At 32.1% G+C, this 72,089-nt stretch overlaps 1 protein-coding gene across 3 annotated transcripts; it reads left to right on the plus strand.

Moving 5' to 3' along the window:
* The first annotated feature begins 12,801 nt into the window (after positions 1-12,801).
* LOC127710083 (MAM and LDL-receptor class A domain-containing protein 1-like) lies at positions 12,802-57,332 on the plus strand. 3 transcript variants are annotated; one of them, XM_052215827.1, is made up of 14 exons: positions 12,805-13,436; positions 14,642-14,785; positions 16,729-17,082; positions 18,534-18,674; positions 30,870-31,217; positions 35,855-35,989; positions 42,656-42,994; positions 45,036-45,314; positions 47,726-47,782; positions 49,013-49,066; positions 51,497-51,541; positions 52,918-52,968; positions 53,628-53,700; positions 55,071-57,332. In XM_052215827.1, the coding sequence occupies exons 1-14, from the start codon at positions 13,334-13,336 to the stop codon at positions 56,023-56,025; spliced, it is 3,078 nt and encodes a 1,025-aa protein (XP_052071787.1). In that variant the 5' UTR covers positions 12,805-13,333; the 3' UTR covers positions 56,026-57,332. The 3 variants fall into 3 exon arrangements, with proteins under 3 accessions (XP_052071789.1, XP_052071787.1, XP_052071788.1); XM_052215828.1 differs by having other exon boundaries at positions 52,924-52,968; XM_052215829.1 differs by lacking the exons at positions 52,918-52,968; positions 53,628-53,700; positions 55,071-57,332 and adding an exon at positions 52,754-52,911 and having other exon boundaries at positions 12,802-13,436.
* The last annotated feature ends 14,757 nt before the right edge of the window (positions 57,333-72,089 follow it).

The following is a 72,089-nucleotide window of genomic DNA, read 5'->3' on the forward strand; positions in this document are numbered from 1 at the left end:
ACAAATAGGCTATCGCTATAAAGATAAAAGCTTTAAAAAATAATTATTTCAGAATTCCACTCGTTCAAGAAATTTTTTACTGGACAAGAATGAGTTTTAATGGCGCAATATTTTTTTTAAAAATAAAATTTGCATATGTAAGCTGTCTATTAATAAGGTTCAACTCAATCAGGACTTTCAAGAAATTTAGGCGGAAAAAAACGATTAAAGTCTATGCAAAAAACTAAGTTGCGAAGCCTACTTTGATATTCTATATAACAAAAATAGTGATTCTGTTTGTAGATTTAGAACTTTGAACACAAACATTTCTATTGAAACTTGTAGATGGCGAAATAATCAGAGAACATTTTATTTGTACTTTATGTAATTCCGGTGCTATTGGCTACGAGTTTCATTATGTTTTTGAATGTTCGCCAATAGACAAAAGTAGACAAACGCTGTTACAACGGGGTTTTAATCTTTAAGGACGCCGCATTTTATATTTATAATGATTTCGATTTCGATTTTTATGTTTTAACCTTTTCAAATGAAATAAATTGAATGAAATATTTTCCGACTTTGTGAAGATTTCTCAATTGGCTTCAATTATTACAAACAAAACGATAAGTTTATTAAACATTTTTGCAAAAACAATATATGTTTATTACTTTTCAAAGGAACCCTTTTTACATCGCGATGACCGTGAGGTCATTTCGATGTATTGCTATCGCCTAAATTTCCATTATGCAATTTAGTTTTGGGTTTTCAACCGATCTATAAAAATTATAGATCCGCGGTCATTATCTAGTGCAAAATAACATTACTTATCGCTTGTTTCAAATTCATTTTTTCAATGGATACTCGTATAAATATTTTTATTAAAACACAAATTAATAATATGAATATGTGTTGTCGTTAGTTATATATATAAAAGTAAAAAATCATTGATGATATCTATGCACACGTACCGAAAAATTGTGTTAAAGCTTACGGAAGAATATCTCAAGAACGTTTTGCGACACTCCCGGCAAGGACCGATAACTCTGTTATTGTTTTGCGGGAAAATATGAATGGCTTCTCATATCCAATCTTTTAGAAAAATCGATTTTTTTACAGAAGAGTGTCCACCATGCACTTGCACTGCACTATAATTAGGATAGTAGAATAGAATGATATACAAATAGATGAAAATTATATATACATGCAACCGTAATATTAATATAATATATAACAACAAACCAGTGTATACTCTGGGACTATTATTATATTAGTATAATAGTCCCAGGTATACTGATTTGTATCACTACAATATAATAGTTATTACGGTGCGGTTGAATTTCCTGTCATTTATTCATCATCCATGCACGAACTTGTATCAAAAAAAAATATATCTCTGTAAATTAACCTCAGTTTCAGGTATAGAGACGTGATCTATTTCTGTGACATGTGCTTTTGACCATCCACAAGAACCTGCGGTCATCCGATGTTCAGTACTTCAGTACTTTGATACTCCTTTGTGAAGGCTATATGGTGATCTATACTAGAGGGTGTGGACGGGGGGGGGGGGGGGGGGGGGGGGTGGGTTACGGAATAGAGAATAATGGGCAAAAAATATAAAGAATAGAGAAAATGGACCAAACAATAAAGAAAAGAGAATAATGCGGTGTTAGAATATAAAGAATAGAGAATAATTGGCAAAAAGTATAATGATAAGAGAAAAATGGCCTAAAACATCAAAGAATGCAGAAATGAAGGACCCCAATCCAAACCATTATATTAGTTGCCTATACCAACGTTTTCTATCTCCAGTAGATTGTTATTGGTAATCATACGTTTTCTCTTTATTTTTATGACTATCAATTAAGACGTGAGCTTCAATAATTTGCCAGCATATAGTTACTTAACTTCTTTTGCTCCTGGTGACAAAACGGGAAAATTTTATTAATTTATTGCGTCCAAAGCACTTTTCTGGTTTTATCTTTATCAGGAGGGTTAAGCGGGGAAAAACAACAGTATATTTCACCTGTTGGTACTGTAGCGTCACTCTTCTTTCATTTTCTTGTGCCTGTCTTTTTTTTTTTTTTTTATTTACACCAGGTTAGACTTTTCATTTTCAAAACCTGTCTACCCCCCACTACTCCCCGGTGCAAAATTATTTAATTTTATTAATGGTGACCCCTTTATGATTAACAATAATTGGAAAAAAAACATATATGGCATACAGCTATACCGACGACGACAACAGAATTTAAGGCTCCTGACTTCAAACAGGCCAATGTATTCGAGTGATACTCCCCAACTCATACCTGGGTAGTGTAAAAATCAGTTCATAAGAACAGAGTTGTCTTTCACATGAAACCACGTAAAACATTGGTAAAAGGTTACTTCGGTATAAATGATCGAGAAATTAAGAAGGTAAAAAACAAAACAAGTATTAAAATTAAGACAGTATTCATACAATAACTACAACTTGGATACAGTCATTTTGTTCAGTTAGAGTTTGATTTTGACAATTATTTTGCAAATCACCATAGATTTCCGATAATTGTTCTGCATAAAACCCTATGGGAAAGCACATTGACATAGTTTTCTAAACGTTTTTTGGTATCGAATGACGTTGCATAGTGTTGCAACCTGTAATGTGAAGATGTGCATGTGCATGAAATTGCGGAGGTTATGGGAACTTCGGTCGGGTCAAACCAAAGATTTTAAAATTGTTTTTGCTGCTTCCCTACAATCACGCGGCATGAATAAGTAAAAGCAGAGACTGGTCGGCTCGGAGTCAACATATTGAATCCGCGTAGGATAACATGTCTTCCTGCGAAATATAACATCACGAATTAGCACGTCCGGCTCAGCGTCTTGGTCTTATCCAATGCAGGGTTAATAATTCATATTACAATAACATGTTATCGTCCTGAATATGCATTTAATTTGCCACTGGACATTAAAAAGCCATCCATCATTACCATCTCAGGCACAACCTTGCATAAAAGAGTGATTTTGTGGTCGTATAATGGTATGACGTTTGTCGTCGTCGTCCGAAGACATTTGGTTTCCAAACAATAACTTGAGTATACATGTAAGTGTATGGATCTTTATGAAATTGTACCACAAAGTTTCATACCACATAAGAAAGGTTGGAATGGATTTGAGGGTTATTGTCCCAACTTTGTAGGAATTAAGGACCAAAAACAAGCATTTTTCTTGTTTCTGGACAATAACTTAATTATAAGTGTATGGATCTCAATGAAATTGTACCAAAAGGTATCATACTTCATAAGGAATGTTATGATTGATTTTGGGGGTTATGGTCCAAAACGTTAAAGAATAACGGACCAAAAAATCGGTAAAAAAACTAGGATTTTCTGGTTTTTCGGACAATAACTTAAGTATAAGTCTAAAATGAATCGTGTTTGGAAAAAGGACTTAAAAACAATACTTTTCTTATACTTTTCATACGTTTTTCATTTCTTGGCCAATTTTAATGGGGTTTCATTCAAAGTCTTGAATTCTGGGGTTTTTTTTATATGCAGTATTTCACTGTGTATTCATAGATTCTTATTTTGAGGTCCGTTTTCAATTTGGTCCACATGAAGGTCCAAAGGGTCCAAAATTAAACTTTGCTTGGTTTTAACAAATAAAATATATTATTAGGGTTCTTTGCTTTGATGAATTTAACCGTGTATTTAGATTAATGATTTTGGGCCCGGTTTTCAAATTGGTCCACATTAAGGTCAAAAGCGTTCATAATCAATTTTAGTTTGATTTTAACAAAAAATGAATTCAAGGGGTCTTTTAATTGCTTAATCTACGCATGTATTTGTATGTTGAATATTCAATTTGGATAATGATAGATAAATATCCAATTTAATTTTTTACAGCGGATGACCGTGAGGGCATTCCGGTGTTATGTTACCACAGACATTTCTACCCACGTGACTTGCGTTTTTTGACTGATAACCGAATGTATTTTGTATAATTACGCGGATATCATCTAGTGCAAAATAACACTCATTATCGCTTGTTATATATTAATTTCATCAATAAATATTCATGAAAATAATTTTAAGAACATATATAAATGATATGAAAATGTTTTGTCGTGAGAAATATATATATCAATAACAAATCAAGAATACCGAAAATTTGTATTAACGCATGCGGAAGAATATCTCAAGAACGGTTTTGCAACAAACGCGTGAAAATATGAATGCCTACTCAAATCCAATCTATTAGAAAAACGAATTATTACAGAAGAGTGTCCACCATGCACTTGCACTGCACTATCATTAGAATTGTAGAATAGAATGACATACAAATGGATGAAAATTATATAAAACTGTTACACAAATATTAATATAATATATAACACCAAACCAGAGTATACTGATAACAAATGATTATATCACTACAATATAATAGCTATTACGGTGAGGTTGACATTCCTGTCATTTATTCATCATCCACACACGAACTTGTCTCAGAAAAAAATATATCTATGTACCTTAACCTAACTTTCATGTATAGAGATGTGATTTTTTTTTTCTGAGACAAGTGCTTGTAGTACTGCAACCAGAGTTCATTTTTTAAAACTTTAATGTTCCGGAAGAACACACACCTAATTTATATATCAATGGAAAGAGGAAAACGTGTACGATAAGAAACGTTTGGTCGTAAAAATCCAAAGTGGTCACATTTTTGTGAAATTTGGGTCAAAGGTCAGGACTAGAAATATCAATATTTCAACCACAAGGACAAAAATGAGAAATTTTCTGATATTTATTCATTAGAATGCTACAAAAACGGTTCAATCATAAGCATATGCTGTAAAGTATGTTAAATCGACAAATTTGACTATTTATATGAAGAGTTGTCATTACAAAATGGCGTTGATCTGGATCCTTCTGATTTTTTTCCAGTTATGACATAACAAAAGTAGAAGTGGCCTTGACCTTATCACATCAATTAACTTTCATATTGCTTATAATTTTTCACTACAGTATATTATGGAATTATTTTTTGAACTATAATACAACAGATAATTAAATTATCTTAATATTTTTTCCGTCTTTGAAAAAAAAACAAAATTCAAGCGCTGAAACAGTGTTTTTAATTTTGCATCTAAAAGGTAGTGAATTTGGGGGAAATTAGTATATATGTATAGATAAATAACTATTGTGTATTTGCAAAGTCCGGACAGATCAGTTATAACACAAAAAAATATAATCAAACGAGGCGAATGCGAGGTTTAAAAAAATTCATAACTGTGACTTGCATTGATTTAGCGGTTGGTTCAGTGTAAAACAAACTCAGTTTGGTGCATGAACATCTTAGTAGGATTATCCTGGTAAAAAAAGTGTAGAAATGTTTTTATGGAAGTAATGGAAAATACAATGTAATGTAAATTTGCTAATGTTGTTATTTAAAATCGGTCAAGACCCTTATATAACTTTTCCAGTAACGCCTGTGAATCAAAATTAAAGCTACATACAATAGCTTTAGTCTTCATTAAATAGGGATATGAATCAATCTCTTCGTAATCGTATCCGGATTCAGTACGCGTATTAGCATTACAACACACTTCCCTTTCTTGACACAAACAAGTTCGGTGCAGGACAGAGTTTGTACAAAGCAAACACAGCTTTTGAGCACAAAGATTTCCCTTTGCAGGTACAAAGTTAATCTTGTAAGTAATCTGATGACATTTGTCCCTTGAAATATGTTGGGGTTTATCCATTTTTGTCTTTCCGGCCAAAAATTCAAGCTTGAAGTCAGAACGAGTTGTTCTATCCGGTCTAAAATGGAATAACTTGATGGTCAAACGTTTCTGACTAAACAGGAAAATTTTGACATGGAACACAAACTTACCCAAGGAATCTCTGATGAGTTTTCAATTTTTTCAGCACAAGATGAAATGTTTTTTTAAAGCATTCGGAACGCGAGCAGGACCTCTCTTACCTTTGGTATAATGAAACAGTCGGCAACGATGATGCACTGTCAGTCAGTTGAAGAGTGTTATCTTGACCTCTCTTCACTTTCATCTGACGCAAACTGGAATCAATTGTGGATTGACAAACCTGAAAGTCTGCTCGTGGCATGGAAAGAAACGTTCCCTACCATCAATTGTCTCCCTGTTGATGACTATATTGTCGGCACCTTTTTTTTTATCAGACCCCCCCCCCCCCTCCCCCCTCCCATCTTTTCTATAGAAGCACCCGACGAGGACAGAGCTCAAATGAGTGCTAGCGGCAGAGTGGAGTAATTGATCCTCTTTTAATGTATCATAGATATCTTCAGACACACCTTGCTGTAATTCTGAAAGTCTTAAAAGAGGGACAAAAGATACCAGAGGGACAGTCAAACTCATAGATCAAAAATGAACTGACAACGCCATGGCTAAAAAATAAAAAGACAAACAGACAAACAACAGTACACAAAACACAACATAGAAAACTAAAGACTAAGCAACACGAACATAGAATTCAATTTTCCTGCAGCAGATATGGCATCCCTTATAGTGAATTCAGAGCTAAACTCTATATTTGACATCCCTTGTCCCCGCTGTGTCTGAATTGTAAGTTGTCATAATAACTAGCTAGTTTGTTCTGGAGTTTGGCAGTTGGGTAAGCATCAGAGACATTCATGGGTAAAAGTAATCGGTATATGTCGAGGATGTGCGACATGAGAAAGGCCTTTTTCTGGAAGAACATGTCATCATAAACAATCGTTATCAGTGAATTGAAAGCAAGTTCATATTCTAATTCTTCAGTAACTATTTTACCTGATTGCACAAGTGTTGACTTCAATAAGTAAGGATAATGCATGCTGAAAGGTAGACTGCATTTGAAAATAAATCTGTACTTGCGATTATCTTAACCATGGATAAATGATTACTCGCATTAGCACACCTCAAAAGACTGTCAACACGTTCAGGCGACTCAATTTAGTGTTGTTTTCTGTCCTCTTGAAAAGTTTTGCTTTTACACAAAAAAACATGTTTTCATATCCCAACTACAAGGAGGAAACTGCGCGAGATCGTATAAAAGTGTCAGTTTGTGAGGATACATGTGGATCAGATTTATCACATATTTGGCTTTGTGTTGTTTATAATTTAAAGACGCTACAATTTTGTCTTCTGGTGTAAGTCTTATAACATCACTGACGATTCACAACTTTTTCGTCCGAAGAAAGTAGACTATCAAGAGAAGTTATAGTGGTAGCATCACCTTGTCACACACCAAATCTCTGCGAAACTTCAATAGTACTTTTTTTCCAGACCGCTTGCATGCATATTAATTGCTCTGAGGTTGAACATTGACATAAAAATGTATTTTCTTCCACACAATATCAAGCCTTCTACTTTTGGGACTTGTTTTAGTAAACTTTAAAGGACTTCTGCAACTAGTCATTACCCGGAAAAACATCTTATCCGAAGGATTGGTTAACTTTTATAAAAAGTCAAAATTTTATCAACAAAAATATAACTTATTTACAGAAAATACACGAAAGAACTACTATATATAATCAAATCACACTTCAAAAAACTCAAAATTAATCAACTTATCCAAGAAAATGTACATAATCACATCGAAACTATCAAATTCATTGTGAAGGAAAAAATAAATGATGGAGTTGATTGACGGATATGAAATTTCCGTAATAAAAAAGGGTATAAATGATGTTTTTATTTTTGAGTTTTTGATAAAATTGTTTGAACTTTGCCCGACAAAATTTGCATGCAGTATCGCAATAACATATATTGTCCTCTCAAATGTCAAATACTGTTTTTGAATCATGTATTTTCTCGTTTTCAAAGAAAAATGCGTTAAATTTCCATCTAAAAAACTGCCAACTTTAAGTTTGAACGTTTTACTGGGGGATGGTATTATATTTATGTCTCTATCATTCCGATGATCCTTGATGATATGTGCATCGAAAATATTTACAAAAAGAGCCGGAAATTTAATGAAATAATTGTGTTTATAGATTTTAAGATGACTACCCAAAACCGTAAATTGGGGGGTACCCCATTAAAGGGCTAAAATACAAAAATGTGACCAAAGAAACTTTTTACGACCAGACAAAAATTAAAATATAGATATCATTCTATCGTTTAAAATAATTTGCAGCCGTGTGTTATTCCGGAACATTAAACTCGTTAACTAAGCGTCTTTTTCGAGGTCAGTTGCAATACTACTTGTCCAATAATACCAGCGAGTATTTCTTAATATGATTCACGAACCGTCACTTCATAATATAGGAAGATAGTAGTTGGTTGTACATGTAGTTGTATTGGAGTTGGCATACTTGTTTTGGTTTATTCGGGTTTTTTTTTTTTTTTTGTTCTTTGAGAGGGGTCAATTAATAACAAATCACTAAAAGTAAGCAGTATTAGTCTTAGCTGTATCAGTTAAGGGGTGTCATATCAGTTATGAAAATTAAAGTTAGTATAATTATCTTAAAGTTTGGTTTTTTTTCTAAAGCTTGTATCATTAAATAAATTTCATTGTCTAATTTAAAAAAAAAATATGTTTGTTTGTTTTTCTGTTTTTTTGTTCGAATGAAGGGGTTTACTGTTTTACCTTTGTCTGTTCGTCATATATCTGTTTAAATAGTTATCACAGTTGAGAGTACAACCAAATAATAATTGTTAAAAGTTTTATTTGATAGTTATTCTTAATTTCGTATAATTTGGGTGAATTTAAATTGTATATAAAGAGATGCACAAATAAAAATGACTTTAATTTGCTTTATTTGTTTTTTCCTATGTATATTTGGTTTTTTTTTTATTCATATGTAGAAAAACAAAATTATGCATGTATTAAGTGTTTTACTGATTAAATGTTTAATTTAATTTTTAATTTTGTATTTACTTCAACAAAGGTTTGCAATTGTTGAGTCTTTGAATTTATTGGGTTTTTTTGTTTCTTCCAATCTTATAAGAAGTTTTGTTTAATGCTTAACAATACCTGACTATATTTTAGGCTGTCTTCCTGAAATCTCACATTTTAAAAGATATATCTATTCTTCGAATGCTAGCAAAACATATAGCATACATACGTAGATGATAATAATAATGTTGATGAGGATGATGAGGATGAAGAAGATGTTTTTCTCCTTTCCTGATAATTGGGATTAGCCCATGTAGCTATTTATATTGAATGTAGTTTTAAATGATCATCATTATACATTAAAAAGTCATATATGCCAACTGAACAGCACATGGTTCATAGAGTTTCATCTTATGACAGTGTAAAATGTTTATTTACTAGTCATTTGAAGATTTTCCACCAATTATCCTATCATCTCCTTTGTTTGGGAACATAAAAGTGTGTATTTAAAAGAGGAAGCATTTTACTTATTTGAGTTATTTGCTAAACCTTTGACATTTAAATAACGATTATTTGCGTGACCGTTAATTTCGATTTGAAACACGGAAATATAGATGAAACGTAGTCCCGTAAGACAATAAAACTTCCTTTTAAACATGGATTATAATTTTAATGTTTTATTATCGTTGTTACATTTGTATGTTTATGTTATTTCATTGGTACAAGGACAACCGGGTAAGTGCATTTTCATACAAAACAAATTTTATCAGCATGTTGTGTATATTACCAATTCCACCAAATACGTTTTGGTTTTACTCGCATAATTTTACCAAATAAAATTCACTAAGATTTGAAAATGTTGACTTGCAGAATTTAACACAATTCCATTTGCAAACAAATCAACAGGCATTTTGATTTAACTCCCTTTGCTTTCCGTTGTTCAAACATATCTATAGTTTCTCGTATGATGTAACATTAACCTTTCACATATACAAGTGAATGGCAATAGAAAAAAACTGCCTATCAACTTGATAGTCGTTAAAAGTTAACAATTACACCTTAATTCCTTGAAATGTCAATTACATTACTATAAATCTTTAAACTGCTAACCTTTAACAGATAAGTCACATCCTCTATTGACCATGGCATGAGATACATCAATTAGCGTATTATCTTTTTTTTTGGATTCATTTGTATAATAAAAAGGTATTAAATATGCAATAACACACGTTTTTCTGAAACAATGTAAATGTACAGTAAAGATCTTATTATATATATATACGTAGTACATTGTATATTTCATCTTGGTTTAGAAAACTCACGAGTCGAAGAAAGCCCGACAAAATCATTGCAAAAAAGGCAAACCGACTACAACAACAAGCAACAGTCTACAAAATACTACATCAAAACTAAAGACTGAGCAATAACAACCCCATCTAAATAAAGGCGACACTAGTCTTCCAATGTTCAAATCGATAAGGAAGAGAAAAATCAAGGTAACAAACAGAAATTGAAAAGGAACGAGACCGGATGTTAGCATCTTAAGTTTTGCATGCATCACCCGCCATGCGAATTCGCACTAAGTCAAAAAATCACAATCTTGAATAGGACACAATTTGTAAAATTACAGATCAGATGACTATGTTGGTATCTAAAGATATAGGACTGCGAACTAATGTCGGTAGTGAGTTGTAAATAAAACCTTTCATGTGACTGTCGCCATATTGCTCTTGGTAAGTTCAAATTCAGTGTTACGTCTCATTTAGTGATGTCGCAATAAAAAATGAGGACTATAAAATGCCTACGACAATTGGACTAACATTCACAGTATCATAGATTGATGTGCGTAATTTGAGGGTTTGACACATGATGCCAAATGTTAAACAATTTATAATGAAAGCACACAACTTTAACTTTGAACTTGTTTGATTTATTTTCAACTGGTTATCTCATGAATGTTAAAAAGGGATATTTCGAATCAATAACTTCGAATGGGTCATTGAAAATTCTTAATGTCCTTTTGCGAAAAAACAAAAATAATAATCATAATAATATTAGATATGCAAAATTCTCTTACAAGTTATTCCAATAGCAATGTCTTTGATTAAATATTTATTTTATCTGATTATTTTGTTTTATAAAAAACTAGTGGATAATGTTTGCGTGAGATATCTGGAATGTTCATTATCTCTAGATTACATTTGTGAGAGAAACACAAAATGGCAATAATGGACATTATGTATAATTTTCTACTTACACTTTTACATGTTTACTCTATTATTACTTTATTTAGATTTTCTTTAAATGTACTTGCAAATTTCACGTGAATGAACATAGGTCTCTTTAACTGATCTCATTTACTATATACATGTAGTACATAATAATGAATTTCACGACTGTAATCTTAAATTAAAAGAACGAGGACATATTTGAATAAATGACTGAAGATAGTTTACGACAAAAAGTATGATGTCAACAGTGACCTAACTGACTGTAAACTTCCTTGTTTAATAAGAATGTAGATAAAACATTATCTGTTATTTGTTGATGATGTGGTTGACATCAGAATTATTCATACTTTCAGTGATTCAAATGCATGCATCATTTGGTATGTGCTCCTTTAAATAGTCTTGATTTTGTGTATTATTATCAACAGAAAACATTTAATACTCATATCCATGTACAAAATGTATTACATTTAAATCCAACTTCATAAGAATACGAGTGTAACATTTATATGTATTATCATGTCATCCAATTTTAATCATTTTGTCGTTTTCAAGCTAAAAAATCAATTCATTTTATCACCAAACAAAAAACAAAAATTGTTTTATCTTGACCTCTAACGGGGTGTGTCTGAATCTATTTTCCGATGTATTATCCTTTTTTTGTATATTTGACAGAAACATTGGTATATGAAAAAGAAACCCTTGCGACATGTGCGATGTAAAAAATATACTCGGCACAATATTCACCATTCTGATATTAAGACCTATAAATCGTCAACAAGTATAATCACAGTATATATACTTTAGCGGTAGCGCATTAATACACAGAATTGGCTGTTCCGCGTTACGCCCAACATATTTATACGACCAGGTATACTTAATTTGCAACAGTAAAATCCACGTTTTACGTAGGCCAAGCTTTAAATACATTGCACTGATTCAAACAAAAAAAATATGTTACTGCTATTCTAAAGATACTTGATTTCTTGATTGGCAACATATTTGTTATTCGGTTCAGAACAAAACTTGACGACAAAAGAGCTGATTTCAGCTTTCCAATTGTGAACTTTCCAATTATTTCTATTTGAGTTTTTTTACTATCATTCACAATGCCTAGACTCGCAACAATGAGCGCAATTATGACCTTCTGATTCATTTTTCGGTTTTATTTTAAGCACTTATTGTGAGTGACCTGATTACTTAGAAGACACGCGTTTTCATATCAGTTGTCTGCAATATTTAAATCTTTCAGATCTGAAGCAACTGCAAATGTGGACACATTAAAAATTTTTATTATTTATCTTTTAATTTTATTTTCAATTGATTCAACTTTTTGCTTCATTTTGAAAATCTTGCACGAATGACTATAAGTTAATTTATTTACTTAATATATGTATTTGTCATTAATTCATTTTAATTGTGAATATTTGTTGGAGGTATGTCATCTAATTAAAACCGATAACGTTTGGAATAGAATGACGATAGATATAGCGGGGTTGCATTTTTGCTTGTGTGACTTACCTTACAAGGAGGCAAACACTTTAAAACTTTGAAGTCTAATTGAAATTAGTACCAGTTTGATTTTGTATAACGGGGGCATGGTAACATGTGTTTTTAGTTTGACAGACCTTAATTATATCGTAAACTAACTTAAATGACCGCAAGGGAATCTATTTGACTTGCATTTAAATAAGTTGAAGTGGATTGAACTACATTGAACGTTTTTATATTTTGTCAGTCTTAATTAATAGTAAGTACACTTTTTCAAGTAAGGTTAATACCTATTTGGCCGATCAATCTTAATTCTGGTTATTAGTGTGTATTATATATAGCATGTGCCAAAAATCCTTTCAATATGTCATAAAACAAAACAAAAAACATCTCAAACGACAGAAGAAAAAAAAAGTGGGGGAACTTTTAATCAGAACAAAAACAAAATGTCTTTTGACGAAAAGAGGAAAGAACTTATAAGCAAAAAGTGTGCATCAAACACTGTTGATATTTTACCTACACTTGCCTCATTAGCTAAATTATTTAAACATCAAACGCAGATAAGTGGAGTAAAAATGACTAAGTCGTAATAACTGAAACAGACAAATTAAATCTATTAAAATTCGTTACATTAATTTTGCAGATTTTCAAGAAAATACCTTTGTAAGCAACTCAAGTATAATCAGCTGTGCCGGCAACACAACAATCACAATAGTCGATTTAAATGTGGAGCAATATCCAACACCATGCTCAGAATACAAGCAGTGTAATCTGACAGAAGAACAGAAGACTCTCATTAAAATGAGTTGTAATAAAGAAACATCCTGCACTATCTCAACGATTATTCCAAATACATGTCTGTTCAAAAATTATGGACACGTATCTATTTCATATTCATGCACAAGTAAATATTGTATTTTATTATTTTAGCTTAAGCGAATGTAGAGGTTGATAGATTTAATAAAGTAAACAGAAAAGAATTAAAAGATTTTTCAAAACAATGATATTAAAAGACAGCGAAAAAAAATGAAAAGAGACTGTCAACGTAGAGTAACAAACAGCAATACATAACTATTTTCTCGTTTACAACAATTTGTATAAAAACTTGTAAAACTATGCCGATATGTTTTAAGTTAACAGTACTTAATTTAAATAAGCCTACAATAGGTTAACCGGTATGGGACTCTTGCGCTTTTTGGTAGAACATTTCGCTTGTTTTGCCAGGGCAAACAAACACGAAGAATGTAGTTTCCGTTTATAAATTCTTTAACTATATAAAGCTACTTGAAGAATTTAGGTCAACATTTGATTATTCTATGCATAAAATTTCTTGAGCATAACACAAACACTCTAAGTCTAGCCATAAGTTGGACAAAACAAGGTGAACAAGTTCAAGTATATTTTTATTGGTTTCAAATATTTTAAAGAACGAACTATTGGATTAAAATTCGCTTACAGTAGTCAATGAGGTTCAATTTTGTTAGAATAAGCTTTAAAAATTAGTGATACTTTACAATTGGTTTGCAAGTCCAGTCAGTTACCAGTGGATACATCGACGCGGACAAACTCCTGAATCTTCTACAGGACCAGACAGAGATCACACAACTGCGTCTGGTAAAGTAACAATGCAGACATGGATTTGAAAAAAATCCCACTCCCCAAAAAAACAAACATACGTAGAAAATAAAAACTATAATCGAACTCCCTTTTTGTAGACGAGCAGGCTATCACGAATTCAACGAAGAGATAACGTTTATCAAAATGTGAAGCACAAGTTTCCACCATGTTTGGAGCGTAAATATAATACGTTTCGTGTAAAAGTAAAAGTAGAGTACACGGTCAGTGCCAGCTTAACTTCAATCAAGGTTTTTGTTGGTTTCAATTGTATTATTGGTTTTCGGTATATTAACATGACTGCCTTTAAACTGTAATTTCAAATGCATGTTTATTGCAAGGGTGCATTAACTACATCATAATTTACAATGTCAAAAAAAGGTTTAAAGAAACAAGAAATGGAAGAAATGAATGTTATATACATGTATATATATATTTATTCACATGTTTAACTACATGTACTTGAATCATATTTAAAAACAAAGTCTATTACAGGAATTATTAACGGTAGTTGTACTTTCGAAAATGATCTGTGTGGTTGGTCAGTCAGTAGTAATGGAACTTACCAGTGGATACATCGACGCGGACAAACTCCTGAATCTTCTACAGGACCAGACAGAGATCACACAACTGCGTCTGGTAAAGTAACAATGCAGACATGGATTTAAAAAAGATCCCACTCCCCAAAAAAACAAACATAGAAAATAAAAATTATAATCGAACTCCCTTTTTGTAGACGAGCAGACTATCACGAATTCACCGAAGAGGGTTAATATTGACTGAAGACTCAGACCTAAGTCAAAATATCCTTAAGAGTTGATAAAATATGACTGATGTCAAAAGACAACAATTGTTATATTATATCATTATATTTTTTGTCTGACCATTTTTTTGTTCTATTTTCAGACAGATACGATCGTGAAAACTTTATCATGCCTTTTTTTTTTTCGTTCGCATATCTTATCTTATCTTATCTTGTGTTTCCTATCATGATTTCCTTGATAGAGGATTGCTGCTCACAAGGAAGCTATTAAACCAAGAGTTCCAAATGGTGAAGTTGAAGTCATCCCTTCTTAAATTTTACGGACGCCATCACGAGTTGGTTGACCGTTATGGAATAACCGTTTCACAGATGATATCGGATATGTTCCTTATGTCGTAACTACAATACCCTCCCTTTTCACGAGTGTGACTCGACTTACCGAATTAGACTATTTACCGGATTTGTAATAACATAAGCAACACGACGGGGGCCACATTTAGAGCAGGATCTGCTTACCCTTCCGGAGCACCTGAGATCACCCCCATTTTTTGGTGGGGTTCGTGTTGCTTAGTCTTTGGTTTTCTATGTTGTGTCATCTGTACTATTATTTGTCTGTTTGTCTTTTTATTTTTGGCCATGGCGTTGTCAGTTTGTTTTCGATCTATGAGTTTGACTGTCCCTCTGGTATCTTTCGTCCCTCTTTTATCAAAGTACGTTTGTTTATATGAATATTCGGAAACAAATTTTTAGAATTAATCTCAAATCGAGTATTAGTTAATTGAAGATTTCAATTTCTAGAAATATAAGTTTGTTTTATACGTATGTATTCAAGTAAGATCCAGAAGATGCATTTTTCTATAAAAGAAACGCTAAACATGAATTTGAATAATTGTTTTTATTTCAATGCTTTCCATCAGTTTTTTTTTTTTTTTTTTGTAACCTTGATTTGTCTTTTCCTAATCGTTTTACGAAATTTAATCATCGATGAACTACTGTTCTCTTTGTTTATACATGTTTACTCGCAAATTCCGATGCTATCATTATAAAAAATAGATATAAATAGTGCATTGCGATAATTACATGTTCATAACGTCTATGCATCGTGATTTAGAATGTTTATGAAGAACAAAACAGAATTGCACCATCGTCGATGAAGAGGCGGAATAATTCATAACTCATAAGTCGATATAAATTATCAACGCCATCATGAAAAAAAAAGCCGAAAGGATATGAAAAAATAACACAAGTTCACAAAACACTTTTTTTAAATCATCTCTTTTGTCGTAAAGTTTTATTCCCAACATTTTTTTTTTTTTTTTTCGTTCTTCCTAAAAAGCTCCTGTATGAAGTCAGCCTTTAAGACTGACAATATGAATCCAACCAAAAACTAGGGACGATCTCAGGTAGAAGAATGAGTAGATCCTGCTCCACTAGTGGCACCCGTCGTGTTATTCATGGTAATAACAATTCAGTAATGAGTCTGATCTAGTCACAATCATAAAAAAAAATTATGATATTGTAGTTCAGTCAGGAACATCTCCGCGACATCTGTAGCAGAGATATTTCATAATGGCAACATTACTCGTGATAACGCCCGTAAAACAAATCCCTGAACATTCAGGAAAGTATAATGAAAAAGATTATACACGATTTTGGTAGTTTACATAGTGAAATCCGAAATATTCAAACGTTACGGAATAAACTTGTCATATCATGTAAAGATTATATCGTGAGCGCACTTTCTTAGACTATGTTTACTTTTACATTTATGCCGCTTTGGTATCATCCCTATCTTTTTACGCAAACAAATATTTTTTAGGAGATGGTTACTACATGTATGCTTACACGAATTCTGAATGGGGCTCTCAACCAAAAGAGGAAAGTGATCTGTTTTCTGGTTGGATAGGATCGAATCCAAAGCAGTGTTTGACATTTTGGTATCACATGTATGGGGAACAAATCAACACATTGAAAGTATTTCAAATGGATAATGAAAGTACTATTGAACTGTGGAAGAAATCAGCTTATCAAGGAAACAAATGGTATTTTCAGTCGCTGTCATTGAATGATATAGGGCTATATCGAATAAAGTTTAAAGCCATTCGTGGTAACGGAAGTAAAGTTGAAATCGCTATTGACGACATCTCCATTACCAACACCGATTGCAAGAAAGGTATGACACGTACTTCTCTTTAAGAACAAATGTTTTTTTTCTTATAATCTTTGTTTATAATTTTAGACTGTTATGCAAAGGAACATGCTTTGCAATGCGAGTGAAAAGAGCATGGTGTATTGTGTTGGATGTCACAACAATTTAATTCCTAAATGCATTACATATTCGTTATAAAAAGTAGTTGTAAAAATGATGTTTACCAAATGAAAATTCGTAACAGCTCGAGTACACATTCTTCCATTAAGTTTGAAATGACAGGGAACGTAGTCTGTGACAGCTCTAAAACAGTCCGGTAAAAAATTAAGAAAGACAACAGTTTTCAGAGATTTTCAACTATGTTACAGTGTTGGTCGCTCGCTTGTATGAAAAGACTATCAAAATGCTTGACTGTGGTATAACAATATGGTCAACCTTAACACTTGCTTTCCCGCAGTAAAACATATGCGGTTATGTTGAGCATAACTTTTTATTATACTGCAATGTCAGATTAAAACTTCCCGTTCATCGTGTCGATATCCTTAATTTTTAGAACTATTCTACATAACTGATTGATTCATTGTTGTTTGATAAACGCCCAGTATCAAACATTTCATACATATTCAGGACACATTACCAATCAATGCAATATTTGAGTTCTACACAGTGGGTCCACCGAAAATTAGAGCAATATGTTTTACTAATCCCGGAAAACGAGGGCATGTTTATAGGAAAACACAGTTCGCATTGCTACGGGTTGTTGTTCAAGGAGAGAGTGTCGCACTATCTCTTTCCGAGTCATCATATTTGATGTTTAATGATTAATTTAATGTAAATCTAAAAACGGGAAGTCCATTAAAACTGAAAAAATCAAATGTTATCAACCAGCGGATGTAGCTTTTTCAGTGTTTTTTTTTCTAGTTAAGGAAGATATGTTAATGGGACCCAATCAGAAAGGTTGGATTATTAATGGAAAGAACATCTTCAATTTATCTGTATGTCAAAATAAATGGTCTGACTTCTTTGATCTTCTTGTTTTTTTACAAGTGTCTGAAGAAAGCCCGACTCACATAAAAAAAGAAAAGTCCGCCCAGGAGATATGCACCGTTGGTTCCAATAAGAATACCTACAACCTGCTAGAATATTCACCCTCCAAATTTAGCAAATATGTTGTCAATAAGAGCTCAAGCATACTGATCACTTGTTCTTTGGTGTAGCAGGTTTTATTGTCGAGCTCCTTTGTAACAAAATATGTAGAATAATATCCCAAAACAATAAATTTGTAGCGTATGGTGCCATTTTTATGGAGGAAAGTATTGTGGATTATTTCTTTCAGATGGGTTTATAATTATTCATGTGGTAGAGTAGGGTGAAGGAGGGTCACTGAAGAAACATTAATTGTCGAAATTGAATCTAGGGCAGTAACATTGGTACCTTTAATATTATAACTAACCTATGATCAAAGTTCTTTATAGTTTCTAGCCTTGATTGCAACTTTGAAGGAGAACCTTGTAATTGGAATGTAGTGCAGGAATCTGAATATATGTGGACTGTTATTTCTGGCGGAACTCATCCTAATGATACCGGACCGGAGGCTGATCATACAGACGGATTTTGTAAGTGGTTTATTACATCATGTTTACTTATATTATATAATAATCAAAATAAAGATACCATCTGTCGGAGCTTTTAATATGTATCTGAACAGGAACGCTCAAATCCAAAAACTTGAAAGCCTAGAATAAATCCTTTTACATTCGACATGGAGTTTTACCTTAAGGGACAAAAATGAAAAGACAAGTCCACTTAAAGTAAACTTTACTTTTTTATGTCCGTTGTGTTGTATGTCTGTGATGTATGTTTACACAGTTTTGAATGCTAGGACCCAATTATTGTCACATCAACTAATTGTGTCTGTTTGGGTTGCTCACCCAATTGTGTTAATAGAGCTAGAAACAACTAGCATACAAGTTGGAAGTTTAGCTAGCATAAAACCAAGTTAAACCCTCTGTTTTCTTCACAAATGCCTCTACCAATATGGTTTAAGAAAATTGACAATTGTTTTCTTTTCGTTATTTTATTACGTAGAGCGTTTGATTTTGTCGGGTTTTATTAACTTTCCCCTTTTTTAATTAACTTTGAAGTTCGGTATTTTTTGTTAATACATGTACTTATTAGTTATTACCTTAGTTTTTGAAATGTTGTAACTGTCCTCCAACAGCAAAAACACAGGGTAAATTATTTCAGTACCAATACGCTGACTTCCGAAGTGATAATAGTCTCGACGACTATTGCTAACATCGACCAAAGGCTAGAAAATGAAAAACATTCATTTAGATTTTGTGTGTTTGAAATTCTTTTCTCGATTCTTGATTACACTTCCTCATTTGCGCTCTAACAAAAAAGGGACCCAACACAAGTAGCCAAATTCTTTTAGGTCAATTATACTTGAGGAATTTGAAATCGTTATTTCGTTATAATTTCTGAATTATCAACTAAAAATTTAGGAAAATCATTATATAAATCAAATCGATTGACTACTGAACTTTTGATACAATAGGTGAAGATTTCCAATTATTTGATTCTGTTTTAAGAAATAACAACTATTTATTTTGACGTCCTTCTTGTTACGTTCAAAAGCAAAGGCTATGTTGCAGATATGATACAGATCTTAGAAACAGGGGTAATTCGTGAATTATCTGATACCGCGGTCTTCTCGATATCCTGCCGACTGTTAAAAGTACATCACATAGAAAAATGGAAATGAAATATACATTGAATTGAATTAAATTTAAATTAAAGTCTCTTATCTGCTAAGGTTATATGACACATCAAATTAACAAAATAAATCAAATTGCTTTTCAATACTTGAAAAACTAAGTTTCAGTATAAAACACCTGAAAATATATTTTTTCTTGGAATAAAATCCTTTATTTTATCAGAATCCTCAGAAATGTACTGCTATTGAACTTGTTGAATTAGTGTCGTCTTGTATTTTAATTTGTCGACAGCTTTTCCGTATGAAGTTTCTTTAACAACGACTTTGTCGTTAGAAACTCGGCAATTGAACAGCGAAAGTGTGGAGGGAAAAACAGTGATGGAAAAAATAATACACTAAATAATTAAACAACTGGTATGCTAAAGTTTTATTAACAGATAGGATCGCAAAAACAAGAAAACATCGCTCTATCATCTCACCTATTATACAGGTGTTCCGTGATGCTGTGTTGATTGTTTATCGAGGTCACGATCGGTAAACGTCGGTACTAAAACACGAAAGTTAGAGTGCATTTCTTTTTCACACAAACGATGCAAATGGCTAAGCGCGCACATGTTTTGATCATTTATTTCTAACATACATAAACTTTGACAAACTATGCACTCGCTAAAAATGCGTCTACAGTTTGTCGTTCATCGTTTGTTAGTACAAACGCTACATTTGTTTCTAACTTCAACCTGATTTAACGATGTATTTGTTTCTACGTTTGCAAAAAGTCTGTTTACCAACAACATGTGCATGCATTATTGGAAGTTCAAACAGGGTCAGTAAACACTGATTGAACGATGTGTTTGTTTCTACTTTTGTAGCGTTTAGAAAACAACAACAAACGCCACACAACGTTTACAAAATTTTGGTTAGAAAGAAATGCACTCTTAATTAGTAAACAACTTTTTGATCCACAACCAAAAGAATGAAATATTTTTTGTCGATTATACGTAATGGTTTTGTTATAAATGTCAAATACATGCACAATGGACTTATTTTAGTATATATGCATGCATAGGTTCAATAATTTTCTTAGCATTATAATCAATAGAAACTTCATATGACTTTCATCATCTTTCACTGATTAACTAACAAAGTTTATAGGATAAAATCTTATAACAGTTTCGAATAACATTATCAAACGAAGATCGTGTTAAATGTTTACTTCTCACAAAAAGTATTAACGTCTTGCTTGTAAAATGTGTCCTTCATTGAGATTCTTACCAATTCTTAGTGTTTGACTCTTTTCAAAGCGCATAATAATAAATAAGAAAATGTATGTTTTACGTATTCTGATAATGAACCGCATAGGATTGCTGCCATTGAATAATAAACGTAGTTGTTTGATTTTAGGCAAGTTTTTTTCGAAATGATTTCAGTATCTGATAGTCGTGCTAATAGGCTGTCTCTCACTAGTTTTAAATTAAAAAGAAATCAGCGGAGTTTTTTGTTTCTTATGTTTTCAGTTACCTCGTTTCCATTATTTTTGTTACAGTATTGTGGATTTAAATGTTAACAGACTCAATAATTTAAGTGGGTCATTATTTTTTTTACGAATATTACAAAATCTCACGCTTAGCTATTAGTTGAGAATTGGAGCCAAAGTAGTTTGCCGATGTTGAATTGAATGGATCGCATGAACTCCAAAAAGAGCGAAATCGGGATTAGAACATAATCGGGTAATGTCCAGATCAGATCAGAAGACTATTCTGGTATCTTATAATATTACACCGCGAAACCATGTCGTTTGTGAGGTGAGACTTTAAAACACTACATCGGTTATCCAAGTCATGATTGTGACCTTGAAACGATTTCAGATGTTATTTCTGTGTATTAACAGTTTTTTCGTCAGAAGCACTCATGATCACCTGTTAAAGGAGAAATAGCTGTCTAATGTATGTTCACCGATTTGACTTAAATCTTCCTACTTGATTTATACCACACTAAACGTATGTTCAAATTACAAAAATATCATTGATAACATAAATATAAATACACAGCACTGACAATCGTATAATATCGATTTTTCTAGGTCTGTTTAACTTCATCAAATCGATTAAAAATATATGTATAGCATCATTTACCTGTATTAGAATGGTTTTTTTGTGAGACAGATCAGTCAACAAAACGGTTATTCATGATTTCTTTCTTGTTTCACTTTTCAATATTGACATTCTTTTCTTTTGAATGAATTACCACATGCTCAACACATGCTCAACCTATAGCTATCTCAATTAAATTAAAAGTAGCATGAATACGAATTCAAATCAGTTGAATCATTGACTTGCAACTAATAATACATCAGCGAAGTTTTTGTGCTTATGTTGACGAATTTGAACCAAAACTGACTGCTAATAGCGAAATATTATTTCTATATTCCGCTTTTATAAATTTTTGAAACACACAAAATATATTTAATCTTTTTGTCCAATTCGTAGCTAATGCCCCTTTAATGAAATTCATTTAAAGTTAATATGCATTAGCGTAACGTTATAATTGAGATATGAAAACGCCATGCGATAGGCTGATAAATGGGGAAAATAAAGACATACAAAGACATGAAGTAGACCTTCTAGTTTCGTTGCGGTAGCATCCTTAATATCATGTCCACTGTGATATGTGAATAGAAAGCACTCACCAAAATGTGGGTTATTGGGTGAAAGGACACAACTTCTATTAATATATCTGAAAATGAAAATTTTTATTTAAGTAGGTTCTGTATAATTTCTGCGTCGTTTGAGTAAATAAACAAATCGGCGTGCATAATAAGTACGCATCTAAATACAGACTTTCTGTTGAAATGTTTACGTTTGAGTGTCCCTGATGAAAATAAATCCAAAAAGCGCATCGGAAGAAAATTTATAAGTAAAATGTAATTTCAATTATTTCTTTTCCAATCTTTTTTTAGGATGGTATTTTCTAGATTTTCAACATATATCGTGGCTTTATCAAGTCGTCTAGTATTCGTATTTTTTTCTCAAAGCGAAGAAAATTAAATGCTGTCGGTCATTTCTCTGTGTAGATTCAATTATCATGCAAGACTCTCGGTTATCAATGACCGTCGAATACATTCGTCAAACACAATGTTCTCACTTCGGTGTTGACATGAATATCAATTATATGGCCATTTTCACACTTCGGTGTTGACATGAATATCAATTATATGGTCATCTTTATCAATTAACTGTTTGCAAAAGTATGAACTACTCGCAATACTAAGGATTTTCTTATCCCAGGCATATATTACCTTAGCCGTATTTGGCACAACGTTTTGGAATTTTGGGTCCTCAATGCTCTTCAACTTTATACTTGTTTGGCTTTTTTACTATTTTGATCTGAGCGTCACTGATGAGTCTGATGTAGACGAAACGCGCGTCTAGCGTATTAAATTATAAGCCTGGTAGCTTTGATAACTATTCTTATCTATATGCACTGCCAATCTAACCACCAAACAGGGACAATAGCTATAATCAGCGATACAATCGAACGAAATTGTGTTGATGAATGATTAATTGTTGCGTCTTCTTTCGTCTCAGAATTCTTCACAAAACATACAGTAACTATAGTTGATGGAGTTAAATGATTTCATCTTTCAGCCAAATATTTGCTACTGGACGTTAACCAACCAACAATAAATCAAGCCTAGTATTTGTGATGTCGTTTTCAAATATACTTTGGCTTAAACGTTGTTACTTACGACCTTAACATTTTCAACACTTCTGTACGAAATTTAACATTTTCAACACTTCTGTACGAAATATACTCGCAAAATGATAGAAATGTTATGAGGCTAGATCCATAAACTTGAATTAATTTTCAAAAACTGTGATAGATGCAATCGGGGATAATATCAAAACGTTTTTTGCAGTTTGTTGCATGGTGTAACGCTCTGAGAACTTTCGTATAAATCAGCATTAACAAACCTCATTAGCCTCAATATATTATCGGAAACGTTATATATTACTTAACCCCTGTTTAAATCAATGCCAAATATGTTATCCAGCAGACAAAGCCCTAAACATGTATGTGTGTAACTATAGGTACAACACCTACTAAAGCACGTAAAGGGGAAATCCTGAATAACCAAAAGTCTGGTGTGTTTGGTTTTTTTTTTTTGTTGCCTTTTTCAAACCGAACCACATCCTCTTTACAAATTTCAATACCAAAATTTTATATGTTTCTATTGAGAAATCTTTTTTTCTTATTGATGAAAGTCGTACGGCTACCAGTATTTTTTTTTTAGATCCTTGTCCTTTGGCGGATAGTTGTCCTTAGATTTGTTTTGATTTATTCATATTGCTGAGTATATTTCAGGCCCCAACGAACAATTTGAAAGTAATTAACATCTACTGTAAACCGGGAAATTTTCGCGCCGTCTTTATTTCGCGTTTTATGAACACATTCTAAATTCGCGCCGTTTTGAATTCGCGATTTCCCTGTGGCCTATATAAATATTTTCATAAAGGATATAGAAAGTGAACAGCTTTACATGTATAGTAAATCAAGTGATAAAATCAATCAGAAATCTTTTGTTTTCGGTTCATTAATGTTAAAAGAGATTAAAAGTTGTGTCATGTTTGCTTGTAAAAACACATACACAATAACAGAAAATAAGACTTCATTTAGAATGAATTAAAATAAAATACTCACAGAATTAATGCTAATTAATCGACTTTTTGATCTGATTAATCTGTGTAGCAGATTCAACGAGGTAAAACTGATTGACAGGTGTCATTTACATATTTGTAACGAGTGTTGTTTACATAACAATATCCGTAATGTCGGCTTGCTTGAGATGGCTTCCATGTTAATGAGATTAACTTCAGTTAAAGTCATGATTTCTAACATTGCTTTTTATTTAAAAATACAGTTATGATTTGAGGTATCGATCTGTCGTCTGTAAAATCTGTGTTATACAATGGTCCTCTGCATATCCTATTCATATACGTGCATGTATAGTTTTCATCTTATGAATAGATCGAGTTTCCTTGAAATTTTCGCTGTCGTTTTATTTTCGCGTTTCAATTCTTACCGCAAAAATAGCGAAATTAAACTGCCGCGAAAATTTTACTGTTAAAAGTAGTTAATCACTAATCAAAAACGAGCTTAAGATTGACTGTAAACTTCTTACAAGTAGGACAATGTAAATCAAATGTATATGAAAAAAACTATCCAAAGAAATTTAAGCTAAAACTAAGCTCTTTCCTTGTGCAATATCATATCAACACCATTGGACTTCTTTCTATTTGTGTACTCTATTCGATTAATTTGCATTTTTTAAAACAAGACTGACAAACATAGATACAAATATCTTGTTTTGGGGGACAAATATCACTTGGCAAAGAAACACTCAGATTTCAACAAAAATTCCGACGTAGTATTTTATTTGTATTATAGAGGCTTACCAAAAAGAGTCAAAACAACCTTGAACTATCTTTTATCAGAGAGTTCCATTTTAGAGATTCTGTTCTCTCACTGAATAATAAAATAAATGTGTGTTTTTAGGGTGTATGTATGCGTATGCGTTTATCCTATTAGTCACATTGATGAGTTAGATACAGGTACCAAATGTATTGTAAGCTCTGTGTATATATTATTTACATTCAGTGAGAATTGCTTGAGGACTTAATTGAATAATAAATAGATTATTTACAAATCTCCGGTAAAAACTTTTCAACGTAGTAGCATTTAAGCAGCACATGCAAATGGAGCATATCTATCTTTCTATTGGTACGGGAATACAGTTATTGCGTTTCGTGTCATGGATTTTCTTTATAGGGATAGAATTTTGTTAAGGGAATATTGTAATGATCGTCGAAAGGTTAACGAACGTAATCTTGATTTGGTTGAACGTTAAGAAGTTTTTAATTCTTGAGATGTAGTTAATACTCCAATGTATATCTACCATCGAGTATGGGCACAAGCCAGGGACGTAGTTAACGTGTATTAAGACCAGGATTTTATGCACTGCCATATGATGATTGACACAAATTATATAAAGATAAGTTTAATTTTAGTATTTTTGTATTTAACACTAGTTGATTTTTTTTTTTGCGATAAGCTAAAATGTATTCCCGTCTGCGTTTTTTTTTTTTTACACCGGAGCCAAAGCCAATTGAACGAAGTTGAACGAAAACACATGTAACGAACCCTTGAGATATGCTGCCAAGTTTTTTTACTTGACTAATATTGACTAGTTACTTGTTCTAACACAATTCAGCATTTTTTACATTGAGCCAATGACAATACTTTGAACTGCATGCGTTTGGTCATTCAACAATAACATTCTCACGTTTTGAACACAAACAAACTGCAACGTCCCATTTCATTGGCCGAAAGATACCGATACAACAACAATCGTATTGTGCCCGTGAATTTAAACAGTAGATCGACAATCGAATGTACTGGGTTACATATACTACAAAAATCAAATGAACTGAATCACTGATTGTGTAATACTATGTCGTCGCCACATTACAAAGAGAAGGGTCGAAATGTTATTCCTGCGAGAAAATTTTTTCTGTTATAATGGTCTTTACGGAATAAAAAAGAATATCATATAGCGGATTTTGAGAAATATAAAGATAACAACATGCAGAACTCATAATTTCCTTTCACACTAACGAGAAACAAACATATGAATAATATACAAACTAGTTTTTATCAGAAACGGTCATTTTCATCTGTACAACTTTTAAAAAACTGAACAATAAAATGGTGAGTCATTTCAAGACATATCCACTGCTGTAAATTCAGTACTATTTAGACTATTTGCCTGCAGTCAATTGAAATCTGTTCAGTTTATGTTCAGACTGTTCAGTTGTGTTATTTACCTGTACACATCAAAATTATACTGAATCGTCTATAAAGCTACTAAACAGTACTGATTTGACTGCAAGCAGATTGTCTGAACAGTACTGAATTCACCGCTGTGGATTATATGAAAACTGACTGAAAGACTAAACATGACTGAATAATTTATTTTTCAGACTCATCGGATAATGTTAAGTTAAAAATTACCGTTAAAGACTAATATCAATTTACTAGCGTATCCTATCTATTTCAGTTAAACTTAAAATGTCGTAGTTGCATATAGAAAGGATCAATATAAATAAATTGTTTTCCTTTTAATGGGTTGCTGATTTCTCTTTTGTATTCATTTTACAATGAACATACACTGATCTGCAGTTAAATTTTGGACAACTAGTGCACAAAATAATATAAACAAAATGTATATACACATGTATATAAGCTACAATAGCCAGGTGATAATCAAGTACACAATCATGTACGCAATAATCCCATTTTCAATTGTTTGTAGTTTGTATGTTTGTTTTTCGCAGGTGTACTTAGGCGAGGATTGACGGTTTAATTGAAGTCGAAGGTTTGAATTGACCAATGAAAATGTTCGTTCCCTTACGAGTTGATTTTATAAAGTTTGTTTTACTAATTAAGTAGCAAATCCTTCCGCATAGCTTGACCATATAAAGTGTATTTAGAAAAAACCTCTTAATAAATATAAATCAATTGTTTTTAAAAACAATTGTTAACGGTCTTTCCCCTCCGAAACATGATTGATTGATTGATGGATGGATGGATGGATGGATGGATGGATGGATGGATGGATTGATTGATTGATTGATTGATTGATTGATTGATTGATTGATTTATTACACACGTGAGATAGGGTCGCTTGAATCAAGAAAACACGAAACAAATGAGATCTTGGACCCGTATTAAACACAAAGGACCGAAACATGCATGTAATGGTTGGTTGGTTGGTAGGTAGGTAGGTTGGTTTGTTGGTTGGTTGGTTAAACACATGGGGCCGAGCTACTAGGACAACGCGAAAAGGGAATTGAGAGTCTATTGCCCGTGTTTAAACACGTGAGACCAAGCCTCTAGGAATACGCGAAAAAGGAATTGAGAGCCTAGTGGCCGTGTTTAAACACTTGAGACCTAACCTCTAGGAATACGCGAAAAAGGAATTGAGAGCCTAGTGGCCGTGTTTAAACACTTGGGACCTAGGCTTAAGGAATACGCGAAAAAGGAATCGAGAGCCTAGTTCCCGTGTTTAAACACTTGGGACCTAGGCTTAAGAAATACGTGAAAAAGGAATTGAGAGCTTAGTTCCCGTGTTTAAACACTTGGGACCTAGGCTTAAGGAATACGCGAAAAAGGAATTGAGAGCCTTGTTCCCGTGTTTAAACACTTGGGACATAGGCTTAAGGAATACGCGAAAAAGGAATTGAGAGCCTAGTGGCCGTGTTTAAACACTTGGGACCTAAGCTTAAGGAATACGCGAAAAAGGAATTGAGAGCCTAGTGGCCGTGTCTAAACACTTGGGACCAAGGCTTAAGGAATACGCGAAAAAGGAATTGAGAGCCTAGTTTCCGTGTTTACACACTTAGCACCTAGGCTTAAGAAATACGCGAAAAAGGAATTGAGAGCCTAGTTCCCGTGTTTAAACACTTGGGACCTAGGCTCTAGGAACTGCGAAAACGGGTCCTTGCAACATGTTTATTTATATTCAAATTATGACATTTGTAGGAACATGCAAGGATTTAAACACACTTACAAAAAGTATCCTTGCATTTTCCTTTATAAATGTTCTCTTTTTTTATAAGGGTTCCCAGTACGTGTGTCTTATTAAATTACTGTGTGGGCATTGTTTTCAATTTTATAATTAAAGGACATCGGACCTAACCTGCATGGATCTTTTGTATTTAACCCTGTACGTGCACTTTTTAATTCTTTTCGAAAAGGGGAAAATCCCTATTTTATTTTAGGTAGCACGTGCTGCACCGGATGGATGGGGTGATTGTGACGTCACCAAGCTGATCGATATACACAGAAAGACTGTTTTTAAAATTAAGTTGCAGAGGGATTGTTTACAGGTCATTGATGTCGGATCATGCATGCTTTTTTCGTACATATATTTACGGGAACACAGATTTGTTTTTTAATGCATGCTTAGAAATTTGATTCCAGGATTTTACTACTATTTACGAACTTTTGAGGGATTTCTACGCCATTGATTTTAAATTTCTCAATCCAGATTGGAACGTCAAGCGGACTGCACGTGATGTGTACTGCTAACGGAACGGAAAATATATTTTCTCGATTTATTTCACCGGTAAACTATTGTCCGAGCGCTGACCACTGGTCGACTCATTCATTGCATGCACACAAAAATAATGCTGGCCTTATAGTACTTTAACAAAACGTTTATCGATTAAATTTCAGAAATACATGTACATGATTTGGAGCAGATTTTATTTTGCAGGAATTGATTTGTATTTCAGAAAGAAATGTATTCATAAAAAAAAGAAGGATTAGCATTTTTATAATAAAATAGAAATGGGATTCCTCAAAAAAAAAGGGGGGGAAGGGGGCTAGATGGGTAGTTGTGGGCATTGGATGATTTACAAAGATAAATTGCATGTACGCATCATGAGAGCTGTAAAATTTGAAGCTATAATTAGTTAATTTGTTCATTTTTCCATTTCAGTGGCATGAAAACCCCCAAAATACTACGCGTATCATTTCGACAAATACTCTCGACTTAAATAATGTCGTGACTAACATTTTGCTCACATTTTTTTAAATTTTACCCCTAACTTTTTTCTGAGTAAAAGCAGTTTGAAGTGAAAGTCAAAATTTAGAACATGACCTTGACCTTTGACCTTGACCTAATTTTCTAAGTTGGGACCCAAGGACCTTCAATAAAGCGACTCTAGGTTTATACGGCTTACGGTTTATGGGTTTATATGCATATCACTTATATCAAATGCATAAGGGGAAATAACTCTCATATTGAGACATCAACTTGAAGATATAGCAAGCACTTTGGTAAAATAAATTTGTCGTAATCTTTTACGGTTGCGAAGGAGTAGTGGACACAAGAAAAACAGTGTTCGGGGAGATAACTCTTACAACGTAAAGTGTACGGTTTAACAGGGTCAATTTCAAAAGCGCCAAAACTGTTCGATATCATATGCGAAAAATCTAAGCAAAATCTTGCGAAACCACAATACTACGCAAGAACAAAATGTGGCGGAAGAAAAAAATAAAATCTCAGAACAAAACCAATAGATCTTTCTACGAAAAGTAGAAAGACCTAATAAAAGTTCACGAGTATTAGTTCTTACCTTTTTGCAGTGAAATCAATTTTACCTGTAGAGGTTATCTTAAATGTACATAAAAATAAGCAGATTTATCAACTGTTTTATCAGAAATGACATCGTTTGACCTTCGTGTTAAAATAGTTGTCCACTAACAAGGAGGAAAACTACTTTGATTGTTTCCATCTTTTTATTTTCTTTTTATTCTCACCGCATCGGTCTTGTACAAACCATTGTTTATTTTGATATCACATTTTGAGTCCTCAATGCTCTTTAACTTCGTACTTGCTTTGGCCTTTTAATTTTTTTTTATTCGAGCGTCACTGATGAGTCCCTCGTAGACGAAACGCGCGTATAGCGAACAAAATTATCATCTAGTCTTGAACATCGGTGCGCTTGCTATAATAACCATGCCCTGCGAATAAACACTAATAAGACTGTCGTATTGCCGTATCGATAAGGAATAATCATCTGTGCAGTTATCTACCTTAAAGGATAAAATATAATTTCAAAATAACGTTGATATGTTGTAATTTTCACCTGATTATGAATACTACATGTACAACTTATATGTATGGTCTTTGCCCCAACGTTGACGAATTACATGAAATTATATCAAAATCATACTTTCAAGAACCAACAAATGTTTACAATGTTTAATGGATAAGACCATAACCATTGTAGTCAGTATGGAAACAATAATAGTACAGTTGTGGAATCAGGTGGGGTGTAGTGGACACCCTTAAATTAAAACATGTCGTTTCTCTTTAAATCGTTTCCACCGTGATCCGCTCAGCAACAAAAATTAAGGTTACGCCTTCTAACCTCAACCCCTTTTCACACCATTGCTGTTAATAAACATAAATAACAGCTTTTTAGTTGTTTTTTACATTACTAAATCAAGTTGCTATATCCAACAGATGATGGAAATTACATATACCTCAACGCTTCAAAAATAGAGCCAGGGCAGAAATCAAATTTTACAAGTGTGACTGTGTCTTCGGATGGTGATGCCTGTTTTACTTTCTGGTTCCATATGTATGGAGACGGAATCGGAACGTTAAATGTTTACCTCGTATCAGAGACAATGACGCAAAAACTATGGTCAAGATCAGGAAATAAACCAGATTTATGGCAGTTAGCATTCGTTGATATTTCAATATTAGATCCATACCAAATGACGTTAGAAGGGGTTCGGGGTTCAACGAAAAAAAGTGATATAGCAGTAGATGATATTTCACTGCTGCCCGGGTCGTGTGATAAAAAAGGTAAATATGTTGACTTTATATATTTTAAGCTTAGCCTGATAAATAAGCGTTGAAGCTGTGTCCTCTTTATTTTTTTGTTTTCAAATACAAAATGTTATTGTATTTAAGATTAGAAATGTGGACTTCGTGTGTTTGTTGTTGATTATATTGTAGTTAAAATTCTTATCTGGCACATGATAGAAAATACGTTAAGTTTATTATAATGAGACAATAACCAAACACTATTATTATTTTAAATGAATCAACATATATCTATATACATTTATTTTGTTGTGCCTGGAGTGTCCCTTCCATCTTAAGCTTAAGGAATATACCGGTTTCCTTTGTGAGGTCAAAAATGCCTTAATTGTTAATACAAGTATATCTTTATATTTCCCTATTAATTATCTATTGTCCAACAGACAGTTCCTGATTGTTTTTTATCTTTGTTTGCATAGGATATAAATCTTTATCACATATTTGTTACGAAAACATTGGGTTTTGCATATACAAAAACCACATATTTGCCCTAGTCATATTCCTGCCCGGTGCAAATAACTGGTTATATATTGTGACCTATAATGAAGTCACAAGCGTTCATAACAACAATGACGGACTAAGAACGTCGATTAGAATGACAGCGTAATTTGTTAACGAAATAAAGAATAATTATACTAAAAGAAAATCTGACATTGACTTTATAATATACAAGGACTATAGTTTTGAACTGTTGGGGAGCTTCGTAATAATGAAGTTATTTCAGTGGAGGACAAAACATGTATGATCTTGCCGGAAGGAATAATAAAATACTTTCTACTGTTTTAAGCATTTATATAATATGTAATAAATAGATCATAACATGTCCTTTTCCATATGGGCCCTGGTATCATTCGTCGACTCATATGAGCCCTCGGCTGGCGCCTTGGGCTAAAATGGGAGTCTTGGGATAGTAGAAGGGCCGATATGGAAAAGGTCATGTTATAATCTATACATATGAAATGGAGAGGGCTTCTCTCTTTAACTGTATTTCCACAAATCCCTAACCTTAGCTTGGAACAATTGTAAAGTTATCAATTATAACATGCACGCTTTTATCAATTAGAATAATGAATATCTTAAATATCAAATGCTAAACAAATCAAAATTATTAACACAGATACTTGATTAACATTCAACAGATATCTAGACTTTTTGTAATTTTTAAAGATATATTCGTTCGTTCTCACCATATAGTATACATGTACTTTTTTTTCTCTAATAAAACAACCTTTGGTAATCCGGATATGGATCATCGCCAGTTTTTCCTGGGGTTCATGATGGTTAACCTTTGGTTTTCTATGTATTCTTCTGTAGATATTTTGACTCTTTGTCGTCTTTTGTTTTTGCCATGTATAATGGCAATGTCAGTTTTGATTCGAATAACAAATTAATGTTCCCGTTTTATCGTCCGCTACTGTTGTATCTCAATAATCTTGTTATCAAAAGATGTTGTTAACGTATCCGCAAAAAAATAGAAAAATATACGTCAAGATTGAATTAAAAAAACTGATGAAGAAATATCTGTACATACAATTGAATTTTGTTGTCTATGAAATACATTTTTTCACCTTGTCAAATGAGCAACAATCCTTATTATCAAAGAAGTTTCTCCCATTTTTATATGAAGGCTAATAAGAATCAGTGTCTGTTCATTTTTGGGATTTAAATGTTTGCAACCTGTACCTTTAAATAAATACAATAGCTAGTGTTCTCTGTGGAGTTCACTTAATAGGCAAATTAAATTTCTCCTTGAAAGCCATTTATTCATTAATCAGTTTGGCTGTACCAAAAAACAAAATAAACGTCTAGTGATGAAACTGCATGTACCAATGATAAAAATTGAAATGGCATTGTCTGAGCAAGAGATAATAAATACAACTCTATTTCCATAAAAAAGAAACTAATTTTAAATGTATTTAGTCAGTACAGATGAATAGTTATTTTGTCAAAGTATTATGTTATAAGATTGTAGATGATTTTAGTCTAAATAGATAATATTGCAAAAACATTATATCATAAACTTTGGTGTTACAGTAATAAAACTCAAAGCTGACATAGTAATGCCGACAACACTACCATCGTGCAATCTAGTAACCCAATAAAAACAGACAATATGTAAAACTAAAGCGGAAATAATTTGTTGATTGAATATTCACAACATCATATGCAGTTTTGTGTTTCATAATTCAGTATGGGAACATGCATGTTCATCACTAGCAGCTTGTTTTTTATAGTCAAAATAATCAATGAAGAGACTGGTTTTTCGAGGAGAAAATACAAATTTCCCTTTTAATGAACTCAACAGAGAAAAATATATATTGTATTTTATCAATGATATAGTTCATGTTGATAGAATTTAAATGACCAAGTAAAGAGGTACTGATTCTGGTGAGAGATTTTATTGCCTTTGCAATAAGTTTAATTTTCACAATTTCACATGCAGAAATAAACAAAAAACATTTCACTGCCTTGCAATTTATCGTCACTCGGAAAACATTGGTGACTATATGTACCTTATTTGTTTAGATAATAATTGTTTATTTTGACGTTTTCACATAATGTCGGCAATCTAGTTTTCAAACAAATCTCAAGAAAAAAAGAAAACAAATTATTTAAAAACAGAGATTTTCTTGATGCCTATATGTTGACATTTAAACGTTTTTTACCTCTTGTCGTTACTCGTTACCGCTTATTTACTAAGTTTACTATTTATTAAATAACTGCATTTCCAAAATCGAAAAATAAAAATATAAAATGACTTCAAAATGCATTAGAAAAGTAAGTTTTCTTGTTATTATACATTTTTTAAATTTGAAGATTTCAAAATGGAGGAAAAATAAATTTCTCTTGGTTTGAAATATATTTTGTATATAATGTAGGTTGCACTTTGTAAATACAGCTGTTTCACAAACCATGCCTCTTTTTCATAGAAATTTTGTTTTGTTTACCTTCTGGTTCCCCTATATGATCTCAATATTTCATCTCGGAGAGCCATAACTTGCAGTGAATGCAGTCACAGGACTTTAAATATTTCAATCCTTAATGGATTGATTTAAAAAACATATATATATAAGTAAGCAATGAATGTGGTTGTTAAATTTGATAGATGCTTTTTGTGCTTCTTTTTTAAATATTTGTTTTTTTTTTTAGATTGTGACACAGTGATGACTGCTGTACCCATATTTTGACAATGTTACTTATTATGTCTGTTTTGTTCACGCATCGTTGTAAATATAATGGAATTTGATGCGACTGTCATACAAGTGAGAGATTTAGCGCTATAAAACCAGGTCCAATCCACTATTTTCTACATTTGAAAATGCCTGTACCAAGTCATGAATATGACAGTTGTTGTCTATTCGTTTGATGTGTTTTATCATTTGATTTTGCCATTTGATTAGGGACTTTCCGTTTTGAATTTCCCTCGGAGTTCAGTATTTTTGTGATTTTACTTTTTGGGAATGTTACCAGTAAATATACACATGCATAGCGGTGAAATTGAAATCTGTGGAAGACCCAAAGTGAAGGGAGGGGTAGTACAGAATTTTAGTATAAGTTTAAACTTTTCAAAGTTCGGGGTCTATAAATGTTGAAAATATGCCACACAGCCCTATATTTTGACCTTTGAAAAAAAAGGAGTGTATATTAGCTTTCCATTCTAGGATATAGTTTTTTACGAAACATCATAAAAGTGGTACAATTTTAGCAGTAAAAGGAGTTCCTATGGGAAACTGCATTGCCTATATTTACAGAATTGCAACCTACAGAATTTTGCATTGTTCTTGTCTGAACAATCTATATGATCATCCTAAAGGACTCTTCTTTCCAGTCTTTTGTATTTTCACGCTGAATAACACTTTTGCAAATATCTTTCAATAGAAATAATCTATCATGAAAGTGTTACTTTGTAAATCACAAGCAGTCTTTTGAAAGTGTGTACTTACGTCATATTCATGTTTGTCAATTTTAGAATTGCAACATAGCAACCAAAGTTCTTCTTCCAGGTTTCTTGCAAATGAAATGTCTACGGCTGTTCTGAGAAACCGTTTGTCGAAACTTTTCACAACCTATGCACATACTTACCTTTTGTCTGTAGTTCATCATAACGTTATACATTTTGAGTTATTGTAGATTCTGGGGAGATGGAGGAATGTGTTAAGATATAAATTCCGGAGGACTAAAAAGGGATGGTGGAGTCTGCTAAATCTTTACCCAGACAGAAATTGTGCTACTATATGTCCATAACAATGATGTATTTTCGAAAGATGTTTACATATTATCTTTTTTGGGTAAAGTTTTGTTTCATATCAAGTTGGCCAGGAGATGTGTAAAAAATTGCCAATTCAAGTAAAAAGATGGATTATGATCATCAAATCTATTTTGGTAATCAGATATACATATTTTAGGCAAATCGATTGCTTTTTTTATTGTATAATGAAATAAAAATTGAAGGAAATCGTATGCTCTTTTATTATTTTTTACGAAATATCCCTCAAAATACTAACTGAATATCTAGATTTGATGCTGTCATGATGTTGAAGGTTTTTCAGAGCCCAATTCTGCCCTTTGTCATGAATGCTCTATTAAACTATCGTGCAAATTTAACAATTATATTTTAGCTTTCTTCTTGGACTGTAACTTTGAATCAGAAAAATGTAATTGGTTGGCAAGTTCTAACACGACATACATTTGGACAACAAATAAAGCAGGGGACAGTACGAAGAGACCGGATCATGACCACACCATTGGAACCGGTATGGGCTTACATTATAATTAACTAATAACTAACTACATATCACAAATTTTCATGTTTTTGTTATTCGATAATTTAATTCTGGTGAATTTTAAGTCAAGCGACTGTTATTTTAATGAAGACTACCAACAAACTTTATTGTTGACTTTAATCCACTGTATTTGAATAATAGTTATGACGTAAATTGATTTGGATCCAACGAAACACGTCCTGGTTGGTATTTTAAATAATACCTATGAATTTGAGAAAATTTTCAATCTATAAATGATATGTATTCACATCAATTTATTATCTCTAACGTCAACGTCAATGATGATGATCGTTTACTGTATAGTTGTTGATATTATAAATTTTCAAATTACTCTTCACACCAAAAGGAATGGGATCAATTCCCCTTATATTTATTATTCGACAGAGTCGATATCTAAAAATTGAGAAATTCAACAGGAACAGGAGTGCTATCATGAATAGAGAATATCATATGGCTTTTTCATTATCAACTCGAGACATCTTTTTGAGGGATTATATTCGTTGAGGGTTGATACGGTGTGTAACATTGAAAAACCCATATCATATTCCCTTTCTCATATACCTCAAGTAGATGTTTCATATTACATGATGTAGTGCAGATTTTTATGGATTTGATAAAGCCTTTGTAACCGAGAGTGATATCGATGACGCGACGTCATACAGTTTAGGACTGTGATAAATCTTCTGTAATTGTGACTCATATCGATAATATCCCGTCTTGCTGATATTACACGAACAATTTACCTGTAGTTCTTACTTAAAATATAATAAAAAAACACTTTAACATATTTTCATTATGCCATTCAGTGTTCATCATGGTGTTGAGGTTATTTTATACATTTTGATAATCAGTATCCTAAAGACAATGTACATGTTCATGTAAATTTAAACCTTTACCTCAACAGGAATTTTACTCTGATTAAGATTGTCTTTTTTTCTAAATTTACAGTTTTTAACTATATTAAATCGTTTTTGATTTGTTCATTTGTTTAGAAATAAGCTTTTATATATTTACAACCTCAAAGTTCACACACGGAGCTTTAAATTGTGAATCTACGTAAGCATTGTAAGGCTTTGGAAATGTCTCTCTGGTGAAATGAATTCATTGATAAATAGGAATTTTTTATGATTCCAACCAAGACTTTTTTTACTTATTATTTTATGCTTTTAGTTTGTTCGACAATCGCATGTTTTCAGTAACTTTGCAGTTTAAAATAAACCAAATCTTATGATTATCAAGCAAAATTAACTGAAGAGACAGGATTTCCTCTGCAAGACTTGAATTACGAGGGTATATACAACCCCCATAACGTTTTTATAGCATTTATAAGGCAATACAATCAAGTTGAGAAATAGTCCTTTAAGTATATGTCAGGGCTTTTAAATAAGCTTTGATTAAGGTTAATATTATAGTTTTTTGTTTAACTATTGTGTCTAGTATTTTAGAGTTTTTCCTGCACTTTTTCTATAGTTGGTGTGCATCTTCTAACGAGTATACCCTCTGATATTAAAGTGATAAAACTCAACGATACCAGTTTAAAGAATGATATGTTGTATGCTTGCCAATTGGACATGTATCTTACAAAGTCCAAATGACACCGAAATATAGATAATCATACAGTGGGCAACACAAATACCTTATAGTATGGTATAAAAGGACCCGAAATTGCAAAATGTGAAACATTTTTCAAACGGAAAAAAACAACAGCTTAATTAATGACATGAAAATAAAAAAAAAATTTGACAGACAGCAACAATTGAATTACGGGTACCTGACTAGGAACATTAAAAATGTGGCGGGTTTACACATAGTTGTAAAAGTTGAATCCGTCCCTTACCTGGAGACACTGGTGCAAAGCACTACTTTAGAACACATCACATTGAAATTGCTTTACTCATCATGTTGGCATGACGCCCGAAAAATTACTTACATTAAAACAAAAGACAACCAATCTACCTGTAAGGGTACTCACGGTTACTGAAAGCTAGTTGCCAATTAGAATCAATGAATAAATCATGTTCACACAAATTATCAATATGATACATCAAGCTTATGATTTGGTAAGCTAGACATTTCTTCTACTTAAGACTGATCAGTGGCGCTTGAATCAAAACAGTTGGAAGGTCGAATACGAATGTGGTGAGCATTGAACACAAAAAGTTCAAAAACCTAAGTGTTGTAAATACGTACACATTTCATTAAAAATAAACTCATTATAGATGCCATGATTGAAATTGTGAATGCCAGACGCGCGTTTCGTCTACAAAAGACTCATCAGTGACGCTCGAATAAACAAAGTTAAAAAGGCCAAACAAAGTACGAAGTTGAAGAGCATTGATGACCCAAAATTCCTAAAAGTTTTGCCAAATACAGCTAGGGTACTCTATTCCTGGGGTAGTAACAGTTAATCTACAGATAATTATCGCTGGACGGTATCATTTTGGTATCAATAGTTTAAGTTTAAGTCTTTTGCGATTGATTTCATCCGCTGCGATGTTTAGGCACTATTGTAATTGTTTTGCTTGTACCTGTAATAGTGTTGCCCTTTAACCAGTCATATCGGTACACGTACATTTGAACTGATTATAACGTATGTTCTTCCATTTCTTTGACAGACATTTAAATCAGCAGCAAAATTCATGTTCATACTACAACTTATATAAGAATGACTAAATTTCCTCAGGAAACAATACACATTGAAAACAGTATTGATAAATTTTGGGCAGAATGCTATCTAAATATTTAAGCAATTGTCGTGGCATCACCCTATTCATTTACCGTGGTAATCTAAAATCAACGCTTCCTAAATCTCTCGCTGAAATGGACTTACCAAATTATATTCAATTGTTTTCTTTGTGTGCTTAATTTCGTTCAGTTTGAATCGACTAGTTTACTGATTTCTGTTCACTAATGGAATTAATTTTAAAACTTACCTTTAGCTTTTGTAATTTTTACTTGTCTAACTGGGAATAGAACCCCTCCTTGAAGTATGTTATGCACGACTGATATCAAACACATCTCGGCTACCAATGGGTTATGTACATATCAATGAACATATATTAATTTTTAAATATGAGACACACAGGAACAATGGACACAACTTTTATATGTATATATATAAAAGACAGTCGTATAGTATGAGTTGGTAGCCGCGATGTTAAGATGAATGAGTTGCAGAGTTTTCTTTATTGTCCATTTTATTTTTTCGTTTTTCCGTGTTTCTTATTTTGTATCTTATTGTTGATATTTTTGTATCAAAAACGGATTTTCTCGTTTAATTTTGGTTTATTATTATACTATTTCACGTATTTTAAAGAAAATGATTACATTCAATTTTTCCATTCTTTTTCATAGATATACGGTGATTTCATATGTTTAAATACATATCTTTACAAATGGATATTCGCAAATTTATATGAGAGTAAATCGTGATGTGCATAGAATTTGTTTCTTGCTAGAATTTCGTTAACATATATAACTGTATACTTCAAAATTAGTTCGAATATGCCTTATGTTGTGAATAACGGATAATGTTCAATCAGATTTATAAATAATTCAATGGAAATTTCAGTACAGTATATTGAAAGTGCATGCGATTTTCTTTTTTTATATTATTTCATGATTTAAATCCACTACCTATATACAATGTACTTCTAATTGTTGATTGCTTCTTGTGAATCGTTCCTGATAATTAAGTGGTTTTTAAATTCACTGACAATACGGCATAATTAATGAAAAACTGTAATTTTTGCGGATCGAAACAATAAAGGAATCAGTCACCCTGTTTGTTATTGGTTTCAGCATTCATCCATTTTAAAGACTTAACTTGTTGGGCATATGCGCAAATATCTCCAATTGAGGCCACATCAAAGGTCGCATGCATATGAATTTAGATAATGCCTTATTATTGTCGTTCAAGTCAATAATGTATCAGCGAAGTTTTTAGGCTTATTTTGACCAAATTGAAATTAACTGACTGCTAATAGCGGATAAGTATTCCATTTTCCGTTCTTTTCAATGTTTGAACTTATACTGTCAAAATCGTTGCTTATGTTCTTTAAAATTTGAGGACTTCGACAACAAATAATTAATTCACTCTAAAGGATCACGTGTATGTGCCATGTCAAGAGCTTATTCAATAGTCAAAAGTTGATTAAAATTTGGTGTCGATTGTAGATCTCGGTCTGTAGTTAATTCTTTACAAATTTGCTAAAAAAGAAGCGATTTAGATATTGACATATAATAGACAGGGGGCCTCGGTGGACGAGTAGTCTAAGTAGTCAAACTAGTGTATCACTAGCCTGTCAACACTGTGATTTTGAAAGTTGAAGGTGCGCTCGACTCCTATCTTAAGTCACTAGGATTGTCATTTTTCTTACCGAAGGTCTGTGGTTCTCTCCGGGCACTCCGGCTTCCTCCACCAATACAATCTTACCACCAAGAAATAGCACAATAGTGCTGAAAGTGGCGTTAAACAACAATCAATCGATTAATATAATATACATTCCTTTGTCAAGTGTCGAAGACAGTATTATGCCTATTCAATGTCTGTCGATGTTTCCTGTCGTATGATTGATATGTCATGGAATTATGTTGTATATCTGCCTGTACTTATACATCTGGTTAAAAAATTATCTTCCCTGATATTTGTTTCTCTTTCATAGACAGGCAGTGAGTATACGTAGTGAGATACTATTGTCAATGAATTATGTGTAGTCGCAACCAAATTCAATCTTTTAAAATTGTAATTAATGCTGACAAAAATGTAATGGACTATTCAAAAAAGTTAGTTACCAGGGCGCAATTACCAGTTGGTAAGCTCCCCACCAAAACAAATAGCCGTAAGCTTAACCGTTGTTCTTTCTATGTGCCATCACTGGGAATAGAACCCCGCCTTGAATTATGTTACCCATGACTGATATCAAACACAACGACGAGAAACATCTCGGCTCCCAATGGGTTGCAATTTAGATGTCTATTTTATGTAGATATCAATTAACATAAATTTATTTTTAAATATGATACACACAGGTACAATGGACACACCTTTTTATGTATATAAAATACAGTCGTATTGTGTGAGTTAGTAGCCGCGAGGTTTAAATGAATAAGTTGCCGAGTCAATGTTAGAAGAGATTTGTCGGGTTGGTTTAGGTTCAAATCCCTGTCTTCTCTTAGTTGTCCATTTTCTTTCGTTTCTCCTTTTTTCTAATTTTTTATGTAATTGTTATTATTTTTTGTATAAAAAACGGATTTTATCGTTTATTTTTGGTTTGTTATTATGCTATTTCACGTATTTTAAAAGAGAATAATTACATTCAATTTATCCATTCTCTTTTTCATAAATATACGGTGATCACATCTGTTTCAATACATATCTGTACAAATGCATATTCGCAAATTTATATGAGAGTAAATCGTGATATGCATAGAATTTGGTTTCTTTCTAGAGTTTTGGTAACATTATTATTATATATACTTCGAAATTAGTTCGAATATGCCTTATTATGTGAATTACGGATAATGTTCAGTCAAATTCATAAATTATTTCATGATTTAAATCCACTATCTGCATACTTCTAACTGGTGGTTGCTTCTTGTGAATCGTTCAAGATAATTCGGTGGTTATTTAAACTTTTCAGTTTTTCAGCATTCTTCCATTCAAATAACTAAACTTGTTGAGCACATGCGCAAATATCTTTAACTGGGGGGAAATCAAAGGTCACATGCATATAAATTAAGATAATGTCTAAGTATTGTCTTTCAAGTCAATAATGTATCAGCGAAGTTTTGAGGCTAACTTTGACAAAAATTGAACCAAACTGACTACTAATAGCGAAAAAAGAATTCCATTTTCCGTTCTTTTCAATGTTTGAAATAAAAACTTTTGTTTCAACTTATACTGTCAAAATCGAAGCTTATCTTCTTTAAAAGTGGAGGACTTCGACAACCAATTATTAATTCACTCTAAAGGTTCACATGTATGTGCCATGTCAGCAGCTCATTCAATCGTTGATTTAAGTTTGGTGTCGATTGTAGATCTCGGTCTGTAGTAAATTCTTTATAACTTTATTAAAAACGAAGCGATTTACATCTTGACATATATTAGACAGGGGGACTCGGTCTAAGTAGTCGAACTATCGTTAGAATGTGAACACTGATGTTGTGATTTTGAATCCCGGACGTGGCAGGTGCGCCCGACTCCAATCTTAATTTATTAGGATTTTCAGTTTTCCTCCCGAAGGTCGGTGGTTCTCTCCGTGAACACCGGCTTCCTCCATCATACAAATTGGCCACCAATAAATAGCATAAATAGCATAATAGTGCTGAAAATTACGTTAAACATCTATCAATCATAATAACATACATACTTTTGTCCATTGTCGAAGACAGTATAATCCCTTTTTAATGTCTGTTGATGTTTCCTGTCGTATGGTTAATATGTCATGGAACTATGTTCTACTGTACTTATACATCTTGTTAAAAAATTGTCTACCCTGATAAATAAATCTTTGTTTCTAATTACATAGGCAGGCAGTGAGTATATGTAGTGAGATACTATTGTCAATGAATTATGTTTTTGGTTTCTATTTTCATTTCATTTATTATATTTTTTTTTCTTTTTTGTTCCAAAAGTTGATGGACACTACATGTACCTTGACGGTTTAGATATACCAGTGGGTACGAAGTCTAAATTGACCAGTACCATTATCAACCCTGATGGTGATATTTGTTTTACTTTCTGGTATCATATGTATAAAGAATACATAGGTACATTAAGTGTTTACACAGAATCAAGAAACACCATTCAGATGCATTGGTCACAGTCCGAACAAAAAAACACGTGGACATTTGCTAATTTTACCATTTCTAAATCAGAACCGTACAGGATTATATTTGAAGTGGTTCGAGGAAACGGTTTTTTTGGTGTTATAGCATTAGATGATGTTTCACTACTTGAGAGTTCGTGTTCAGGTAAGAAAGGGGACATGTCAAAGACAATCAGAAAGATATTTTAGGTTCGGCATGTTCTGTAATTGGCTATCCAAATACTTAAAACCAAGGACACATAGTTTTTAGGGGAAAAAATATTATTGTATATGCTCTTATTGTCTTTATTATACGCCTGCTCCTTATGTGGGGGTTATTGTGATCTTTCCATCCGTCCGTGTGCCTGTCCTTGTCATTCAAATGATGTCACAGGGAGACCTGAAGGGCTTGCTGATCTTTCACGAATGGCATAAAGATCTGTTGGTCCGTATTGCGCTTTCGTCTTATATATATTATACACAGAGTCATTAAAACTTTCGCCTTCACTAGGTTCGTTTGATCGGAATTACAAATTGAATAAGATCTGGTAAATTTTTTATTTTAGTAGTCTTAAGAATATTCTAAAGTGTTATAAACAAACAAAAAATTACATTTTGCATGCAGTTATAACAACATTTTATCGCTTTGGACAATGCATGATAGTATATCGCAAATTAAACACTGTTTGCACAATTGTGCTTCCACGTAATTAATTAGTTTCTGACCAAATGCTACTATAAATATAGTTAGTGATAAGAATATCATTCTTTCCTCATTTTTGAAAAATATTCAATATTTGATAACATAAAAACATTTTTAAAGCAGAGTGTCATGTTTTTGTCCGCTATAGCATATCTGTGTCATGTGTAATTGCGAATAAGTTCAACTTGTCTTAGCCAAAATTAAAACATAAGTGATAAAAACCTAAAATATTTTTATTTGAGGTCCTTGTTTCACAAAAAAGAAAAAAAGTGATCAAGGTCATGTTCTAAATTTTGACTTTTGCTTATTATCCCTTCTCCATAGAAACCGTATAGAAACATTGACAAAATATTTGAATTGAGTTGTTAGTTGTGGTAACATATAAATTTGGTAAATACGTTACGTTGACACTTTATGGGAGTTTTCTCCATTTTAATATTTAAAATTAACTGAATATTGATATAATTTATTAATCACGTACAGAAGAGACCTAGGGACTTTTGATTTAAGTTTATTCTTTATGAACTTGAAATTGAGGTCAAGGTCAAAGTTTTATTTGAGATTAGATTTTCATTTTTCCTCTCACTGTATCTTTGCACATTATAAAGTCAAAGATTTTTTTTGGCATTTAGTTGCCGAAATTTGACCTGTATGAAGTCCACCGGAATTAATTTTTATTAACTGGAAGTATTAAGTTAAGCACGAATTTAATGTAAAAGTTCCATGAATTCAATACTTTTAGAATTCGATAACCCTAATAATTCAGTCCATCCCCGTAATGATCTCTACTACTTGAGAGGAACTGGAGTCCTAACACAATTAACACTCTTCACAAATCCTGGATTTGAATTGTTGCTCTGTGGAAGAGATAACGATCAGCAATCAGCTCTTTTCCATCGAGATAAGTATATCCAGAGCTAACTCCGAATGATTGGTTCATGGTTTTTGCATTCATGCTTTAATCTACAAATGTAGAAATGGTAGATCTGTGAAATATAAGGACTGAATAATACGGGTAGGGAATAAGAGTGAAGTAACGTATCGTTTGAAACCGGAAGTGAAATTTTGTAAATTGGAAGAAGCAACGTCTCGTCTTATTTCAAGCAGAAGTATATGGAAACCAGATATATTTTGAATCAGTAGGAAGTAAGCTATATTTTACAACGTTGGTGACTCTGAGTATACTTTAAGTAGTTGTTGAAATCCTTTATTTCATCAAAAAGGTACCATAAATTATATATAAGGAATCAGTGAAAAATAAGCTACATTCTAATGCTGAAATGACCTTTTAAACCGTAAGTTAATATTTAAAGCAAACGAGTGTGCAGTTGATGTGGAAAGACCTTCAATTATTCTCTGAAAGATTTGGTTTTGTATTATTATTATTACTATTATTATTATCATAATTATTATTATTATTATTATTATTATTATTATTATTATTATTATTATATCGTATTGTATGCAAGTTCAATTATTTAATTGTAAGGTTTGGTATTTGTAGGTTTGATAAAAACTTCACAGAAATGCCATAACATTGATGAATCTATATCGCTTCACGAATGTTCAAAATATTATCTACAACTTAATGACACATCTTTAGTATTTGATCGAGAATTTGACAACTGTTCAGCCGTATACCAGGATGTCCAAACATCAATAACTACATTATGTAACGATATGAAGAATTCAGACATTTGCGCCTTCGATCTTCCGGAATTAATTATGGAAGACCAAAGATGTTTTCAATCAAACTGGCTTTCGGTCGAGTACAAATGTGAAGGTAATTTTTCAGAGACAATAACATTATTATTGTTTTGATATGCAAAATCAAATCAAATCAAATCAATTTATTGGTGTAAAATCCAAATATTGGGTTGTTACCAAGACAAACATGACAATATTTACAAACATACAATATTTAAATTTAAGCAACATTCATATTATATAAAGTATATCATATATTTAGATATTTTAGAGGAGGTGATACTTTTGCAAGTTATTATGATGAAAATAAAATCAAAGTTACAGAAGTATAGAATATCTGGTTATACACTATATTATAGAAATAAATGAAAACTTTTTATTGGTCCGAAGCGCTTTTCTGGATTTACCGTCATCAGGAATATTTGGAAGCCAAATATTATTAGAAACTGTCGAAGAGCTATATGAACAAAACAATGATATAAAACAACCAAACTAGGGTTAACTTTGCCTTAGTTTTTTCTTTCAATTTATAAATTTTTAAATGGATAATTTCAGAAAGGTTATAGTTGTAAGCTTACGGAAATGACTGAAAACTGACTAATTATAAATATAAACTTGCCACAAGCGTAATTTAAGACTATAACAAAGTATTTAACACATGGCAAATATTTTAAAACATTTCCACATCGAAACAAGACAACACGTTTTAAGGTTAATATTTATGTTTAAGATTGAATATAAATCAAGACAACAATTTTCATCTCGCATTTCGCTGAATGTGAGACAAATGGGTGTTAATCCAGTGGCAGCGGTGACGACGTAAATGATTTTTATAGGCTAAACATTTCAGAAGGTAAAGATTTTAGATACTTTCTTTGTTTACGTTCTGTTTTTGTCATGTGGCTCATTTCCGTTGTAATGGTATTCATTGTCATGGTAGAAGCCTCGGTGGCCGAGTGGTCTAAGTAGTCCAATTACTATATCACTACCCTGTCAACACTGAGGTTGCGAGTTCTAACCCCGCACTTATAAGGAGCATTCGACTCCGATCTCAATTAAATAGGATTGTTAGTTTTCCTGACGGTTCTCTCCAGGCACTCTGGCTCCCCAATTAATAAACTGGTCGCCACAAAAAAGTCAACTGTGTTGAAAGTGGCGTCAAATACTAATCATACAATCAATCAACCATTTTCGTGGTTCAGCGATTGCTTAAAAATTTGGATGTCTTTATATTAATCATGTGGTTTTGTTCAGTTATTATAAGTTATAGGAAAACTATATTTTGTATATAAAATAATACGTGTTCGTCAGACAAGATTCGTTGAACCAAAACCTGGTTAAATAATAAGGGAACAACGTTATATGTCATAGTTAGATCCGGGTACAGTTACTATGAGCAATTGATTAATTATATTTTGTGTTTGAAGGAATATGTGTTGAGTTGTACGTCTGGTAGGGTTTATATGACCTTGATCTTATTTTTCTGTTTCTTGGGTCAACGTTAATCTTTCATGGTTGTGAACGTTTTTCAGAACCATTCGCAAAAAGTGAAGTATATTCAATGTATAGAATGATTGAAAAGTGTATATGTCCAAATTGCCGGGTTCATTCGACATTGACTCTTTTTTCATCGTTCATTCGTCAACATCAAGATTTCGTGATTTAGTGCGTTTCTCAGGAATTAGAAGCATTAGGTTTACTATATATTTGGTGTATCAAACGATTCTAAGATCTACATGTAGGGTTTATCTGACCTGATCCTCATTTGCCTGGTTTATTGGCCAATGTCCGAGATTTGTGACAATGCCGTGTCTGCTATCAATCAAAGAGAGACGAATTATATCAAGGAGACATTTGACAGCAATTGGTCAGTTATTTTTAGTAAATGGAAAAATTCTAACATGTTTACGGCTGTCTCGCAGTATTTCCTGACCTTGTCCTCATCTTGATGATTAATTGATCAACATCAAGGCTTCGTGATTAGACATATTTCTCATATTACGTTACGTCCGGCAGAATGTGTTTATCTTGACCTCTTTTAATGAATCAGCGATCAGCTTTCTCTTTTCTTATTCCCGTTTCTCAGATACTCATAATAAGTACCTACATTTGGGTTATGGAATAATTGGAAGGTATACATGACCGTCTTACGTTGTCCTAATTTCCGTCGTTCATTGATGATTTGTAAATTTTATGTAGTGCGTGTAATAAAACTCTGATATCAACGATTTTCAACGTATACTTCAACGTGTGAGCGTGTGCGCATCTAGTTTTTGTATACTTGTTGGTAGTTATGTAGAGATTTACTTTACTATTCGTGTTGTTTAGTCTTTGGTTTTCTGTATAGTTGTTTCTCTGTTGTTCTTTTTCTTTTTTAACCGTGAAGTTGTCGGTTTATTTTCGACTTATGAGCTTGAATGTCCTCTTGGTATCTTCGCCTCTTGTTTACTGAAATAATTATAAAATTTAGGAGTTTTTGTTTTCCAGCTGAGGTAACTTCTACAGTTTCGTCAGCAGCTACCGCCAGTAAAGGTTTAAGTGAAGGTATGATAAACGCATAGCACAGAAAGTAACAAAAATGGTGTTCTTTTCATTTAATGACTTAACAGTTGATTTTGATTTCCAATATGACCACTTTATTTTGTTTAGATTGAGTAAAACTTAAATTTTAGCCTGACTATTCTTTTCTATTTCTAAAAACAAGTACAGTTACAGCTTAACCTTCAAAAGAAGATTGAAAAGAAGTTTGTTTTTATCTTTAACTTTATGTTCTGTACTTGTTACATACATTCGATAAATGCTGTCGTCTTGTTGAAATTTTCCAAAGTGCATAGAATATGTTGAACGCTTTTATACCATCGAAAAGAAAGAAGGATACTACAGATACAGTTGTTGAGTCTAATTCATATTTTGACTCAAACAACAAAATTTAGGGTGGGCTTAAAACAAAACTTTACGACAAAACAGATGTCTGTTTTCCAGTTGTCAACTTTCCATCTCTACATAGCAAAATTCCAGCAGCCCTTGCACTTTTATTTATATATGTTTTATATAGAGCTTGAGTTTTTATTTTTGATCTGTTCATTGTTTTCCTTTAAGTATTGGTATTTTTCTTTGGCTTATGATTTTTATTGTACCCGTCGTAGCTTTTTATTCTTTGATCAAATCAACAACTTTTTTTATATTATTTTTTTTTTTCAAATGAACCCTTACCAAGTGAGATATAAATTCCAAAGAACTCACACTTTCAAATTACTTCTTATAGGGAATACTCTAATGATAGCATATAGCATCTATTATAAATAAACATATTTAATGACCATATCGATGATATTTCATGTCAACACATAAGTGCTCACTACGTATACTAGGCAGATAAAACGCGTACCGATGATATGTCTTGGAAAAACAGTCAATTTAATGTAAAATGTTATTAATTCCCTTCATCTTCACCTATATTGCATGTATTCGACAATTGTTATGTTCAGTCTTCTAAAGAAAGTTAAACATGATGAGACTCGAAAATTATTTTACATATGATATGTTTCCATCAATAGCAACGATTATTACAATTTAGATAGTTCCATAGATTGTAGCAGTTTGCATTGTCTTATATAATTACACACAACAAAACAAACCGAATCAGGAAAGACTTCACATTTTAATGTGAACCTATTTTAATTTGAACATACAGCATGATGAAAATTCCTTTTAACATTCTAATCTATGTAAGCGATACAATTAGTGAGATATTCATCAAGTATTTATTTTCAGCTGAGGAAACTACAGTTGCATCAGATACTACCTCAAGAGACGATTCAAGTGCAGGTAGGTCTACTTTATCTGTACATTTTAAAGTATTGCAATCGTTTTTCTGAAGTAACTGTTAATGAAGTCACACTGAATTAATAGAATCTCTGTTTTAACTTAAAAATATTGGGATTATCTCTTTGCTAAATTGAGATTTTAATCACAATGATATAATTGCCACATAATGAGGTACGTATATGCTTTTCAAAAAGACAAATGGATGTCTGTCTAAATCCTTTTCAATAAGCAGATCAATAAGAGAAAGATGTCCTTGTGCCTCTTATATATGATACAAGCAGAACCAATGGCGTGTGTCCCTCGCTCAAATATAGAAAATTAAGGCGACAGAGCTGTGAAAGTACTTTTATTCATGGGGTACCAATTTTCATGGTTTTCGTGGATGGCTTCAAGAAAAATCCAAAACGTCCTTTATTAAATTGCAAAATGAAAAGCTCAAACACATAAAACGAATGGAAAACAACTATCATACTCCTGACTTAGTCATGTTAGTACAGGCATTTAAGTGACATGTATATGAGCCAATTAACACATTTGATGATCGTTAACTTGTTGATTATTAGATGTGGGGTTTATTAGTGTCATTACTTCTGAGTACATGTGTGCAAAAATATTTCCGAAAGCAATTATCATATTGAAAATTTGACGAATGCTGTCGGTAATTGAAGACAAACAAGTAAGTGTAAAGGAACACCTGATTTTGTAATATCCCATAAATCATTATATAACAACATATGCTTATTTTCAACAATCTTCGTTTTTGAAAAGTCCTGTTACTCGTGCGTATCAATTTTCGTGGTCTGATCAAAAGTAATGTGTACTTTGGTTCCTAAATTCTATTTTTTTTAGTTTTCTAAAAAAAAAATCGTGTGAAGAATTTGAAATCATTAGAAACGAAGATTCTTGAAAATAATCATATAGACATAGGGTATGTCTTAAAATAAAAAAAAAATTAAAATAGAAAAATTGAAAAATTGAAATCATTACGTTTGTCGTAAATTTGTGTTTAAAGCCGTAAATCTGTGTCAATATCGGGGAAATGATCAAGATATGAATCAGACCTTCTTTCGGTAGTATCTTTAATCTCAAGTTCACTGTGAACAATGAGATGTGAGCACTCTTTGAAAGAGACGTTATTGACCAACAGGACATCATTAACAATCTGAAAGAGAAATTACATAAATTTTCTTTTTGTGTTTGAGTAGATTATGTATGAATTCTGCTCAATATGAGTACATTTAAAAAAAATCAGCCATTAGTTGTGCACAGTGCATACCCATTAGAATATCGACTGTAAGATGAACTATCAATCGACAGAACTCAACAAATATGTTGTCAATGAGAAATTCAGCATTTTGATGATATCATCTTTGGTGTATTAGTTGTGGAAATCAAAAGCGGTTTTTCATGAAGCAAGAATTTTTTCATGAATATTTATTACGGTTTCCATGAGTCTAAATCAAACAGAACACACTTATTTCGAATAGACAACCTTAACCGTTTGTATTATATGGTTATGTATATATTCATATGACATAAAGTCTAAATATCAATATCTAATAATTATTAAAGACCGGATAACTAAATATCATAGGATTCATACTTTTTTTTTGTTGCTTAGACGAGAAAAGATTTGAACATTAAGAAAATACAAGTTTCGAGGTGTGTAGAATATCAATTGAAAATGGAACCATGTTTTTATGTAGAATGTTGAATGCTTGGAGTATTTATTTTTCCCATTAATAATGTCCCTGACAAATGGCATTTGTAACAAAAGCAGGGACGCCTCTGTAAAGTAGAGGCAAAAGATACCAGAGGGACATTCAAGCTGCCCTGTACTATTTAGGATTTATGTTTGCAAAGTGATTGAAAATAAAAGATGTTGTTCATGTGAAAAAAAAAACTAAAAAACTTATATGACTATGTACCTATATATCACCTATATATCACTATATCCCCAGAATTTAAGACGACGCAGTCATTTAACAACATCTGTATAATTGTAATCTTTTTCAGTCAGTATATAATACGATAAGAGAAAGGGCCTTTATGTTTTTATACCTTTGAAAGGTTTTGATGTATTTCCTTTAAAGTTTACATCTCGAATGTCTGTGATGAAGGCTTTTAATAAAACACGTGCCATGTACATTCAACTTGGTTTCATACTTTTATTTGACATTTTTTTAACTCTTTAACCTGTTTTAAAATTTACCAATAGCATATATACTCCTATATGATATATAAGAGATCAAACCGATTATTCAAGATAATTTATCCGTTGTAAATAAATCTTAGAAAGCAATAAGTAGAAGGATTTTCAAAAAGTCAAATAAAATTTGAATTTTCCGCAATCTAAGACTATAAATGTAATAATAAACAGCTTTTCAACGATAATATGTTAAAAATTGAACTGTTTATTTAAAATTTCAGAAACAACAGTTCCTTTGATGTTAACATCAGAAGCTCTATCGCAAGGTATGATGTTCAAAGTATAAACAATTTACGAATTGTATAAAGCAAAAATGTACATATTTAAATATTTTTTCATTACTCATTACATTTAAAGCTCATCTGACCATAACGCCATGTCATCAGTGTCATCATTTGGCATCCGTCGTCCATCCTCTGAATTTACCCAAATTCTATCAAACTTGGGGTTAATGATTCTTTTTAAAGTCTCCCGTATTAGTGGAATGACATTATCCATTAAATTTCATTTTTATGCCCCCTCTTACACAAGGCTTCATAATATATTATTAGATAGCCATTTATCTGTACTTTCTGCTTGCCTGGTCGTAAAAAAAATGGTACGGTGTAATTTCTGTCATACTAAGAACAAGGGTCAAAGAAAAACAATTTCTTACTTTTCGAAATGTTAGAATTATTGCATATTCTTTCAGATTAATAGTACAATAAAACATGAAAATAAGGCAAACCTTTAAAAGTGAAACAGACAGATTTACTGACAAGGTTCCTGACATATGTACATATGTAGAGGGTTAAACTAGATTTTTTAAATCTCAGCCCTCTTCTTTTCGATCTCTATCCGTTGGCTTCGTGTATCTAAACAGAACTTGTCATAAAATAATGTGCCATGAAAATCATCACAAGAAAAATAAGTATTTCTAAATATAAAGGTATTATAGTTTAAAGCATTTGTAAAGGGCACAAAAGCATTATTTATTCCATATAAACAAAATTCTCCAAGTTACTGAGCGCAATTGCAAAGTACAGTACGTGCTGATAAGACCGCATGCCGTCATAAAAGATATTATTGGTTGGTTCAATTCACAGAAAATTTGACACAGCAACGTCATTAACAATACGAGAAATCAAATCATGTGCACACACTCTGAAGAACTTCAATGTAGAAAACTAAAAGAAAAATTGGAAATATTGATTCAAACTTAAAAATATTCCAATTGATTTATATTCCCAAAAAATTCCAGATGCAGTTATATAATAACAACTGTATAATTGTAACCTTTATCCATTAGTATAATATGATAAGGAGAGAGCACCTTTTAGTTTTGACAGTTTTTAAATTTTGTGCCTCAAAAAGTTTACATCTCGAACGTTACTTGTGATAAAGTCTTTTCCTGAATCACGTGGCATGTTCATTCATCTCTTTTACTTGAAACCCATATACATCTTTAAGTATATAAGAGACAAAGTATATTATTTCAGAAAATATCTCACTTGCAAATAAATCATAGGAAGCAACCATCGACAGAGGAGTATCTCCAAAAAGAGAAACCAAAATGAGAAATGTTCACATCAAAGACTATTTAAACGTAATATCAACTGCATTTCAACTATAGTATGTCTAACATTAAACTGTCTTTTTCAAGCTGCAGAAACAACAGTTCCTTTACTATCGACATCAGAAGCCGTATCGCAAGGTATGATGGTTTAATGCATTACTTCGTGCTTTGAAAAATATACTTTATTTGAATCTCTTCATTGTTTTTTTAACGTAAATGCGCTGACATATTACATTAAAAGCCATATGAATTTTTTTTATTCACTCGATAAAACAAAGACGCACTTGAAAAAAACACGGACTGCTCTCGAAAAAACACGGACAGATAAAAAAAAAAAGAATTTACTTTCCAAAATGTCCTTTTCAATGAAAAATAAAGATTTTTTGTAAAGTGTCTATATATATCTCAGTATATATAGATTCCATGTATGCATTTCCGTTGACATTTGAATTGGTATGTGTATAAAAATGGCTTTAATCTATATTTTGGAATGAAGCATTGTGAGGCTAAATTAAACGCATTTAAATCAAATTAATGTAGGGTTGATTATATGTTTTATCACAAATACTAATTTACCTTCCATGATCTTAAATATAAGGTTCTAGCATCTTTTTTTATGTTTTAAGAGAAAGAAAGTCTGTTTGTTTACATTTTTGATCATATTCACTCGGAAAAACGTGGTCACACTCGAAAAAACCCGATCAAATTACTCGAAAAAACACGATCCCACCCGGACACTATACCTACTGTGGTATGGTTTAAGATATACGATTCAACTCGCAATTGATTATTTACAGGTCTAATTGCCGGATTAGTTATTGGTTCATTCGTGTTAGTGTTCATTGCAGCTGTGATTTTTTTAATCAGAAGGTATGTTAAATAAACACAAAAACGATTGCCGTTGTACTTGAATAGAATAAAAGAGAGTCCGTTTTTTGAATCCTCACAATTCATATACCATGTGTACCTGTACTACGCTCAACCTGCCTTGTTAATTAACAAGATACCATTTGGGCACTCTAAATTCAAAGCATTGCAACCATCATCACCGCCAAAACAAAAAACGAAAAGATAATCAAGTCTGCAAAACACTACACTGAAAACTGCAAACTAAATGATATGAAGCCAACCAAACAATTAATATGGAATGCTACAAAAAGTTCAACCCTGTTCGAATATGTAGTATTCGATCCACAAACAGACAGCTTGCATTTTCTGATGGGCACGATTGCCTTTATGCCTTTGAGAATTGATATTTTATATGTACACACTAATGGTTGTCGACTGTAAAAAATAAGACCAGAATAATATTTTGGGTACAGCTTCTGCTAGAAAGATAATGCCCTGTTCGTGCATATAGATCACTGAGAAAATTTTAATACTTATCTTTAAGTTCTCTCTAGGCTAGAGATTAAAGATGACTCTTATGCAATCAGTATAGAATAAAGACATAAGTGGTAGACGTCACTGAGACAGCAACTCAACAACAAAGAAACATAATAAAGATTACCACAGTTCAACATGTGTTCGTAAATAACAGACATTATGTAGATCGGTGGTAAAAGTCAATTTAATACAAAGCCAATCAATTTCGATTTCCAATATGTTAAGTTCCGTGTTTTAAAAGTTTAAATACCTTAGGCTCAATAGATTTATGTTTCAAACAACATAATCGTTTCCTAGAATCATGTCACAGTATTAAAACTACTCAGCTTACATTTCAAACTGATTTGGTTATATGAACTTGTGTGAAACAAAAAATATCATTATAACAGTTGACACGAATATGTTGACAATCACACTATGAGTCTCTCAAAAATATATGGAAACATTTTGTCAAAAATGTGTCTTCTTTGTTACAGGTATTTTCACAAATACATTAGTTAAATATAGGTAGGGCCAATGTATCGAGTCACGTATCAGAAGCCGAATACCCTTACCGTAACACATGATGGCTTTTCCAAGTTTTAATAAGTGTTCGTTATGCCAAAAGATTTATACTCAACCTTGTTCTATTAACAAGTGTATTATAAAATTGATTGTATTTTGGTCTACATTTTTAGACAAATCACATTTTTGCACTTTCTTTAGGATTAATGGCACTCAACTTCTCTTTTTTCACAATATCTACGGTACTGGTTGAGTATATACTTTTAATAAATTTTATAAAAAACATATATCAAAAAACATTTTAGTATCTGGTGAAATCATTACATTATAGATATGTTTTTACAATTCAGGTTTTTATTAGAGAAGAACAATTTAGAAAAGGTTGACAATCTTCAAGGAAATGACTATACCGGAAATCAAACAATAGCTCTACAACAGTCTTCGAGTCCACCACATTATGAAATTGTTCAAAATACAAATAACCAATATGATTTTACGAATATAGCTATGACTAACTCTAATGAATATATAAACAATGTAGAAAACGACGACGAACGCCAACATATTGCACCTCTTGAAGATAAAACCCAAGGAAAATATGAAACCAAAGGCAATCAATATGAGGTTATTGATCCTACAGCCATAACAAGCTTTTGTCATTCAAAGGAAGATACACCCAGATTAACAGAAAATTATACAGTTTTAGATCAGAAGGCAACCGGATTTGACCAGTCAAAAATGACCGACAAAAATCAGTCTTATGAGCTTTCTAAACCAATCAATGCAGAAAACGATCATTATGTTATGTCTAAAGAAGGAACACACGCCTGTGCTGGTTGTCATTCAAAAGATGATGAAACTCAGGTAACAGAAAACGACGATGAACGCAAACATATTGCACCTCATGAAGATAAAACCCAAGGAAAATATGAAACCAAAGGCAATCAATATGAGGAAATTGATCCTACAGCAATAACAAGCTTTTGTCATTCAAAAGAAGATACACCCAGGGTAACAGAAAATTATACAGTTTTAGATCCCAAGGAAACCGGATTTGACCGGTCAAAAATGTCCGACAAAAACCAGTCTTATGAGCTAGCTAAACCAATCAGTCCAGAAAATGCTCAGTATGTTATGTCTAAAGAGGGAAAATACGACTGTGCTAGTAGAAACAATCATAAGGAATTGGAGAATATTTATAACCATGCTGTTGATAATGTTTATGATTCTGGAAGTTACAAAAGAAAAGATTTTGGGACTGCAGACACATACGATCATTTTGTCGGGCAGAAAAACGGGAGATGACTATCATATACATATAAAAACCTAATTAACATTGTAGTTTTCCAAGGTATAATTTTAAATATGGTTTCATTTAACCATAACTTTCATATACTAAATACAGTATTTTTAAAAAAGTAAAAGTATAATTTTGTAATTAATTAAACATGTTAAATGCTGATAAATTGAAGGCAATATAACTTATTATTATTCTAAATATGAACGATCATTGATAATCACGGTCTATCGTAGAAACAATTAAATATACTTAATCATGTTGTGTCATTATTGATTGTTTTGACTAACATTTTAACATTTCTGTAATAACTGTGTTCTTTATAAGGTCTTAGGTCAAAAGTGTTTCCTTAATTGGAAATTCTCGCTATAATTTCATATAAAAACACACTTTTAATAAAACTTCTACACTAAATATATTTCTTGTCATAATTGCACACAAAAAAATCATTGAATACAGAAATATCTGCAGTTTCTTGCAATTATTATGAAATATGTTTATAATTCATATTGTTAGGGAAATCACTGTTTAAATAAAAATATGAATTTCTGCACGAAAAATTCATATGGCTATATAGGGACAAAATACACTTGATTTCAAAACTTGTATACAAATAATGATTTCTTAGTGATGATATGTCAGAAAAACATTTAAAAATAACCAAAACACACTGTACACATTTATGAGTTTAACATTTAATTTAGGAAATATGTGTTCTTATATGAAATAATAAGGGAATTTGTAATAGGTGAAACACTTTTGACCTAAGACTGTATTTCAGTTATTACTATCAAAGCAGAAACATTGTACTCCTACATAGGCCTAAATTAAGAAAAGGCATTACATTTCTTGTTACAAAGTAGATCGGTCAAACACTCGTGTTTTGTATTAAGAACAAGAAATATTCACCTTTACCTTTTTCAGCTTTTTTATGTACTTGTCCAATTCTGACTAATTATATATTAACTAAAAATTGGGATATCTTTGTGTTATCATTCATATATGCTTTAAAGTTAAACTGGTTTCCAGATCTACAATAATTATGTACTTTGTTCCGTATTGACTTTACACATAGTTGTTTTGACTAGACATTTTGGTAGTTGTATTCGAAATCAAGAATGTGACTATTTATACATTTAATTTGCTTTCTAATTTTATTTGAACTTAAAATTTATTTTAAAACATTTGTTATTTATTTTGTATTATATGTCTGGTTTTGTGTTTTTGTTTTTGTTTTTCTTGGTTTAATTTGTGTCATGTCAAATTAATAAATAATTCAATGACAGTATAAAATAATAAATTTTTAATTACAGAACAAACCAGGTTTATGCCATTAATTTGACCTCCCAGATGTCTTATTCATGTTTGTTTTCATGAGCTGCAGTATTCAACTGTGGGTACCTTATCTCGCTACCTGCAGTAGCAAGCACACTTTACGCTGCTTTTCAAATATTTTTTTTTTTCATATTCAAGCTAGTGGTCATCCTTTTGTTAGATGGACTGTGTAGGTTTTTCATTATGTGTTTTACTTGGACGACATGTGGTCAAGCTATGGAAAATGGGAGAGGATGTGCTCACGTAAAACTGTTTTAATTCAACCACAAGTTGTGTCTGTACCAAGTCCGGATATCTTTCTATAATGGCCATTTTTAGTTACTAGTTGTTTTTGTCCTTGTTAAAACGTCTTTTTTCTTTAAGAGAAGTTTGATGTTGCTGGTTAGTGTTACCTGTTACTCAATTGTACGGTCCAATATTTTTTGGAAGACCTGTTATGCTTTGTATGTATTACTGATACGTGTGCACTTTGTTGTACTATAAAAATAAGGAGATAAGGTATGATTGCAAATAAGACAACTATCCACCAAAGTTTAAATAAAGTGGATGTAAGCAATTATAGGCAACCGTACGGCCTTCAACAATGAGAAAAACCCATACCATATAGTCGGCTATAAAAAATTGAAAACAACACGTTCAATAATTTCATGCGTCCGAAGCGCTTTTCTGGATTTACCTTCATCAGGAACGCTCAAAGCCAAACATTTGAAATCCGAGGGATGTATAAGTACCGAAACAGTTGAAGAGCTATATGACAAAAATACCTTAAACAAACAGCCAAATTCATCTAAGGTCAACTATAAAAGGCCCCTACATAAAAAATATGAAACAATTCAATTGAGAAAACTAACGGCCTAATTTATAACAAAACAATTAACGAAAAACAAATATGACAGACATGAACCAACGACAACCACTGAATTACAGGCTCTTGACTTGGGACAGGCACATAAAGAATGTGGAGGGGTTAAACATGTTTGTGAGCGCTCAACCCTCCCCCTAACGTGGGACAGTGGTGCAACAACACAAAATAAGAACAAACTATAAAAATCAGTTGAAAAGGCTTAACTCATCAGATCGATAAAAAACCGAAAAACATCAAACATAAATACAGACCGGACGTGGCAGGGTATTTATCCATCCCTCATCCCTAACAACAAAAAGTACAGATCTTAGAGTACTTACAGTTACTGACAGCTAGTTCAAAGCCAATAACAACGAAGTATAAAAAGTTTTGTATATTAAGTTTTGTTTAGATAATTACTGAACTATAAATAAGAGTAGAAATGATGTAAACATCAATGAGACAACAAGATAATTGTTTTTATTATACTAGATAAGATAATAAGATAAGATTTATTTTATTAAAGTGTCACCATTCATTACAGTATCTATATATATACACATAAAGTCATAAGAACCTAACATTTAGTAAAAGGATGCCAGCCGAAAACGACTTATGAGACACTATCATTAAAAAAAACATCTAGTACATACATAAAAGGACAACTTTGTTACATTTAAAAAGTATTTCGTAAATAAAAAAACATATATAATTTCTAGATGACATGTTTACGTCGGTAAAACATATAATAATGGGAACTAGCTAAAAGAGGAACCATATTCTCATTACACATAAGATAACGAAGTTTTTTAATATCTCATAAATACTCAAAATCAACATTTAAAAGACAGGCTTTGGCATATAATTCATGTCTGATAAAGTAAAAGTAAAAACAACAATTAAAAAGAAAGTGTTTTTCGTCTTCAATTTGGCAACTATCACAAAAAATACATAAACGGTCTTGTAGAGGTTCTGGTGGTCTAGCATATCGACCTGTTTTAACTTTAAGTTGTAACGAACCAGCTCTGAAAAGTGACAAAACACAAAATATACTTCATGTCAAAATGCCAGATTTTGATTGATTAATTCGAGGGAGACAATTTACTCTTTCCCATGGCTAATACTCTATTACCCTTCACGGAGACGCTTGCTCAAGTGTGCGCTTTAATGAATACGGATGATTGTTATGTACAAGACGACATAGTTTATAACTTTGAATTTGAAATTTAATAGACAGTAATAACAGAACATTCAGTATAACAACATGAACAAAATAAATAACAGATATAAGAAGATGTGGTATGAGTGCCAATGAAACAATTCTACATCCAAATCAAAATTTATAAAAGTAAACCATTATAGTTCAAAGTACGGTCTTCAACACGGAGCTTTGGCTCACATCGAACAGCAAGCTATAAAGGGCCCCAAAAATTACTAGTGTAAAACCATTCAAACGGGAAAAACAACTGTATAATCTATATAAAAAACGAGGAACGAGAAACACTAAAGAACCACATCAACAAACGACAACTACTGAACATCAGATTCCTGACTTAGGACAGGTGCAAACAATTGCAGCGAGTTTAAACGTTTTAATGGTACCAAACCTTCACCCTTATCTGAAACAATAGTGCAACATCACAACATAGAAGGACACACTATAAAATATCAATTGAAATGGCTTAACTCAATCAAAAGACATATTAACACACGTGAACATACACTGAACAAATAAATTGGATCTCTGATACAATGTAAATACAAAATAAATAAAATAAGGGAAGAATAATTAAAGTAACATGTCATACCGCTGTGAAATGTTAAACAATTTAAGAAAAATAATATGATTGCACAAAAATATCAGCCATTTGCAATTACTTTAAACACAGGTAAATGAAAATAATTTTGTTGTTAGGTATACGTGTACAGTTCAAATAGAGAAAGGAAATATTTTTACCAAATAAATAATTTTGATGTTCATAGTACGAAGAAGTGAAAATTTATAGTAATACCAAACATATCAAAGCTGGTATATAGACCAGATATAACCCTGCATTAAATAAAAAAAATAGCAGTTTTTGTATATTGGTTATCGACGATGTGTAGAACCCACCTCTCGAGACTGGGTTCATTGCAAATAAAACAAAAAAGAAACATCTAGCCGCTTACTTTAAGTTAATATCGACACTACTAAACTGCCTATCAGCAATAGACAAGTGTCCATACCATTTAAGTTTTAAATCACGGAGGTCAAAAGCTTTCATATTCAATAGTATTAACAAAGAATACCAAAAATCTTCGATACGGTACTATAATAATATATATGATACTGTAAAACATGCTAAATGAAACATGTAATTGTATTTACTACTTTTAGTCTCGCGCATAGCTGATTTTCTTTCCATAAGGATTATATGAAGATTTGTTTACATGTTTATAGTTATATATCCAGAAGGCATTGCCCGGGCAAAATATGAATTTCTAGGGTGGATTTGTTGAAGGACGTACGCGGTGCAATAAACAAACTATGCAACTAAGCTGTCACCATGCACAAAAGACACAAACCAGTACAAAGAAATAAGAAATGTGGTATGAGTGCCAATGAGACAACTCTCCATCCAAGTCACAATGTGTACAAGGAAAACAATTATAGGTCAAAGTACGGCCTACAACACAGAGCTTTAGCTCACATGTATATTATTGTAAAAGTCAGAATTTTCTGTATATCACAGAGCGAGCTGTTAGAAACTGAAAAACAAACCGTAATGAATTCAAACCGATCTTCAACAGCGTATGTAATGGTCACATAAGTGATTACATGTATAAGTGAAACCTGTTTTCTAATAGGTAAACATGGGGACACTGAGAGAGAATTATATAAAACATTTATTTTTATATCAACATATAAAAATCACTTTAACAAAGAAAATTCTCGAAAGGATAAATTACTACAGAAAAACATTAAGGACCTCGAAAACACAGAATCTGTCTCCAAATGGTACAAATGAAAATAAAAAAGTTATCATACATGTTATATACAAAGTTCATAGGCATATCACCAAATTTATTTGTTTTTGAGTTCTTACTGTTTTCTTTATTTCAAATGGTAAATTTGTATGACTTTCAAGATTTCAAAACTCAAACATCTAACTTTATTTCAAGTTATCAGACTTCAATTTTGGTTACCACTAACATCTATTTAAATGTTCCTTAAATGTGTACGTCAGACGAAATATGTGCATTTGGTACTATACGAACATACTATCTTATACTTTTTCGTTTCTATTTTTATCTCAAAATCCACGCGTAGTTGCACGATTTCGGGACCTTATTTTAGTTCACCGTATTGCAGTTTTAGTGACAATCCAACACCCTTGTGGTTAACTAAATTTAAGAAGCTACAATTACTCTACAGTTGGTAGAGTGGTCGGGTTCGTTGTGCTCAATCTTTAGTTTTCCATGTTGTGTTTTGTGTACTATTGTTTGTGTTTTGGTCTTTTTCTTTTTTTGCCAAGTAAGTTTTTTTTTCAACTTGTGAGTTTGAATTTCCCTTTGGTATCTATCTGTCGCTTCTCTTTTGGTACGTTGCGTATTTTGTCTTTTGTGAATTTGTTGGGGGTATTTTGTGCTTAGGGCCGATCTGATGAATCAAACGCAAACCATTTCTAACTGACTGTTACATTTTGGTTTTAAGTTGTGTTGTTACACAACTGTATCAGGTCAGGGAAGGGTTGCGCTTTCAAAAGCATGTAAACCAAGCCACGTTATCTATATTTGACTTTCCTAAGCAAGGAGAGTCTGTAATTATCTGGTTGCCGTTGGAAGCTGTCGGTTCTAATTGTTTTCAATTTATTGATTTATAAATCAGGCATGGTCATCTGTTTTCCTTTCCCTTTAAAGTCTTTTAATTTGTTTAAATTGTGACATCAGAGGCTTTTTTAACCTAACTTGACGGTATAGGATTTTGCTCATTGTTGAATGACGTACGGTATCCTGTAATTCGTCTTATCCGTGTACTGTGGTCATACATAGATTATATATATATATAGTTGTTTATTCACAGACATTCATGCCACATCTCCTTATTTTAATTTAAGTATATTATAACTTACCAACATTTAGATAACTTTCTTCTTGTAAAAACGTTCTACACTATTACTGAGTCTGATAGTCTACTGTTAATTTACAGCAGTGCAAAGATGGTAAACCCGTTTTGGTAAACCAACTACAGGAGTTCCAATAGTACTATGGACCATTTGGTTGAGCTAAATACGCAGCCACGTTCGTTTAAAACACATTTGAGTATTCCGTAGACTGTGGTCTGTTGCAAGACAAAATATTTACCCTATAAAATAAAAACTTACCATTTTATCTAGTGCCAATCAAATATAAGGGGCTCTAAGGACCTACATAGACCAAACAGATCAATTGTATTTTCTCTTTTCTCATTAACATAAAAGTTATGAATAGTGAAAGTGTTTTTGGTTATTTTTCGCTATTGGTTCAGAGGTCAAACATATTATATGAGATATAAGAATAAACACAAACGTATAAATGACAAATCTGTTGGAAGAAGGGAACTCAACAGTAAACGAAAACTAATAATGGAAATTTCGGATTAAATACTAGGGGCGTTTCTGCCAAATGCTTATAATAATAGCATGAACAAAGACTTTATTTGTGAAAACTTCCCTAATCGTCTACCAGGTACTTTTCAATTGACTGTTAAGACTTAAAATTCGTAATTTCAGAATACCTATATATTATTTTTGATCTGATAGAGAGGACAACAAAACGTATATGGTGAATATAGGGCACGCCTCTGGCTCAGGTGGATACGAAGGACATTAAAACTACTATCCGGACATCGAGTACCTTATTTACAGGTATAATCTATAAATCATTTTGTAGTTTATAGGCAGGGAAAAAAGCTTTTCAGTGATTAAAGGGCACATTTTCAAAGGGATACGGAAGCATTAATAAAAAAAATGGCTCAAATCGAGAAAAAAAATGTCTACCTAGTACGTTTAAATCGACTGTCGTGACTATGAATCCCCTTCTTACAGACATAACCTACCAGTATACATAATTTTGAAACTTATAAGATGGTGATGAGGATGGATGGATCTTTTCACTTCCATTCTTCCTACTTGTAATTCAGTTGTGAAATTTTGAATCAGTGTGAATTCGCATGGCGGGTTATGTTTGCATAGCAAGAAGGACTTGCCCTGTGTACGCAACCGGTCGTCTCGCTACTTTTAGAGTTCATGCAATTTCCTCAGATTTTGCATGTATGCTTCACTTAATATTTCTCTTTTTACCAGATTGGAACACCGGTAAACTACTCTCGGCAGAAGTATTCAGTTTTCTCCATTTACGCCACCCGCTCCTTCAAATTTCCTAGATAGTGTAGAAGTTTTGCCTCGCAACAAATCATCAATGGAAGCCTCAAATAGTCGAGTTTAACATGCACAAACCGTTATACCCTGACATAGATTAGTACGTTCAAAGACATTGGATACGTCTCTGCAGACAGGTTGGGAAATATACCCGCCGTAGGAAGCGATTTAGGAAATATCACAGTTAAAAAAAGGAAAATAAAAAGTAAGGATTGAAAAAACGGCTATTTGTCGTACAAGAACAACAGACCTCACCAACTATAAATTGTCTTTAGAGGGATTTTTTCAAATGTTTTTTACGTTTTTGCTTAAGCCATAACTTAAGTCCATTTTGTGTGAAAATTGTGCCATGAAGTTCTGAATTTGTTTCGTTATAAAAAAGGGCAGAAATGTGTGAAACTAATAAAAATAAATATTCCGTTTAAATATATGTTAAATAGCTACAATTCTGCCTAATGAAAAAGTCTCATCAATTATACTGAAATGTGCCCAATCTACTTAATTTGGACATGCAGGGGCTTGATGTTCGAACGTGTTTTTAAACGTGTCTTATGACAGATTTAAGGACTATCATCGATACGGCTTCGACTGTAAAATCAATCTATCTAATAAAAGATATAACAAATCAGGATGGTCTTATGACAATTCTAATTTATAGTTGCCTTTTTTTATTTAAATGTTGTCTTTCTTCCTCTACATTAAACTAAATTTAATAATAACACTATGATTATTATATTAGGAATATTTATTATGTTATCATGATAATGTATATGCTGATTTGAACGATAATAAAGGTAGTATTATAACAAGCAGAGGTAATTAATACATGTAAGTTATCTACCATCTATTTGTTGTTAAAATAAAGTTTTTATGATTTGGTATTTAGTTTTGTAGTATCACATGTGAAGTCTTTTGTATTAGTTTAATAGGATTAAGAAAAGTTATGTTTAAAAAGAAATCGAGGCCCTCGGAATTTGTAAAAATAGGTACCATTTTTTGCACAGGTACAGGTACATTCATGCAGCATAATCAATTATTCCACGTGCCTATTTCATTATCAATGCTAGCAACATTTACTCTTTATCACATGTACAAGTATTTGACATTAAATTCCAACCTTTTGATGACTTTAAGGAAGACAGGGAAAAATTACACAATAATTTCGTGGGAATAAAGGAAAACACTTCAGGCTATTCTGAGATCATCTTAAGAAATGTATTTTGATGTCCATGCTTTCAAAAAAATCTCATAGGACTATGATATTTCTTTAGACCAACTTATGAAATGTCTAACCAGGGTTTGTATATTGTCTTTTAAGTGAAAATTAATGTAATTGATATTTAGTTAATGTTTATTTCATTGAATTAGCAGGTTTTTGTTTTGACTGTCAGAAGCCGTCAAATTGTATTACTATTACCTCATGCATTTTTCATTAAAAATATTGAAACGTGTTTGTAGGATTATAAGTCCGATTAGAGCAATATTTATAAAATTCTTAAGCTGTTCTATTTGTCTCATTTTCAGTACTGATATAAATAACTGATACATTTATCTAAAAAATTTGTATTGTTATTCAAGTTTACCTGATTTAACGTAGCGTGTAACTTTTGCGGTAGAGTTGTGTTACATTTTCATTCATAATTTCCAGCTCATAAACTATTCAGTTGTACTAAATTTTAAGTTGCAAACTTGATTAAGAACTATTTGCTATACGTGTTTACAATTTGAATTGATGGTGACACGTTCAAGCGAGAAGTTACAGTAGTTATACATGTAATTATATGATTTAAATGGTGTTCAAAAGAATTTAATGTATTTTCTTTTCAGTCGTTTGACAATATGTACATGTATTAGTCAATAATGGTATCCTTTTCCTTGTATTGATAACGATGACATTTTAGAACTTCCATATAACATTATCTGTGTTTGAGCGTGGATAAACAGGAAACAATGTTTGAAGTTCAGAATATTTTAACAATTTATTTACAATTAATGTTCTCTAAACTTTCGATGGGAGCATCAGGTGAGTGGTCAAACATTCGACATGTCATACTGTTTGATAAATAAATGGGGATATGGGGTATTAGAAGAAAAGATAACAACACAGCGACCAAAAACAACTTAAGAAGTCTAGAGAGCAACATGCAGAAATCGTCTAAATTTGTTTAACCTATTTAACTTCCTTTTTGAATAAAAAGATGGATAGCAAAACAGTAGCACATGTATCTGTAGGTGTATGTAACAATGTCACCTGTGCTCTCATTGTAGCGTGCTCGCCAAGAGTACAAGAGACCATGGGTTTTATCCTCGGTCGGTCGTTTCAAATCACAAACATAAAAATTGGTATGTGCTATCACGTGGCATTAAGGAATAAAAGCAAACACTTATAGACTGGGAGTCAGAACATTGTGTACAGGTGTGATTAAATGTTTTTCTGTGGACTGTTACCTTTTTAAAGTAGCATTCTAAGAATCAGGCTCAGCGTGTCGGTTTAGCACAAACATGATTCAAATTCGTACAATATAAACATATAGAAGTTTCCGTCCTAATAAATATGTGGTATTTGCTACTGGACACCAATTAATCATTCTTATCACCAACAAATGTGTGACTTAGTACAATTGTGTCCATTAACTACGTAGACAAATCTTATAATTAACAGACATGAGACTGCTATTTTAAAAAATTACAATGATTGACATAAAAACTACCTGTGGCAAAACACCGTATCAAATAAAGAAAAATGAATATGAATATCCAAAGTGTGGACAAAAAGGTTGAAAACAACAGTGATGTTAGTTTTTAAGGAAAATTGAATATATGTACATTTGTACGTACAAAGGTATAACGAATCGTTGCTAAACGTCAACAAGAATGTAAATGCCCTTGGTAGCGTACTTGCCTCGAGCTCGGTAGGTCGCTATTTCGATAGCTGTCTAAGTCCGATTCACACGTTAAAAATCTTGCTCAATATGTCGGTCTAGTCTAGTACAAATCAGGGTTCATACTTTTATGCTTCTTATTTTTATATTCATATTCACATCACAGGCAGTCCCGATATGTATGTAATAATTGCCACTGTGCGTTTTACTTTAACGCATCTATCCATTTATCAACGTATCTTTTGACATTTCCATTTATAATTTTCTTTCAGAAAACACTACTATTGATCACAATATTCCCGAGCATGAAGTATTATTAAACTGTTCAACATCCTCATTAATAACAATAACAAATATTAGCGTCCATGATATGGGTAAATGTGAAAGTAGGCAGTGTAACCTCAGTACAGACGATCATAATATAATTACAGAATGTGAAGGTACTTCTAGCTGCTATGTGAATGGATCTCGTTTGACGTCTGCATGCCTATGGGATGATCTTCATTTTGATATGTCGTACAAATGCCGCCAGGGTAAATATATATAAAAATCTGAGGGTAATCTTTCGATATCCAAATTGAATTACAAAAAAATAGAATCAATATTTGAAACATGAACATCAAGATTCGAATTCAGTAATAAAAATTCTTGTTTAATAATTAAACTTGTATCGGTAAATGAAATACAATTATTATAACCAGAATGATAAATGTACTAGTTTTTAATGTATATGTTCATATGCACTGTCGTGTTTCTGGGAGCAGGGTTCAAACAATCATGGAAACAACTGGTGATTGCTTGTGGAGCTTGTCGAAGTCCAGACCTGACAGACACTTTCGAAATACAGTAGTGCATATACTGAGATGGACTAGGTCTACCGCTCACTTATCTTCCTTTATACTTTTTATTATTGTCCCAAATCGGTTAAATCTAACAAATGTTCAAACCATCCGTTTTCATAATGATTTGAATCATTGGAAGGGTTTTTCTGGATCAACCTTTAGCAGCTGCACTATTAGCCAAAAGTTTGGAACACTGAATTCAAAGCCTAATAACGACAGTCGATGCTTATAACAAAACAAAGACTTCTTTCTAATTCTTTTTGATTTTCAATAAGTTCCAGTTGAATGGAAATTTGCTGAACAAATATCACTATCAACATATCTTCCATTGTTATCGTCATTTTAGCAAATCTCGTTAGTTTAATTCTTTTAAACGAGAAGATACCAAGGAAGCTACACCGGAAGTTTAAAGAAAAATTACAACGCAATGACAAAAAAAAAGATGATCAGATACACAACAATAAAAACAAATTTAGTAAAAGAAGCAAATTATTGAAAAATTCGAATCATACCACAAAATGTGGTTAAATCAGGTGTTAATTAATCGTACAAGTTTAATTAAATTCATTGCTATTCAAATTAACACATAATCAATGTTGTGGATAATTAACCTTCATCAGGAACGGTCAAACAGAAATAAATACAGCCAAGGATGATCAACTACTAAAAAATTTGAGGAGCTTAAGACCACAAACGGCCTAAAATCCGAATCCATCTTATATGCATCTTTGAAAATACGGATCAAGTTTGATTTATTTATAAAAAAAAAATCATGTATCTAAGACTAAAATATCAATCAGAAACATAACAAATTTAATGCGTATACATAATAAAAATATTGGGTACGAGTTGATAGAAATACGAGTTGGTAAATATTGGGTACTATTTGGCTATGGTACGAGTTGACACTGATCCACAGCAACCTCGTGCGCTGGTAGAAAATCATTCAACATTCAACATTCAAATTATTATTTTTTGTGAAACGAATGTTGAATGTTGAAAAAGAATGTTGAATGCTGAAAACGAATGTTGAATGTTGAAAACAAATTGAAAAAAAAAGCATTTTGAAAAAAATATGTTAAAAAAAAAAATTGGAATGTTGAATGTTGAATATTGAACCAACTTGACACCCGTCCGTCTGTATCAATAATGAGGAAAAGATGAAGCTATGGAACAGACCTTCTATTTCCGGTAGTATCCTTAATCCCAAGTTGGGATATATGAGATGCTCACATGTGACACCCATCGTGTTACAGCATTTCATTGAAGGGTGGTATCCTGACACAAAATGTCTTCAGCGTGTTCATGAGGAAGAACGACTTAAAAAAGCAATACTAGTACTTCAGAAGTTTGATGGTCATCATCACGAACTGATTGACCTAAACAATGTGTATGTGTCTCTACTCACAAAAGACATATTTGTGCTATCTTAGATCTTTAGCTATAAGCATACTTGTCTAATCTGTAAATTTACTGGTTGTGTCCGGTTGTTTCCGGTTGTATCCTATTCCCTTTTTAGACATTTTAACGGAGTATGAATTTGCATCACGAAAGATGGATGCACAGCAGACGCACTCGGTTTTTGTTTGATTTTATCTCAATTGTATATTCTAAATGGTTTGACAACATTGGAGCATCAAAACAATATCATATGCCAGTTATATAAAAAAGAAAAACACAAAAACTGAAAATAATTTAGAACTTAAGTTAGCTAGATTACGTGAAAATTATGATACAGATCCCTCAGAATTAATAAATACAGAAATTAATATTTTAGAAGATGAAGACAGTGAGAAAAAAGTAACAGGTATAATGGCAAAAGCAAAGGCAAGATGGGTAGCAGAAGGTGAAAAATGTACTAACTATTTTTGTAATCTAGAAAAAAGAAATTATAATGAGAAAATAATTCCATATGAAAAATGGTAAATATCTAGGGATGGATGGATTTACAACTGAATTTTATAAATTCTTTTGGATAGACCTCCATGAATTTATTATAAAATCTTTTAATTATAGCTTAGAAACTGGAACATTTTCTGTAAGTCAGAAACAAGGAGTAATAACCTGCATCCCAAAAGAGGGCAAATCAAAATTTCAATTGAAAAGCTGGAGACCAATCACTTTATTAAATGTTGATACAAAAATTGCATCAGCTGCCTTAGCAAATAGAATAAAACCTTTTCTTGTGGATATAATCATTGAAACACAACAAGGTTTCATAAAGGGAAGGTATATTGGAGAATGTACTAGGCTTATTTTTGACATTATGGAAAGGGCAGAATAAGATAATCTTCCAGGTCTTTTACTTTTATTAGACTTTGAGAAAGCATTTGATACTCTTGAATGATCATTTATTGACTTGACTTTGTCTTTTTGGGGTTTTTGTCCTATTTTTTGTAAACGGGTCAAGACCTTATATTCAGAATCTCAGAGTTGTATTATAAACAATGGACACTGCTCTCAACTTTTTAATATTGGTCGATCTTTAGAACTTATGAGTGATGCACTTAAAAACAACCCAGAGATAAATGATATGAACATAAATGACTCTGAATATCTACTAAGCCAGTATGCAGATGACTCGTGTCTTTTATTAGATGAGAAAGAGCAATCTGTAGAAAAATGCTTATATACTTTAGAAAAATTCTCTGAGTGTGCTGGACTAAGGGTTAACTTTGATAAAACTGAAGCCATATGGATTGGTTCAAAGATTCACTCGAGGGATAAACTAACAACTACAAGAAACTTGAACTGGAGTTATTCAGGAAAATTTAAGCTTTTAGGAATAAAATTTGATCTGTTCAGTGAAAATAAAACGCTTGTTAATTTTAAGGAAAAAATAGAAAAAATACAGAGCTTACTTAATTCCAGGGTATATAGAGATTTAACCTATATGGGAAAAATTACTGTTATTAAATCATAAGCTCTACCTATTCTAATTCAGTCATTGACAGTTTTGCCAAACCCACCTGTGGATAAAATAAAACAAATTCAAAATATTTTCTTTGGTTTCCTGTGGTCAGGAAAACCAGATAAGATTAAAAGAAAAGTTATGATAGGGTTGAATGAAAAAGGGGGGTTGAAAATACCAGATATAAAATCTTTTTGTCATTCACTAAAGATGACATGGATAAATAAACTTTTAGACCCCTTGAATATATCCCCATGAAAAACACTGTTAATAGATCAATACAACAGATTTGGAGTAGACAAAATATGGTTGATGACCCCTGATGGTATCCAAAAGATTTCAACAAATTTTAATAATTTTTGAAAAGACATTTTACTAAACTGGATTATCCTAAACACTGTCACTAATGACACTGCTGAAGGAATCATGAAACAATCCATATGGCTAATCAAAAGTTAGACGATAAATAATAAAACTGTCTTTTACCAGAGTTGGTGTGAATCAGGAGTTTTCTTTGTAGGTGATTTACTTGATGAGGACAGTGATTTTTTTACTTTGAAGGAATTCCGCAGAAAATACAATCTTAATATTAATTTCCTGGAATACCATTCTATACTTCATATGACACCAAAAGCTTGGAAAGATCTTATCACTGCTCAGAGAAAATAATATGCATATCAAATAAAAAATTTGATTTTATTTAAAACAATAAAAAAATCATGTCAATTCTTTTATAAAAAAATTCTTGTCAAGGTATACAGAACGTCCTACAAAACAAGAAGACAAAATGTGTAAAGAACTAAGCACTCATATAGAAAATTGGGATTTCATTTATAGTTTACCCTTTTGTTGTACTAAAAACACCAAATTTAGTATGTTCCAGTTTAAGATTTTGCATAGAACTCTCGCTACAAATGCATTATTGCAGAAATATGGTTTAAAAGAAACCAATGTATGTAGTTTCCGTATTGAAACTAAAGTCATCTTTTCTGGGAATGTACTCGAGTTAAATATTTATGGATAGAAATTTCAGCACTTTTTCAACTTAAATGTAATTTAACTTTAATATTAAATGCAAAAAATATTTTCTTGGGTCAGAGTCATGGGATGTTTCCCTAAACTTATTCACTGTTCTGGTTAAGTATTACATTTATACATGTCGCTTTAACACTTCATTACCAACTCTAACAGGTGCGATAGCTTTGATAAAAAATACCTACCACATATAAAATATACCTACCTCCTTTTACAGATCACCAAAAGCAAGAGAGAAATTTGAGAGTAAATGGAAATTGATTAAAACCTTAGTGTATATGTGAGGGGAGATCTGTCTTTTTTGTACTCATTTAAGGCTTTATGATAATTCATGTAGAATTAGTGATGTGTGTGCATCATAAAATTGCTATCTATGATGTTTATTGATATTGTTATGTATAGATATAGATATACTTGATTTTGTTTTATTGTATTTGAATTGTCTCCTCTTGACTTTGCTTGTTATTTCCTTGGTAATTCTGTCCAACATGTCATATCTGACCCTTATATCTCTGGTGGTCTTTCCTTGTCACGCCTCTCATTTTCGATATCATAGTATTGATAGAGATGCATGTGGTAAGAGGAGAAGGCCAATGTCATCATTAACTTTTTTGACGTATTCATGTAATTTATTCCAAAGTGATAAAAGATGAGTAGGATCTAGTAGATAATTACCATATATATGCATAAAATTAGCGTACCTAACATTTTAACTTTTGACTGCTATTGAAAAATTTAATATTAATACTTATATCATACATTATTTATATATCTATGTATCTCAATGCTTGGAGTTTTTTCTGATAAAATATAAAATTACAAAA

The sequence above is a fragment of the Mytilus californianus genome, unplaced genomic scaffold, assembly GCF_021869535.1.
Source record: "Mytilus californianus isolate M0D057914Y unplaced genomic scaffold, xbMytCali1.0.p SCAF_7, whole genome shotgun sequence".
NCBI classification, from domain to species: Eukaryota; Metazoa; Mollusca; class Bivalvia; order Mytilida; family Mytilidae; genus Mytilus; species Mytilus californianus.

What these genes read in the sequence shown, in the direction of transcription:
- LOC127710083 (XM_052215827.1), top strand. Translation starts at nt 13,334, where the DNA reads ATGAGTTGTAATAAAGAAACATCCTGCACTATCTCAACGATTATTCCA. An exon ending in CAACACCGATTGCAAGAAAG is followed by an intron (nt 17,083 to 18,533) that starts GTATGACACGTA and finishes AGTTCTTTATAG; the next exon opens with TTTCTAGCCTTGATTGCAAC. An exon ending in GTGATTTTTTTAATCAGAAG is followed by an intron (nt 53,701 to 55,070) that starts GTATGTTAAATA and finishes TTTACAATTCAG; the next exon opens with GTTTTTATTAGAGAAGAACA.